Here is a 53,131-nt window from a genome sequence, read left to right on the forward strand (position 1 = left end):
AAAGATGGTTTAAAAATGTAGGAATTATTAGTGGCATTTTAACCCGAAATGTTCTGCGCCACCTTTCGTATATGCCTTTCGAGTATTTCACAGCATACTTACACCCCGGATTTCTTCAATCTGTGAAAAACATAAACGTTTGTTATAATATGTAAAGGATATTTAATGTGGTTTTTTTCTATTTCATGACATACAGGTAGTCTTAACGAGTCTGAAATTTATGTTATAGCAATTGATTAATTGATTAATTTCGATTAGTTATTTCAGTAAACAACAAACCGATATGTTTCAAGATTTTTTTCTAATGAAATTCAAATTTTATTCAGCAAACGTTCAATGGAAACTACTAAGTTGGTTACATGGACATACCTGACGTCGCATCCAACTTAGAGATCCGTCCTCATTGCGGCTGCATTCTATTCTGTTTATGCCTTTACCTGATATTATATCGATGTGTTTCACAGGTGCACCTGTAACACCTTCTTCATCGCACAGCCTGATACGCAATGTCAGATTTTTCCTGACGTTAACATGTTCGTTGTACACTCTTTTTCCAATACGTTCTATGTATTTTCGATAAGCACTTAGAAGATTCCCTAAAGAGGGGTTACTTTTGCTATCATCGTGGTACAAAAATCCGGATTCGTTTAAAATGCGATCGATAATTTCAGAATCGACTACCTGGCAAGAATAAGTCTCCCTCGGAATCCCTCCGTTGTTATTCTGAAATCAGAATGAGGCATTCTTCTTGAAGTCATTTCTCATTTTATACTAGGAAGTTAACATCACAATGGAGACAGACAGCTATGACAAAACGCGGTCTATTTCCAGTCATATAGCCATAATGCTTACAAATTTTCTATTTTGACTTTGTTAGAAGATACGTTGATGATTGTTAGAAGATACGTTGATGATTTTTCTCCTAAAAGGACTAAATGGTTAAATATTTATTTCATAAATGATGAAAATTTTATAGAAGTTGAATATCTGTTGAAAATTGTGCACGTTCTGTTAATTTTGATATCTTAAAGTTTGCATAACCATTTTATTAACAACGTCAAAAAATTAAATAAAATAGGAACGACCCAACACTAATTTTTATCATTTTCCTTCGGAGAGTTTTAGCTAATTACATAATTATACATTGTAAGAAATCATAGAGAAATGGCGGGTTAAAACGATGCTTCAAAAGGTATTTATCCTGATGTATGGGAACATGTTTTGCCTTTATCCAAGACTGGTGTCATTTGGACAGTTTATGTCGAAGAGATAGCACTCTAAAGTAAACAAAGCATGTGAATATTGCATAAGAAAGGATATCCATACTGATATGGTAGCAACACTGGGGAATGTTGTCCCTTCATATGGTTCAGTGAAAAGGAAGGTGGCGGGATTTAAGCGTGGTAGGCATAGCCTTTTGGATAATGCTTGTTATGAAAGGCCTGTCACCCCAGAAATGGCTAGTAACGTTCATGATATTGTTACGGCTAACAGGCGAGTTACAGAGAGATATTTAGTTAGTACGTGGCTTTTAATTGATTGAGCACCCGCCATCAGACTTTCATCTGTTTTCAAACTTTGGACTGATAATGACCCAAAGATGTCTGTGTCGGTCCGTAAAATTTCCCGTCGAACACAATATCAAGATCTTCGTCAATTTCGTCGGCCTTGTATGGATTCAAAAGTCACTATTTTTATCCACAGATTCGAGGTCTCTGAAGTACTTGTTCTATTTCGTGACAGGAAGAGGTAAAAAGTAAAGTATCATCAGCAAAAACATGAGAAATCTCGGCAATATCATTAATATAGATAAGGAATAACAGTGGGCCTAGAATCGAGCCTTGATACACCACTGCTTCAGTAGTACCTAGATCTAAACATGAGCTATTTATGAAAACGATTTGCCTCTACAAATACTTCCCCTGTAAAGCCATACACCTGTAACATAGGAAATCTTTAGAAATGTCACAAAATACGATACAGAAATGTTTCTTTCTACAAAATCTAAAAACAATGTTGTGACACAGTTCGATTTATTGTTAAAGAAGTGTTTGTAACCAAAAAAAATACGCATGTGCTTAAAAATAACCCTTCCAAATAATAAGTTGATAAAAGAGACATGTGTCTTTAATTTGTTGGAAAATATCTATCATTTTTCTTGAATTCCTTTTGTCTGCAACAATCGGAAAAAGATGTAGGGGAAAAATTGTAATCTCCTTTTCTGTTTCTTTATAAAACATCTTTTGGCTTCTGTGTTTATTGATTCAGATTGGGATTACTTCTATTGGAACACAAGGAAAGTATAATAAGTTTCCAGTCAATTGAAAGGCTTACTTATTTAATGAAATATCTATCCCCCATGTACAGAATACAATATCGTATCAGTTTAGTATCGCTGAATAGAACCATATTAGAAAGGGATGCGTAGATACATGCAAAAAGCCATAGTAAAAATCAGCTATGTATACTTTAAAACAAACATTACACTTAATTATTCAAATACGACATAACAAATGCTACTTACAGCCATAATGGGTGCTATCAACTAAGTGTAGAGACTGCCTCATCCAAACTCTTAATCAAATTGTACAACAAACATCCAACAACATTGTAGAAGTGTAAATTAGGACATCAGTCATATGGCTATTAGCTGTATTTATCTGAGTTGGACCTATTTTTTGACAGATAAAAGTCAGATAATGAATGATATAATTGTAAGCATTATGCAAGCTGTTCGAGATTGGACAATATAGCCAGTGGATATCGTGAAACGATATTGACAGCAAGCGAAAATGTATGCTGATCACACAGACTTAAAATAACTTTGATATTACAGTAAAGGATAGTGATCCATATGTAGTTAAGTTCAAAGGATCTCTTTCAGGATTTTTTTTCTTATCTGAGAAATGGAATAAATGTCATTTTTTAAGGTCGAGATTGTTAAATTTTATTAATCAACATTATTCATATTTATTTTTGACATGGAAACTTGCAGCAGAATCTACTTATTCAAAACTGACATCCTAAGACTGTGTACTCATTTCTTAACCCCAGTAAAAATATGACTAAATTGAAATTCTATTCTTTTGGGTTTTAAATGACACTTTTACCTGTTCTCGATTTTCCTGAAATTTTCACCAAATGTTCTTGACATAAAGGGCCAAATAATATATAAAGATTGATAGTGCACTCAAACTGGAAGTACATGCTTCAGTTCTTTGAAAATAGATAATACTTTTTCAATTAATCAAATAGTATATCATTTGGAAATATATGCTGTGGTTTTAATACATTTCAGATGAGAAACTGAACCCTGTCGTACTCCTAGGGTTACTACACTTAATGGGTCGCAGTGCAGGCCCTATGGACCTTTTGATTTTTTTATCCCATTTCATGGGTAGTCACTCAAGGTGCTACAAATACCACCGACTCTTATTTAATTTGGTACTTGGACAAACATAACATTCCTGTGCTTTATCCTTCAATGCACCAACTTCAACGCCCATTAATAGGTCGGTATTCACGTCAATATTACATCTACAGCAGCTCACTTTATACATCATCTTTTTTTCCGACAACCACATTTTCAAATACAACTTGGTATCCACTTTCGTCAGTGTTTACCTTTCAGTAGGTTTGGCACGACAAATCGAGATTTTGCGACAGCTGTCATTATGAAAATGTACAGGAAACTGGTTGTCGGATTCAAGGTTGATAAATCTAGCAAACAAACGTTAATGACTTTTTACGTAAAACAAGTTTATCTTTACAGCTGTTGTATGTTATACTAAACATTGGCTGAATACCAACACATGTTGATAAAATTTGATATCTTTATTTATAGAAATCTGACTATCGACCGCAACCAAGGCAAAAATTAAAATCGCAAATAGATAACTCAGAGCACTTTTTTCTAACTATACACAAAGTCACAGGTTTCTTTTTATCAATTAAAAAATTCATCTCTACCCTGCTGATTGTACTGAACATATGGCAATATTGATAGGTAAGTAATATTTCAATCACTGAAAAACCTTGTACATACTGCTTGAATTTATGTTCGTAATGTAAACGCAACATTATACTTAGTAACGTATATCGATAAGCGTTTATTGATTAGCAGGAAACTTCGTGTACCAGTGAAATATGTTGATTACGTTATAGATAAAATGATTTACTCATTGCTGGTAATAGTTGATAACATTATTATTGGGATGAAACGTAAATAAATTTAATGCTGACGTTTTTATATCAATTGATATCAACAATGAAATATGAATATTGATTGTTAATATTATAAAATTGAGTAACGCCATCTGTACACAATGGTAAATGTTACTAGAATTCAATTTTGTGTGATAAACATAATGATCTCAAATTCACTGTTGTGAATTTTCCATTTCTGGGTAGCAACAATAGTGCATCCACAACATATAAGTGTTTACATGACGCAGCTGATTCTATATCAAAGGAACTGTTCCCATTATTTCCATTTTTGTGCAAGAGTTTCAGATGATGCAGGTTGATAAAATTATTGTGAAGTCATAGTGATCTCATTGAGAATTTTTCTATATTTTTGTGTCATATGAAGCTGGACGCTTTCGATGCTCATTGGTGTGCTCTTGTATTTTTTTCATGAGTCTCAATCTTTCTTTTGTTCATATTTTGCCGTAGTTTTATTGCATTTGAGTCATTTCTTGTTGTTTTTGTTATGTTTGTACGCTCAGTAAATATTTTGTGTAGACAAAATCTCTTTTTACTTAGCTGTATTATGTCAAAATTCATTATTATTGACGATATAATTATAACTATCATTATTATCTATGCTAATTGAATATATATACAACGTATATATGCCAAGAATATATCTTATATATGAAAGCATGGCAACATTTCTGTATACAAAATATCTATGTAACAGAGACAGGTGACACACCTGTCATATATAGGTGTACAAAATATCTCTGTTTGATACCTGTAACAGAGACAGGTGTACAAAATATCTTCCTGTAATAGTGACAGGTGTACAAAATATCTACCTGTAACAGAGACAGGTGTACAAAATATCTACATGTAACAGAGACAGGTGTACAAAATATCTACCTGTAACAGAGACAGGTGTACAAAATATCTACCTGTAACGGAGACAGGTGTACAAAATAATATCTACCTGTAACAGAAACAGGTGTACAAAATATCTACCTGTTACAGAGACATGTATACAAAATATCTACCTGTAACAGAGACAGGTGTACAAAATATCTACCTGTAACAGAGACAGGTGTACAAAATATCTACCTGTAACAGAGACAGGTGTACAAAATATCTACTTGTAACAGAGACAGGTGTACAAAATATCTACCTGTAACAGAAACACGTATACAAAATATCTACCTGTAACAGAGACAGGTGTACAAAATATCTACCTGTAACACAGACAGGTGTACAAAATATCTACCTGTAACAGAGACAGGTGTAAAAAAATATCTACCTGTAACAGAGACAGGTATACAAAATATCTACCTGTAACGGAGACAGGTGTACAAAATATCTACCTGTAACAGAAACAGGTGTACAAAATATCTACCTGTAACAGAGACAGGTGTACAAAATCTACCTGTAACAGAGACAGGTGTACAAAATATCTACCTGTAACAGAGACAGGTGTACAAAATATCTACCTGTAACAGAGACAGGTGTACAAAATATCTACCTGTAACAGAGACAGGTGTACAAAATATCTACCTGTAACAGAGACAGGTGTACAAAACGATGTCTACGTGTATTGGACAGGTGTACAAAATGATATCTACCTGTAACAGAGACAGGTGTACAAAATCTACCTGTAACAGAGACAGGTGTACAAAATATCTACCTGTAACAGAGACAGGTGTACAAAATATCTACTTGTAACAGAGACAGGTGTACAAAATATCTACCTGTAACAGAAACAGGTGTACAAAATATCTACCTGTAACAGAGACAGGTGTACAAAATATCTACCTGTAACAGAGACAGGTGTAACAGAGACAGGTGTACAAAATATCTACCCGTAACAGAGACAGGTGTTCAGAATGGTATCTACCTGGAACAGAGACAGGTGTACAAAATATCTACCTGTAACAGAGACAGGTGTACAAAATATCTACCTGTAACAGAGACAGGTGTACAAAATCTACCTGTAACAGAGACAGGTGTACAAAATATCTACCTGTAACAGAGACAGGTGTACAAAATCTACCTGTAACAGAGACAGGTGTACAAAATATCTACCTGTAACAGAGACAGGTGTACAAAATATCTACCTGTAACAGAGACAGGTGTACAAAATATCTACCTGTAACAGAGACAGGTGTACAAAATATCTACCTGTAACACAGACAGGTGTACAAAATATCTACCTGTAACAGAGACAGGTGTACAAAATATCTACCCGTAACAGAGACAGGTGTTCAGAATGGTATCTACCTGGAACAGAGACAGGTGTACAAAATATCTACCTGTAACAGAGACAGGTATACAAAATATCTACCTGTAACAGAGACAGGTGTACAAAATATCTACCTGTAACAGAGACAGGTGTACAAAATATCTACCTGTAACAGAGACAGGTGTACAAAATGGTAACTACCTGTAACAGAGACAGGTGTACAAAATGATAACTACCTGTAACAGAGACAGGTGTATAAAATGGTAACTACCTGTGACAGACAGGTGTACAAAATGGTAACTACCTGTAACAGAGACAGGTGTACAAAATGGTATCTAATTGTAACAGAGACAGGTGTACAAAAATATCTACCTGTAACAGAGACAACCTGTAACAGAGACAGGTGTACAAAATATCTACCTGTAACAGAGACAGGTGTACAAAATATCTACCTGTAACAGAGACAGGTGTACAAAATATCTACCTGTAACAGAAACAGGTGTACAAAATATCTACCTGTAACAGAGACAGGTGTACAAAATATCTACCTGTAACACAGACAATTGTACAAAATATCTACCTGTAACAGAGACAGGTGTACAAAATATCTACCTGTAACACAGACAATTGTACAAAATATCTACCTGTAACAGAGACAGGTGTACAAAATATCTACCTGTAACAGAGACAGGTGTACAAAATATCTACCTGTAACAGAGACAGGTGTACAAAATATCTACCTGTAACAGAGACAGGTGTACAAAATATCTACCTGTAACAGAGACAGGTGTACAAAATATCTACCTGTAACAGAGACAGGTGTACAAAATATCTACCCGTAACAGAGACAGGTGTACAGAAATATCTACCTGGAACAGAGACAGGTGTACAAAATATCTACCTGTAACAGAGACAGGTGTACAAAATATCTACCTGTAACAGAGACAGGTGTACAAAATATCTACCTGTAACAGAGACAGGTGTACAAAATATCTACCTGTAACAGAGACAGGTGTACAAAATATCTTCCTGTAATAGTGACAGGTGTACAAAATATCTACCTGTAACAGAGACAGGTGTACAAAATATCTTCCTGTAATAGTGACAGGTGTACAAAATATCTACCTGTAACAGAGACAGGTGTAAAAAAATATCTACCTGTAACAGAGACAGGTATACAAAATATCTACCTGTAACGGAGACAGGTGTACAAAATATCTACCTGTAACAGAGACAGGTGTACAAAATATCTACCTGTAACAGAGACAGGTGTACAAAATATCTACCTGTAACAGAGAAAATATCTACCTGTAACAGAGACAGGTATACAAAATATCTACCTGTAACACAGACAGGTGTACAAAATATCTACCTGTAACAGAGACAGGTGTACAAAATATCTACCTGTAACAGAAACAGGTGTACAAAATATCTACCTGTAACAGAGACAGGTGTACAAAATAATATCTACCTGTAACAGAAACAGGTGTACAAAATATCTACCTGTAACAGAGACAGGTGTAAAAAATCTACCTGTAACAGAGACAGGTGTACAAAATATCTACATGTAACAGAGACAGGTGTACAAAATCTACCTGTAACAGAGACAGTTCTACAAAATATCTACCTGTAACAGAGACAGGTGTACAAAACGATGTCTACGTGTATTGGACAGGTGTACAAAATGATATCTACCTGTAACAGAGACAGGTGCACAAAATATCTACCTGTAACAGAGAGAGGTGTACAAAATATCTTCCTTTAATAGTGACAGGTGTACAAAATATCTACCTGTAACAGAGACAGGTGTACAAAATATCTACCTGTAACAGAGACAGGTGTACAAAATATCTACCTGTAACAGAGACAGGTGTACAAAATATCTACCTGTAACAGAGACAGGTGTACAAAATATCTACCTGTAACAGAGACAGGTGTAAAAAAAATATCTACCTGTAACAGAAACAGGTGTACAAAATATCTACCTGTAACAGAAACAGGTGTACAAAATATCTACCTGTAACAGAGACAGGTGTACAAAATATCTACCTGTAACAGAGACAGGTGTACAAAATATCTACCTGTAACAGAGACAGGTGTACAAAATATCTACATGTAACAGAGACAGGTGTACAAAATATCTACCTGTAACAGAGACAGGTGTACAAAATATCTACATGTAACAGAGACAGGTGTAAAAAAAATATCTACCTGTAACAGAGACAGGTGTACAAAATATCTACCTGTAACAGAGAGACAGGTGTACAAAATCTTTCTGTAACAGAGACAGGTGTACAAAATATCTACCTGTAACGGAGACAGGTGTACAAAATAATATCTACCTGTAACAGAAACAGGTGTACAAAATAACAGAGACAGGTGTTCAAAATCTACCTGTAACAGAGACAGGTGTACCAAATATCTACATGTAACAGAGACAGGTGTACAAAATCTACCTGTAACAGAGACAGGTGTACAAAATATCTACCTGTAACAGAGACAGGTGTACAAAATATCTACCTGTAACAGAGACAGGTGTTCAAAACGATGTCTACGTGTATTGGACAGGTGTACAATATCCATAAAGTGACAACAGGTGCCGGCACCTAGCAATATTGAAATATAACATTAAGAAATCACAATATGTCAACATTGTCTGTTTTGTTTTAATCAAATTTTGGAAATCTTCAGGAATTTGAACAATTAGAAATATTGGAATGTAACATTCTGGAATCTGTTATGTCACAACAGTGTCTGGTGTTTTAATTTGATTTTAGAAATCTTCTGGAATTTGAACAATTAGCAATATTAGAATATGATATTCTGGAATTGCATTATGTCAACATTATTTGGTGTTGAGATTTTATGGAGAAAGTGTATGAACCTACAACAAGAAGGAGTATCAGAAAATACATTATCCTGAAATGTGAACAACTAGCATTCAGGAATTATTCAAAGTACATGTAACCTAAGTGAGGTATTCATTGTCTGTTAGACTGGACATTAAAAATCCTGTGGGTGTCTGTCGCATCACACGTTAAGTAGAATAAGGCTAGTTTGTATGTATAGGATACCGTAGTAGTAGGTAAGGAATTTTGAGACATTTCCATGTTGTTTTTTCCGCTATATAGAATGCCAAGAGTTTTTTCCATTCTTCGTTTAGTAAAATTAGCTAGGCTCCAGTTTTTTAAAAACTAAATGTATGGTTATAAATTGTGTCACCCTTCTGAATAAAAGGGAGCCGATTAGTATTTAAAAAGGTACTAATTCTAAATAACTTGCAAATATGTGGTTCACCCCAAATCAAATATCAAGTAAATGCATTCTCTATCAAAATCTTGTTAAATTTGTTTTCAAAACTTGCAGTTTTCACCTTTGTCACACACAGTGGGTCAGAAGTATGTGTTCTGGTCGGCACAATCTGCACCACAATGTCAAAAGTAAAAATATCTTATATCATTTAAAGTCTTTTTTTAATGTCATTTTTTTTCACAAGACGTTCAAAGTGCGCCGTACTAGGGTCACAAGATTGTGACAATTTATCAGGTCAAAGGTCAAAAGACGTCCAAAGTGAACTGTATTTAGGTCACAAGATTGTGACCTTTTATTAGGCCAAATAAATGCAAATTGATAATCACCAGTACATTTATGCATACGAAACTAATTATTAGTACCGTATTCAGCAGTACACTGTAATAAAGGAGCTCCGCAGTCTTCTAAAACTTCTATCACTGTGTATGGTTATAGATGTAGGTTATCACTGTGTATGGTTGTAGATGTAGGTTTTCACTGTGTATGGTTGTTGATGTTGGAGTTGATTGTAATGGCTTTGAAGTTGGGTGTAGATCCTTTGTAATCTTCCAAAGTAGCGTATCAGCATGTTATTTGTCTTTTTTTTTTCTCTTGGATCAAATCAAATTACTTTGCTTATGTCTTTTTGCCAGAGAATGATCCAGGAATGCAGAGAGCGAAAGTGCTCGTAACCCCTGTACATGGAGGACTTGTTTTTGTTGACATAAGCTAATGAAATAGTTATTTTATTCAAGATTCTAATAGAAAGACATGCATACAAAAAGATTACGGTTGAGATGATCAATAAAATACTATCACAGTATATCGTTTGAGACAGTCACAGATGTCTAGTTGTCGGATTTTGACATCATGTTTCTCCAAGAACGAAAATGAGTGTTGAAAAATTGTACTGACAATTGCACTCGATATCTCTAATGGTAACCTGAACAGCCTCGTCAAGGGCATAGTCATCCTTGCTGGACAGAGTGAAAACTAAATTCATTTTTCGATAAAGCTAAATGGAAATATATCTGTGGTCTGTACAAACACAACTATTCGGTTGAATGTTCATGATAGAATAAAGTCTGGATTTAACATATTTAAAGGTCGCTTTCCAATGTCAGCTGCAAATGACGCCATGGTTGCGTATAGAGACGGTGCTATGATAGAATCAGACCGAGTCCGTGGACAGGATATTGAAGTTTTGTTCTGAATAGATACCGCTTTACAAACTTATCTTAATCAAACCATACGCAAAATATTTTATGCACATTTGATATTTTTCTTCGTGTCCAGACTTTGCTTAAAATTGACATAAAAATGTTTTTGAAATAAAAAATTTGATGTTAAGTTTAGTAGGTATTTACATACAAGATATTTAGACAAATTGTATATTACTTATGCAAGATTACTTACCGGTACATACCGGTACATAAAACGTGTTTTATGACTTCTTGTAAATACTTGTTTTATATTGATATTTTGTAATTCAGGTTATCTAGAGTGGCAGGTAGTTTGTCATCTGTATTCATATCAGTCATAATAAGCATACCATTAGCAGGTACCATTTTCATAAAAAATTTGTTTACGAGCCTAAATTTTGAATCCTTTAGGGCGACTGATGAAAATAGAAAAATGATAGAGAGAAATCTCAAAATCCAGACGAGTGGTTTTCTAGCCCTGAAATTCAATTTCATAATTTTCGTATCTGATGAACGTGGTCATAAGTTCATGTGTATATTCTGAACTGTGCAACCATTCAAAGAGTCCTGCTCAGGTCTCACTCTCATGTCTGCTGTTATTATTAGCAATCTCAGTGTCAACGAACAGAACAAAAAATGAGGTTGATTGAATTTGATTTTGTCCTTTATTGAAGCATAATCCAATTTATGGTTATTATTTTTGTCCTGGTTTTAGGTTTAAATATTTTTAGCAAACAATAAAATGTTTAGCAACATCATTATTTTAATAGTATTCTGAATCAACAAAACCAAATGCCCAATGTGGGCAGTATAATGTTCTGAGTCTCCCGAGACCTATAATCCGGATATCAAATCTCTGCTGTAACCGTTTTACGATTCTCGAGATTATTCTTTATGTACAACTTCCGGTTATGCCGTAAACATTGGAATCTGACGTTTCAGATGCTGTATTGAAAATGTTTCCTACGTTCTGAGCTGGCTTGGGTAATATCAACAAGGTAATGGGGTGTAGAAGAAATTTTTGAAGAGCGTAGGTTTTTCTTTCACAAATGGATTTTATTTTAGTGTTAGAATCATCCATTTCTCAGTCCGACTGCATTGAAATATCTAATGTACCGCCCAGCTCGAGTGCTCTTCTTTTTAGCTCAATTAGTTGACTGTAACACTAGTAAGTCAGAGGTCCATCTGTTCTAATATTTGACGGATACTTGATTTTATTTAGAGCAGTCATAATCCAAAGTCAGACGTCCAGTAGAGGCGTTGGAATAAGTAATGTACTACTCAGCTGGAGAGAAATATTTTCTTTAGCTCAATTGGATGAATGTAACACTATAAAGTCAGAGGACCAAGGTTCGAATCATTGCAATGAATCATGGCCTCTTTTACATACTTGAGGTAAAGTAACTTCTTTGTATTCTAATATTTGAAGGATACTTGATTTTATTTGGAGCAGTCATAATCCAAAGTCAGACGTCCAGTAGAGGCGTTGGAATAAGTAATGTACTACTCAGCTGGAGAGAGATATTTTCTTTATTTGAATGTAACACTAGTAAGTCAGAGGACCAAGGTTCGAATCTAGTTGGTGGCAATGAATCATGACCACCTCTTTACATACTTGAGATAAAGTAACTTCCTTATATTCTAATATTTCAAGGATACTTTATTTGAAGCATTCCTAATTTAAATCCTTTAGAACCATGTTTCTGACAACTACTGGGGTCAATAGGGCTCATTTTCTTGGCTGTTTTATTAAAGTTTCTTTTAATAGACATTTGTCACCACATTCTAATAGATTAGATGTCTGAAACTCTGTCCTCTGAAACAAATTATGACAGGATATTGACAATGGTCACATGGCTCTCTTTGGAAGGTAAGGACATGCATGGAACACCTTCTAAATAAATAGTAGCTTCTGTGTGTACCTTTTCCTACATGTTAAGTAAGCAAAAAAAATGAATAGTATAAAAATGTACAGTTTTTGTAATTCAACAGAATTTATTATGCTCCCCAAAGGGAAAGCATATAGTTGACGTCTGTCCATCCTTCATAATTTCGTCCGGAACATTACACAATAACTATAAGTGGTATCAGCATAAAACTTCATAGGTAGATAGATCTCAATGAGTAGGAGGGCAGTGCACAAGAACCATAAATCTCTTGTTAACCTTTGTTGCTTGAGTGAAATGGAAGAAAATCCAAGGAAAAGAAGTGTGACATGTGACAAAAGGGTTCTGTTAATGTGAACAACTTTAATCAATTGAACCACTAATACTTATGGAGATAGGTGTGAAGTGAATATGATATAAAGATTTAGAAATACAGTGATGAAGTGGGATTTGCTTATTTTAGATAGATCAAGGATGGTATGTGAAGTTACATTGTTAGTTACTGTGTTGAGCTTGTGATAAAAATGTATACAGATTCGCAATGCCTTGTTTATTTTGGCATGATTTACTTTAAATTATTTAATAATACCCCAAAAAAATCATTATTTACAGCACAAAAATTTGCCCAAGATGAACACCTAACAACAGCAGCTCTACCTGACTTAAACATGTTCCATGGTGCTCATCTCGGTATGAGGACTAGGGGACCTCATCGTTCTTCCTTTCATTCCTTTTTTGGATCAGTATACACAGGAAACAAGCAACCATTCCGTAGAGGGATAATGTTTGTTTTTATAGCTGGTGTACTGCTACTCACAGGAGGCATTCTGACATGGTTGGGTAAGTTCTTCAAATCACATCAAATGCAGGATATATAACAGTTTTCTGTGTAATTTCATACATGTTACGTAAGTATGAAAGAATATCTATATTTTTAAGAGTGAGAATTACAAGTATTTCATTTTCTTTTTATTAGTTTTTAAAAGAAAAAAAAATACAGTCAAACTTCTATGAATCAAACTTTGATAATTCAAATTTCTTGATTTATGGAAGTTTTTGTCTTGTCCCAAATTTTATTCCTATATATTACTACCAACTTAACACATTATGAATCAAAGTTTTATAAATCAAACTTTTGAATTATCAAAGTTTTTCACGGACTGTAAGCAATGATAACACAGTCATTGATGCCTCCTGATTTGTACAAAATATTTACCTGTACTCTACAGGTCTTGTTTCAAAACAAGGCTGAACCAATGTTTGAATTCAGTTATCATTTCAAACATTCTGATTATCTTACATGCTTCAATGAACCCATCCTAGTAATAAGGCTTCCCATATGAATATATATAATATATATATATCGCTGTTCATTGAAATTACAAACCAATGGTATTTAATCCTTGTAACAAAGTCACCCTCTGACTTTGAGAAGCCAAGCAGTTACATTCATTCAATATCTCATGATTTAAAATTTTGAATAACTATGATATTGATATTGTAAATAGCATAATCATTGATAGTTTATTGGCTGGTTTATGACTCCATGAACAGTCAGGCTCATTTCCTTAGGTAGGATCTACTTATAGTAATTGTTGATACCTCACTGAAAAAAGTGCGAGAGGTCCATTGCAAACCATCCAAAGAGAACAGGATACAGTGTCTTGACCAAGGACACAACCACAGCAGCACAGAATGGTCCTTTTCTCAAGTTACCTGTGAATCATAAACCGCCATGAGAGTAAACATGGAAAAGTTACATTTCTTATTGCTAGTGGTAAAACATGAAAACATTTCAGTTTATTTCCCTTTCTTTTAATGATTTCAGGATACAGCAATGTGTTTGGAAACAGTCAGTTCTCAACTATGGGGCCTTTACTAATTGCTCTGGCCCTGCTGATGTTTCTAATTGCTGTTCGACAGTTCATTCTGGCTAAGAAACAGACCTTGCGTAACAGGCAAAGACTAGAGGTAAAACTGACTAATAGTCATGTGTATTGTGGTTGAATATCCTTATACACTGTATCTAATATTTAAGAACTCTTTCACATACTTTTTCGGAACAAGTTTTTCATGACAACATTCAGTGTACTTCCTTTTTTTGGGGGAGCATTTATGTTGGTAGGTTTACTGGTATTTTATCAGACTGGCACTTTGGTTCTACTCTCATATATACCAGGTATAAGAATAAAAGCAATATAACATTGCCTGCTCATCCAAAGTTTGATAATGTACTTGTGTAAAAATTAATTATCAGATATATTTTAGTATACACTGATTTTGTAAGATTAATAGATAAATTCTTTTAGTAACTTGCTAACTAAGGAGAAGATGAGAGTGAAAAGCAGTTCCTAATAATGAGTGTAAATCTTGAACGATTTTAAAATGTTGGTTCTTAATTTAAAAGCAATTAGCTGGTGGAACTGTAGCAGCAGTGGTAATCAACACTGATGAAACAGAAGATACAGTCACGGTCATAATGGACACCATCGACAACTCCCCAGAGGCCATCAGGTATGTATCCTACATAACTACTCCTTAGATGATGTCAAGTATGTATGTAAAACAGGGGAGATAATCCTACACCAGTCAATCTCTCCTAAAGTTCATCAGAGGCTGTCATTTATGTTTCACATACATAGGAATTGACCATACACAATTCCAAACTTTCCAAAAGTTTGTTAATTACATGTGACAGGTGACTTTAGCTGCATTAGTAAAAGGCACAGGGATTGGAAGTTTTGTACAAAGGAATCTGCTAATAAAAAAAGCCTGATGGTAAGAGACATAATTCATCACTTCTTCAATTCTGCTGCCACTGAATAGAATTTGAAAAAAAAAGCAGATGTTGTTTAACTGTTAGAATATTCTTCCTTATCTTCCTTAGCCCCAAAATTCATTCAAGTTCAATTCTTGGCAAGCATGATGAAATTCCCTTTTATAGGTCACCTGAGCCGAAGGCTCATGCTGACCTATTGCCCTCATGATTTGCCTGTCGTCGTGCGTCGTTAACTTTTCACATATTCGACTTCTTCTCAAGAAGCACTGAATGGATTTTGACCAAACTTGGCACAAAGCATCCCCATGGGAAGCCACTTCAAGTTTGCAAAGAAAAAGGGCGTGGCTCCAATAGGGGCCCCAGGAGAGGGAAAAAAGGGGTAAAATTAGGTAAATCTTTAAAAATCTTCTTCTCATGAACCAATAGTCAGATTAAGTTCATATTTGATATTTAGGGTCCTTATGGCAAGGTCTGCAAAGTTTGCGAATAACAAAAAAAATTGGGTCAAAAACGGTCCCACTAGGGGGCGCTCAAAAGGGTCAAAAATTCAACTTTGACGGATTTCAACCAAATTTAGTAGTAAGCATCCCTTAGTGAAGGACATATGAAATTAAGTTGAAAAAAGTGATTATATCCCCTTTGGGGCCCATAAGGGGTGTAAAAGGGGCCATATGTAAAAACCTTCTTTAAATGACTTCCTCTGAAGAAGCACTAAATGGATTTTGACCAAACTTGACACAAAGCATCCCCATGGGAAGCCACTTCAAGTTTGCAAAGAAAAAGGGCGTGGCCCCAATAGGGGCCCCAGGAGGGGGAAAAAAGGGGTAAAATTAGGTAAATCTTTAAAAATCTTCTTCTCATGAACCAACAGTCAGATTAACCACTGGGTTGATCATGTCTAAACTTGAAACAAAAGTTCTTCACAAGGTCCTGGCAAGTGTTTTAACTTTTTTGGGCAATTCAAAATTCAAGATGGCCACCCTGGCCTCTGTTTGGCTAAGACCTTTTGGACTTCCTCTCAAGAACCACTGGGTGGATCATGTTCAAACTTGGTACAGATGTTTTACATACGGTCCTGCACAAGTGTTGTTACATTTTTGCAACATTTTAAAATCCCCAGATTATTGACATATATTCCTCAGGTGACCGTTAAGGCCCCTTGGGCCTCTTGTTTTTTATGCTAAGTTTATTTGAAAAATAATCCACTTATCATGCAGGCCCCCCGGAGAGAGTCAGCCCCCGTCCTACCTGGAGGCCACAGATACACCTGTGATTCCTATGGCCATCACTGCACCTGATTATCATTCAGATCCACCTCCAACATATGAAGAGGCCATAACAGACAGAGAGCATGAAATTAGAGACTCTGTTCCAGATATTAAATGATGCATTTTAAGTCAGTATCTGTCATCTTATGGGTAAATACTGAAATGATAATAATTTAGTATATATCTATTTTATAAGATTGCAAGTGATTAAAATAGGACCTGACTCTCTTTTGATGAAAGCCAAACATGAAAATATTGATATTTTTGAAATTCAATTTTCAAAGATTTCTTTTTCAAAAATTATTGATTTGTTATTCAAAGTATCTATAATGTATAGACCAAAAAGGAACCATATCTAATTGTACATATCTGTAATTCGATGTTTTGCCATCTTTTTTCTTCCAACATGTGATATATAACATTGAGATTCCTAGTTCCAAGTTTTAAATTAAGTTTAAAATTTCATTAACTTGAGTGAAATACTTGATGAAATGATGTACTTGCATTTGATAAGATAAGATTTTCTGCTTTGATAATAATGTTAATTGATTAACATCAGCAAGATTTAAGAAAAAAAACATAATATTTATTTTCACTGAAGTGTATTATATTTGCTGAACATGCTTTTATAAACATTCCTTGACTTGAGGAAATTCCATTACAATTTTCTGTCAACTTCGATGAAGATTTTTGGTTATAGAAATAAACAGAATTGTGGGAACATGTATGAAACTAGGGACTTATAAGGATATTGGGTAAATGATCTAATTATGTTAATTTCTGTTTAGATTGAAATTTTTTTTTTTTTTTTTTTTTTGACTATAAACATATCAATTTTCCTAGTATTGACCAATTAGGTATAATTACTTGTATAAGTGTATTTGACCTTAGGAAAAAGAAAAATTCAAGGATCATTATGTTAAGATGGTTATCGGTCAAAGTTAAAGGTCATTAGTCACATTCAATAACTTCATTTAGCAAACAATGATATTTATATATCTGGGAGAGGGAACAAAATGTCTTTATAACACTTCCTGGTTTTCTCAGTTTTCATTTGAGACTGTTTATTTTTGGAACTGATTGGAAGAACAAATAAGCTTAACAAGCAGTCATGTTAGATTTTTTTTTTTACATTTATAGAGGTTTCTTAAACAGTGCACCGTCCATCCCAATTTTTCTTTTTTTTTTCTGTTTTAATCAAATTTCACTTACATATACAAAATTGACACTTTTTCTCATTAATTTTACAACTGCATACATGCATACAATATGTTCAGGGATGTGCAATGATGAAAAGGAGTTGTGAAGTTTTGTTGGATACGGCTTGCATGACTTTGTATGATTGGTGGTTTGTAGAAACCTAGTTAGTTATAACTAGTTGAAGCTTAACCAGGTTAGTTGTAACTAGTTATAACTAGCTATACCGACTGGATAGTTATAATTGGGTATAGAGTACCAGTTGTACAGCTGTCAGACTAGCCTCAGTCTAGTTGTAGCAAACTAAAAAGACATAACCAGACAAGTCCCAGTCAAGTTGTAGCAAACTAAAAACACATGGCCAGACTAACCCCTGTCTAGTTGTAGCAAGTTAAAAACACATGACCAGACTAACCCCTGTCTAGTTGTAGCAAGATAAAAACACATGGCCAGGCGAACCCCTGTCTAGTTGTAGCAAGATAAAAACACATGGCCAGGCTAACCCCTGTCTAGTTGTAGCAAGATAAAAACACATGGCCAGGCTAACCCCTGTCTAGTTGTAGCAAGTTAAAAACACATGGCCAGGCTAACCCCTGTCTAGTTGTAGCAAGTTAAAAACACATGGCCGGACTAACCCCTGTCTAGTTGTAGCAAGATAAAAACACATGGCCAGGCTAACCCCTGTCTAGTTGTAGCAAGATAAAAACACATGGCCAGGCTAACCCCTGTCTAGTTGTAGCAAGATAAAAACACATGGCCAGGCTAACCCCTGTCTAGTTGTAGCAAGTTAAAAACACATGGCCAGGCTAACCCCTGTCTAGTTGTAGCAAGTTAAAACCACATGGCCGGACTAACCCCTGTCTAGTTGTAGCAAATTAAAAAAACATGACCAGACTAACCCCTGTCTAGTTGTAGCAAGTTAAAAAAACATGACCAGACTAACCCCTGTCTAGTTGTAGCAAGTTAAAAACACATGGCCAGACTAACCCCTGTCTAGTTGTAGCAAGTTAAAAACACATGGCCAGGCTAACCCCTGTCTAGTTGTAGCAAGTTAAAAACACATGACAAGGAAAAAGTAAAATATGTTGTAGTTTTTTCTAATTGTGCTGGTTATAGAATTTATAGTAATGATGGGAGAAGTGCTATAGCTAGTGATGCTCTGATCTAATGTATCATTATAAATGATCTGCCTGAAACTCATGTACTGTAATGTTTTCTGGTTTACATGACTTTGACTGTGAGAATCATGCATGCAAGAATGTTTAGAAATCCAACTCTTACCTCATCTTGTCCCTTTCTATGTTACAGACAGCATTATCACTGTTCACTTTTAACTTTTACAATGTCTGATGATATGTGTGGGTAGTATTTGTTTTAGAATTGTCTGTCTTTGTACATAAGCCGACACTTTCTTGGTACATTGTGCTCTCCGTTGCTACTTGTCAGCTATTTTGTACACGCCCAATTTCGATTTTTTTCCACCCCGAAATTACGCTTTGTGTATATCATTATATAAATTAAAGTAAATGAAATATTAGCATATCAGTGAAGGTGTTTAGTTTGTATTTTCAATGTTGATTATACAATTAAGTAGCATAATTATATTTTCTTAAATTCTAAAATCCACTTTAGAGTGGGAAGAAAGCAAGCAATAAACCTATTTGAATAAAGTATATTCTTTTACATATATTGAATATTTTCATACAAATATTAGTGATTTCTGATGAGTCAAATCAGATGACATTTACAAAAGAATTCTGTCGATGAAGTAATTAATTATTCACAAAGTTTTAACTGTTTGAAATAACCAATAATTATAAGAATATTTCGCGTCAGAAAAGACAGGTTTGTAAACAGTTTTTTACCTCCTCTGGTCTGAAGGGAAAAAAGAGCAAATTATTAAAATTGTTCTTCTTCTGAGGAAAGCCAGGTTTTTTCCTAATTTAGTCTTAAGCATCATTTGGTGAAGTGAAATCAATTTTTCATAAACAAGAGATTTCAGCAGCCTGTGATAGGAAGAGCAGAGCCCAATTGTTATTTAAAATCCTTCTTATTTTTCTGTAGGAAACTCAAAATTTTGTGATTTTGAGAATGAGATTTGTTTGGCCGTCCCAATATGAGAATTACAGCAATTCATTGAAATCTTCTACAGGAATGTCTGGGTTTTGTCTCAATTTGATCTTAGGCATCAATGATTGAAGGAGAATTCATTTTGTATAAAAAGTGAATCGTGGCCCCTTGGATGGAAAAGATGGGGTCACAATGGGGAATGGAGGAAAGAATTAAAAATTCTTTTGAAGAGATGAAGATATTTTATCCAAATTTGGTCTGAAGCATTCTAGAGTTTTATAGAAATGAGAAACAGGCCTAAATGCAGTTAGCAAATTCTTTAAATCCTTCTTTATGAATGATTTAATTTTGTCTAAATTTGGTTTAAAGCATCTCTGGGTGAAGGAAACACAGTTTTGTCTAAAGAGTGCATCTGGCCTGGCTTTGAGATAGAGGGGGAGAGGCAATAAGGGAATATTGCAATTGTTGGTAAAGGTCCAGTATTATAACTTTTTATTTATTTATTTTCCTACAAATTAGTTTTTCCCAGTCTTCATTTCCTAATACTAGTATGTGTTCAACCTTTTAGTTTTGTCTGTGATATATTTATACCCAGTATAATGCAATATAAAACCATGGATTCAGGAGATGAAACAGTGTAAACAATCTCCTTGTTTTCCTATCCTATTTGTGGCATTGAGTGTTGTTGATTAATGTATTATTAGTGAAACATGAACAGTGTAATATATTAATGAGATATTTAAGCATTTGTTGTGTATGTTTTTTGTTTGTATGTATGTATACTTTTTTGGAGTTGTAAGTACATATGTACCTGGTAGAGATCAAGACAAAGTGTTGATGAATTTTAGCATATAAAACATGCATTTATCTATTGACATACATATATTTATACCATAATAATTGGGTGAGAAGGGTGTTATTTTTGGTTTGTAGACTGTAAGTGTGTTTGAAGTGAGAAAAAAAGGGTGATACATCCACACAATAAAAATGTACATAAACTTATTCACATTTTGATTAAATTTTGATTTCATAATGACTGAATAAGTAACTCTCTGTAGGCATAATAAGTATTTTTATCTACTTAACATATTGTGCCAGTTTTAGGATTTTAAGATTGTTCAGAAAAGGAGTATTTGATTGTTTTTTTTTTATATACTTAGTCTATCCACTTGTACTAAATAATAATCGTATTGATGTGATTTTTTCCCTTTTTATGATACAATGAGAATTTTCTAAGGAAGTCAGAGTGGAAAAACGATGTATGATCCCACTGATGATTACAGTATCCTGTCTAATCCAGTAAAATGGTGAAACAAGACATGTAATGTAAACATACTTAATTTGGCTCATCAACTTCTAGTGCATAATCCCTTTGATAGATTAGCACAATGATGAATTAGCACACTGATGAATTAGCACAGTGATGAATTAGCACAGTGATGAATTAGCACATTGATGAATAAGCACATTGATGAATTAGCACATCTACTATGATATTTATAAAAACCAAGAGTCAGAAAACTGCAATTAGCACAATCATATTTCAGGGTAATATTTTCAGCATAAAAAGATTTGGAATAAGATTATCTGTGAAAATATATATTTACAGTATTTTTGATGTCCTTCCTGATCTGATCATTATGATGTATCCTACAGGTTTTCAGAATAAACCGGTCTTTCACAACAACTGAAATCCCAAAGGGTGTCAAATTGGAAAAGTTTATTCGAACGTCATGATTTGTCTTATCTGAACATTATGGTCTGTTCCATCCCACAGGGTGGTGTCGGATTAGACAAGTATGTCCGTATTCTTATTTATTGATTCCAATCATAATGATTATGATCGAAATTGTTTGTAATGTATGCATAATAGATATACATGTGTTATAAAATTTGCACCTTTTACAGTCATATGGTAAGATGTTTAAAGTTCTGACAAGATGATAAAGATTGACTGCATAGTCTTCATTAAGAAATGTACTGTAAAGATTAAATTTTACATGTATGTGTGGTGGTGGTGTATGTTCTAGTGTTTTTACACACTTTCTGACCATGTGTCTCAAACATTTCATATTGAAATCGGTACATTGTGATTAAAAAGTAAAATGACTGGCCCACTTGTTCACAGCTTGTTCAAATGTGTTTTTTTTTAAACAAAAGATTTTTTTTCCTTTTTTTTTTCTTTTTCTTTTTTTTTTTTTTTGTGTTCAGTTTATTAATTAGGTTAATTGATTTACAACATCTTTTAAATTTTAGATTTTTTTTTATCTCTGCTTGATTCAATAAGTCAGCAAATCTGTCAGTTTCCATTTTTATTAGGGTTTTTACTAGGTAAATAATTAAGCATTCATATACAAATAGAGTATATTTCTGTTTGAGTTATTTCGCTTAAATAATCTACATGATCAAATACTGTCTTGCGTCATTATTAATTGAATATCATCAGTGTATGTTGTTCTGTGTATATTTATTATTCAAATGTGCCATCTTTGTTGATATTAAATACTACTTTTCCAACATTATTGATAAGTTATGGTTTCAGGATGTGAATTTTGATAACAGTGAGGTAGTTAACCTCTTTAATTGTAAATTTTAGTGTAAGGTAACATACTTCCTTAAGTCTCCATGTAACAGTGAGAAAACATACCTCCTAACTGTTATGAGATACAGGTTTATGATATATCTGTTGTCAAGATTTTCTTATCCAGTAAGTTCTAACATTGTGTATGCATGCACTGTCATTCTTCAAATATACATGTTTGTGTACAGTATACCAAAATGTTTACAGGGTGAATGTTAAATCAATGAAATCTTATTGATACATTTATACTAGTCATTGTATTATACAAATTTTTTCTTTCCTTTTTAAAGAAATGTTTACATTTGTTTTGTTAATATTAATGATATTTGTTGATAATTATAATGGTTGTTGTTGGCAAAATTTCTTTGATAGGTTCAGTTATCTTGGCAGATTTACTGAAAATTGTGTTAATGGTTTGAAAATTAGGTACAGGTGACCTTTACACTGTAACCATGGAAATCAAGATTGAGAGTGTAACCATGGCAACCAAGGATTAAAGAGTAAGCAGATATTGCTAGTTTACAAAGTTACCATGGTAGTCAAGATTTGAAGAGTTACGAAGATAATTACTTTTACAGTATCAATGATTGTTTATCTATCAAGTTAGACCTAATGGTTATTGAGAGGGGAGATAACTATTGACAAGAAGGCGAAGCAACTAGTGAATATTATGGCATTGATTGGTTAAATCTAAGCACAGCAATTTGTGAACTGTATATCTAGCAGCATTTTATTAAAACTACTTTTCTATGTATTATACATTGTAAATATTTTTGTTTCCATTTGTAGCTATATTCTGAAAAATTGACATGTCTTTGTAACTTCATTTTTGTGTCCTGTTTTGTACATGATCATCATGTGTGATAAGCTATATAAATATATTGTAATTCATTGGGCACATTTCAGGCAATATGGTATAGCAACTTAGATACAATTCTAAAATTGGAAACTCAGATTTCGAATTTTTTGTTTTGATATGACTTTACAAACTGTTACTACTCTTAGGACAATGTCTTTCACTTGCCCTCCTTCCCATAGCTTTATAGTATTTTTTCCCAATGGAAATTTTAATTCATAAATTGATTTTTTTACTTTTTTTTTTTTTACCTTTACAGTTTGTAAACCATATGGTCAATTAATCAGTATTTTTGCAAAAAACAGAATGTACTGAATATTATATACAGCAAAATATTATATATTTTCATGGGGCTCAAATTTGATATTTGTCATAAAAAAATGCACTTTCATTGGCATTTGTTTTTGTGAATTTTAATCAAGAAAATCCAATGTTACTGAAATTCATGACAATTTGTATCTGTTTATCAGTTTTGTTAACAGATGAATTCATGGTTTAAGATATACCACAGTTTTCATGAAAATAAAATCCCCTCAAAAAATAAATGCTTTTGCAGTAACAACTTATATAAGACTACAATATTTACATTTAGTTGTTCAGTATTGTCGATACAATTGTACATTGTGTAATACTTACCACAATATGACACTTGAGATCGTCTTTTTTTTTTTTTTTTATTTATTTATTTATTTATTTATTCATTTATTTATTCATTTTAGTGTATATGACAGAAGCAATTTTTCATTCTGTTGAGGAAATTATATAGTATTATGTAATCAGGATGAAAGTGCCTTCAACCTAACATGATTGTTCTACAACACTGTGGGATCACAATTCCTTTTAAAAGTAGCAATCCCAGAATACATTGCAGTACTGTACATAACACTACAGTGCATTTTACAAATTATCAAGATCCAAAACAATTCAATCTTCAGAATTCCAAAGACAGAATATATTGAAATGCATTTGATTAATATTGTCCTTTTTTTGTCTATTTATCTGTTTGTTTTTTATATGGTCCTGTCAGTTTTTTTGAAATATTGGATTTGAAAGATTGATGTACATTTACTTGAAAGTTTTCATGAAACAATATGTAACTTTCTGTTGTACAGTGTTTTTCACAAGTGTCAAAAGCTTTAAAATTTTTGCTCTTGTTCACTCTTGAAGTGTAAACAGGAATGTATACCATAACCTTCTTGAATGTATACCATAACCTTCTTGGACACAATTTTTATGGATAACATGGGATCATGTGTGTTTTTCGTAGACACAAATTAAGCATGTGTGATATGTCTTTCTTTTTAAACACAAATTCCACATTTGTGATCTAGATGGAATCAAATTCCACATGGATGAGCTTTGTGGACACAAAGTCAGCATGTGTGATTTTTGTTGGCACAAAATTAGCATTTGCATTGATGAAAAAAAAAAAAATTATCTGAAAAAAATTTAATGGTTATTTCTGAATTTTAAAATATATGTGATTGTAATCTGACACAAACACAATTAATTGTGATCATTACCCACAAATCATTTGACAATTGTTTTCACTCAATATGGTCTGGAATGGTACAATTATGTGGACACAACCCCAGTATACATGATTTTGTCAACGTTTTTGAGCATACCTCTTAGTGTGTATGTTTGTGAATGTATTGCTGTTGTAACCTATGCACACTCAGTGTACCTCTGGTGATCAGTCACTGAATGTGTGCTATCTTTATAGCAAATCTACTGTAAAATCTTTTGATACCAGCAAAATTAATTAAAAAAAAATTAAGAAAAAAAGTAGTTTCTCTCTTTTTTATTTAAATTAGCTGGCTGAAAGAGCCAAGTTAGCTGACAACATCCATCTGTCCATCCCTCTGTTCACTCACATATTAATAGATATTGAGCATGAGCTACAGAGTTGATTTGGACCTAAATGGGTCAGAGGCATCTCCAGGGAAAGTTTGAACTGCTTTAGTATAACCGATTGGTCTTGGATCTCAGAGACTCAGAGGTGGGGCTCAATGCAGGAAATGTAACAAATTGTTTAAAAACCCTCTTCATTCATTTGTATAGATGAAAGAATGTTGTCCAAATCTTGTGTAATGCATTCTTGAGTGAAGGGAACTCAATTTTGGATATTGCATAAAGGTGTTGGAGGATGTTGGGGAGAGGAGGTGTGGGTCGCTGACCTCCCAAGGAGCAAAGAGGGGAAAAAGATGTACCTGGCAAAGCTTTAAAAATCTTTTAAAATAGATGAAGGTATTTTGACCAATCTGAAGCTTCTTAAGGGTAAGGTGAACCAGATTTGTATAAACAGTGGGTCTTGGCCCTGAGAGCCTTAGGGGTAGGACCAAATACTGGAAAGGAAAGGTAGCAAATTTTTTTTCTAGAAAGGAAAGGATTTTGTCAAAATTTGGTTTAAAGCATTATTGAGTGAAGGTGTCTGGGTCTGGGTGGTGTCCAATAGTGGAAATTTAGTGAACAGCATAAATTTCTTTTGTAGAAACGATAGGATTCTTGGATGGTGGACTTGACTGCCTCATGGGAGCAAAGGGGCAGGCAGGACCCAGTAGGGTAAACAAAGGTACAGCTTTGAGATGTTTCTTCTCCATTCAGAATGTAGGTAATTTGACCAAATTTGGTCAGAAGTAACCTTTTCGGAAGGGGAAAAAACTGTGTGCAAATGGTGGATATGGGCCTCCAAGGGCACATTAGGGGAATATAGCACAAGTTGTCAAAATCCTTTTTCAGATGTAGTATGGCAGGATTTTGTCTAAATTTGGTCTGTGAAAGACCTCCTTCCAGAAAGAAGACCATATTTTGTCAAAAATATCCTTGGGAGAAGGGAATTAAATGCCAACAGTTTGAGTACACATTTCTGAAGAGCTGATTTTGATCAAGACATGATTTTAGACATAAGTTAGTTACAACATGAGGGATGAAAGGTTAAAAGTGAAACATTTTTGGTTCTGAAAAAGAAAAGAAATATAAAATTGATTTCACTTATAAATATTTGTGTGCAAAATTTTGTCACCATAGTAACAGAACATTAAGATTTTAATAGTCATAATCAATGTCAAAACATCAAAGGTCAAATAAAGTTTTCAACAAGTGATATACATGTATATATAATTTCCTGACAGTTGGAGGTGACAAGGTAATATCTACATGATATGCTGTCCATTCTGTTATCCTCAAATGGCACAATGTCCCATTGTACTTGTAGGTGATGGATCTGTTGTCCATTGCTTATCCATCAGTCTGTCAATTTTTAACTTCTTCGAGAAAACCTACAGCAACTTGGTACTGATATTTGGCCAGGAGATATTTGTGTGACCTGGGTTGGATAACAAATAATGTTCCTCATAAGAATGAAGACCTTTATTTTATTTTCTAGGTAAGTGGAGTCAAACAAAACTTGCGAGATATTTCTTTTCAAAGTTCCTGAAAACTCAGGATCCTAATAAGTTGGCCAGTAGGTATACAGGATAGAGTGCTACCAAATTTCCAGTTCTGAATGACAAATATGTAAAAGGTATTTTGAGAATGTTCTTAAATACCAGAAGACACAGAATACAGATATTTGGACTGTATTTGCTTGGAATGGGATGCTGCAATGTTTCCCTATATAAATGACCTTCTCCTGTTTTTAAGATTACAGATATAAAATATGATTAAACCATATCAGAAACTTCTTTACAGGTTTAAGAGTCCTGATTGTCTGCTAGCAGGTACGTACAATGCAATACTATGAATTATTTTTATACAAATTACCCTGAATTATTTCTGAGGTCACAGAAGTCAAATACGTTAAACCTTTTTTAGAACCTGTGTTCTTCTCATTTGATCAGTAGGTACTTGTGATGAGGTACTACAATCCTTTTTCATTTAAATGACCTTGACTGATTTTCAAGGTCATATGGATCAAAGTGTTAGGCTTTTTTAGAATAATCTTAAGTTTTAGAAGAATCTGAGCCTGGATAATTAGCAATCACTGGTATCTCGCATGGAGTGCTACATGTTTCTCACAAATAAATTCAAAGTCACAGGGGTAAGATTTGTGAAAAATCTTTTCTGGAAAACTAGGTTATCCATTTTCAATGGGGTATCTCTGGGAAATTAAAAAAAAAATGAAAAAAGAAATCAGGACTGAAGCCCCATTGTAGTACATATGATATGTCTTCAGTCCTCCATTCCTGTAAATACCAACTGCAATGACTAAATATGACTATAAAAACCAAATAATGAAAATTTAAAATCATTCAATGAGTAGGAATTGAAGAACTACATGAGGAAAACCTGTCAGATTCTGAATGGTGTCAATAAAATGACAGTTTGTTCCGGTTTAGATTAGACTTAATGTGATCACATCATGTACATTGAAGACCTTGTGATTTTCAATCCATATGGATCATCAGGGATGGTGTCGAAATAATTTTAGTGAAAATAAAACAACTATAAGAGTTGTGGATATTGATCAGAGCCCAACATATCATACATGCGTACCGTAGTATTTTATTTTGGCAAATGTTTTTTTTTCATATTTCATAAACCATGTTTCAGAAAAATGATAGATAAATTTCACCCAGATCATTGAATCTTTTCGTTGAATCTAATATCTAATTGGTACAATTAAAATACCACAAAAACAACAAAAGAATAGCTCTGCAGTCAATTATATTATGTTTTATTACTGAAATGAGAAAGATTTAATTTTTTTCCTTATTGTACGAGGCCTACATGACTATTTCCGGTCCGGACGCTTACATCTAAATTTATACACAAAGAAGATGGCAGCCTACATGTGTTCTGGCATGCGTTCTATTTCGAAATCAAAGTTTGTTGTTAGAAAGCTGATACGTGAATACGTCACAGTGTCGAAATTAGAACCATGTACAGGACTATCATTCTTCAATTCAACTGTTAAGCAATCTACTCCGTTATGCAAATACATGTCAACCGGCGTTGGATCGAGACACGTTAGTTATGTGACAGAAAAACACATTGCATCAGATATGAACTATAAGTCGGTGCGACACAAAACTGACTCTGTATTACACGAAATGTCTACTGGACAGGAAAGTTCAGATAAGAAAGAAGAGAAAACAGGGGAAAAGGAATGGTATCAGTCCTCAACATTCAAAGGAGTAGCTGCCGTTACAATGACCTCTCTGACAGTGGGCAGTTTAGCATATCTAATGCATGTGCAGGGTAAGGTCATGTTTTTCAAACACAACTAGGGTTTGCACAGAGACGTTTGTATCATAACTAATTAGAAATAATGTTTAATAAATGGAATCATGAGATTACTCTCTGTTGTATATATGCAAGTCACTGCGGTAAGCGTGTCCCAACTTCTGTACCTGTGATGACCCTATAATAATATCGCAAAGTGAGATAACTATATCATACAACAACCCGAAAATAAGGAAACCTGAAAAGTGTAATAATGGGGAAAATGTGATAATGCAGAATGAATCCTAAAATCACACATATAAAAAGCACATCAGAACTGAAACTTGTAAGCATGTGAAAAACACAATAACACAAAGTGAAACTATTGATTATGTATAAAAACTTACTGTATTTAAATTCAGCCTTTTTGTCAAGGATATCTTTTTCCTGCTCTGAATTAATGAAACAGATGGCTATAATCTTTGAATCATAGGTATCAAGATTGATTGTAATATACAACAGATATATGACAAAGATCTACATATATATGTTGGTAGGTATGGAAACTTTAGAAGAATATAGAAATCCAACTAGCTGTAATTTCATATCAAGATCGGTAACTTGTTATTGATATGACACAACCTCGTAACAATGATGACAAACGCTGTAGGCAGACTGGAAGAAGTTGTAATGTGACACATAATTTCTTTTTCAACATAACAATATTTTCAATAATAAAATTTCAGTATGTTATTTAAACAACTGATTTAAACAGCTATCAGAGCGCTAATCCATAGTTGAGATGATGGAAGGATGACAACAACAACATTTAAACAACTAAACTATTGCATTTTCACAATTTAACAATCATAAGTTAATTTAGTTTACACCTCCAAAAGTTTTTTTTTTTTACATCAAAAAGATTGTCATGGAATGTCAACATTTAGAAAAGTCCATCTGTCAAGTACAATGTTGTGGAATCACCATACCTTAGATATATATCGTAAAATGACACTTATACCAACAAGTAGAGGCCACATACCATTCTGTATGGATGCTTATGGTACAGACTGATCCATTACAGAGTGTGAAGAAAACCTTTTACATGCTTGTGTTAAAGGATTATGCAATGACAAGTATTTTCACATTTTTACAAAATTAATTATATGTTACTACATTTGTTTTTCTTGTGATTTTTTTTGTACTGAACACATTTATTTCAGATAATTACAAAATTTAGTTTGTCGTATTACATGTTTTTCTGCTTCATTATGACTTAAGTTTGTGTTAAAACATATTTTTTTTTCACTTTGCATACTTGAGTGGTTTTTATCATGACAAATTTTGTCATGTTATTTTATGTAAATATGTGTTTTTCTATGTAGCAACACCAATCTGCAATATTGTGTGGTTATTAATGAAATAGTATCTGTTATAGTGTAACCATTACTTTCCCAGCTGCCAAACATATTAAAAACCTTAAGTTCAAGTAAACTTTAGTTGTAAATGATACTTATAAAGATGAATGTTAAAAATTACATATTTTAATTTTTTAGACACACAGTAATAGTTCATGTGAAATCCATTAGGGATGTGATTTTAATGAACTGCTGGCAAGTTAAGACTTGTCTGCGCTGATAAGATATATAGCAAGCCTTTTACTGTGTAATTCATATTTTCATATTGAAGTTCAAAAAGGTACGATGAAAATATTAGTTTGGAGTTTTTGAAAAAAAATTAATTCCATTTACAAACAAACATGATTTTTCATCTTGAATGCAAGTTTTCATTTGTTTTAAAATATGTATAAGTTCAAAACAATTAATTTCAATTTAAACAGTTGCATATTGATAGAAAAGGATATTTGAATTTCAAAAGTAGCATTCAAATTCCATTTTGTTTATTTGGATTCAGTTTTATTATTTTGACTCAAAGCTCAGTTGAAATGGCATTATGTATATTTTGCAAATGTACCCAAACTGCAGGTTATACTTACTATTAACAGTAGATTACTAAGAGGAGGTGTGACAGTGGTAGATGTAAATTGATTGTTAAAGTTATGTACAGAATGATATTTGGCCTGTAATTACTTCTTGCTGACAATGAAAAGCAATTAAAGTTTGTAATTTTATTTACAGGTGAACCTGCTAGAACTGAAACAGGTGATATAGTAAGTATTGTTATGATTACTGTATAAGAAATGATGATATATATATATTGATATATGTACAATGTACCACCTGTTGCTCGGCAATATGGAATGTCTCTTTGTTGAATACTCTGTATTTCTTGGTTTTCAAAATTAGCCTGTTATATGGTATTGTATTTTACTTTTTGGAAAAAAAATGAAAGATATCGAAAGGTTGATCCAATATTAAAGAAATCTGTGTCCAATAAAGCACATGAAAAACATTAGTATTTTCTTTGACCACTGATAGAAATGATTTTATTGTTGAATTGAAATATGAATTTAAGTAGAATGCATTAAAAGACATATTAAGTACACAGTGATGTTTTGTGAAACCAGTGTAACTAACTTTCACCCAAACAGAAAAAAATTAACAAAAGCACTGTGAAGAAATCATTGATCTAACTGGCCAAAACTAAAAACATACTGACATTATCATTGAATGAAAATTGATGATATCAGATTTTCGTGTATTTCACTAGTACAAAAAGTAATGAAAGGCACAACTATAGAAACCTGTGTATTTGAAATTAGACTTCTGTAAATCTTTCTATTGCTTGATAAGTGATTTGCGTTCCACTTCACAGAAAGGAAATTTTAGTGAATATCAATGGAGAGAAATATTTATTTAGAAGATATGAATGGGAAATACATGTGGTGTGGAATGATTAAATTCATATAGGTATGCAGGGTTTTCCATAAGAGCCGGACGCCGGCCAACTTGACTGGCTACCTTGATCATTTGGCTGCCTACACCAATCCAGTTCCGTAATAATGTTCCGTAAACAACTACACTTACATGGCAGGCCAGCCTCCTACTTTCACTACACAGCCTACTGCTAACAAAATTATGGAAAACCCTGGGTATGCATAAATTCAACTATTTGATTGGTAAATCACAAAAAAAATGTGAGAAATTGTAAGTTCCAGATGCCTACGTCCAAACTCTAATGCATAAATTTACAATTAAGATTAATATGTCGTTTCTGTTGTAGGTTAATGATGAATTTACTGACAGTAAGTATTGCATTCTTTTTCAGTTAAATTAGGACAAGATATATTCCTTTGAAACATTTAAGTTTGAAGTGTATTTAAAGATATTGTGACAAAGTCATATATCTGATGATCCATGTGATAATCATGATCTATGTGATAATCATGATCCATGTGATAATCATGATCTATGTGATAATCCATGTGATAATCCTCATCCATGTGATAATCCTGATCTATGTGATAATTATGATCAAAGATAATCAAGATCCATGTGATAATCATAATCATAGATAATCATTATCATAATCACAGATAATCATGATCTTTGTGATAATCATGATCTATGTGATAATCATGATCCATGTGACAATCATGATCTTTGTGATAATCATGATCCATGTGATAATCATGATCCATCTGATAATCATGATCTTTGTGATAATCATGATCATAGTTAATCATGATCCATGTGACAATCATGATCTTTGTGATAATCATGATCATAGATAATCATGATCCATGTGATAATCCTTATCCATGTGATAATCATGATCTATGTGATAATCATGATCTATGTGATAATCATGATCCATGTGATAATCATGATCTTTGTGATAATCATGATCATAGATAATCATGATCCATGTGGTAATCATGATCCATGTGACAATCATGATCTTTGTGATAATCATGATCATAGTTAATCATGATCCATGTGACAATCATGATCTTTGTGATAATCATGATCATAGATAATCATGATCCATGTGATAATCCTTATCCATGTGATAATTCTTATCCATGTGATAATCATGATCCATGTGATAATCATGATCCATGTGTTAATCATGATCTATGTGATAATCATGATCCATGTGATAATCATGATCTATGTGATAATCATGTGTGATTGAAAATCTAGTCAACAATTTTTTTATATTTTCCATTATTGTACTAGTTTTAGAAGCTCTGTTTCAGATAAAAACGAAATTTGTTATAATACATTTCATGCCTTAGTTGAGGCTGTTCCGATGTACAAATCTTGTAATTTGGCTTTGTTGACCAAGTGGATATTGTGAAGTTAAGATATTTTAAGGGAGATAACTCTGAAAATGATTTGAATACCATTTATTCCTTGAAATTCACAACAAACAAATGTTTGGATTTATTTTCTGTGATAGACAAGTTTAGAAAGAAATAAAGCAGATAATTATTACATTATACTAACTACCAGGTACTTCTCTGTGCCTTGTGTGGATGTAAATCAAATTTGTTTTTGATAAACCCTTTTTTATCATGTCCTTTTTTAATCACTTTTTATCTTATACAAAGTACCAATTGCTTGTATTTTATTTCAGTATTACACCAATTATCTCATTTTCTTCCAATATGATGAAAAAAAAGTTACAAAAATTTGTTTCGGTTTCAGGGTGGAATGGAAACTTTTTAAGAGCTGTACAGGTGAGATATGCTTTTTTATACCTAGGTAGCTGTATGGAAAACTATTTTGGGCTCTCACACACATGAACATTATGATTATGAACTTCATCAACTTTGACTTTGAAAAAGTTTCTTTTAGAATTATCATTGAAATAATGTACAGCAGTATGTTGAAAGACTATAATTATGACTGATGTTGAAGTTTTCTTCACAAACTAATCCTCCTGGATTGCAACAAATTATAAAACTAAACAAAAGCTACAAATGTCAAATAGCAATTCCTACATTTTACCAGTGTTGAGGTAAACAAGATGTATTGTACTGCATCGAAATGATGGATGGATTCCTTAATAAGGGAAAAAGTCTGAAGCCAGGAAGATCCCATTTTTTTCTTCATGTATTATACACAAGGGAAAATACTTTGGGTCAAAAGAAGAAACCATTCTAAAGTAAATCTGCATAAATGAAGTAAACTGCAAGTCATGCTTGATTTTGTTTTTTTTGGGTCAACAATGTGGTTTTCATTTATTTATCTCTGATGAGATTAATAGGATCTTTCCCTAGCTAGAGGGTAGGACAGAGAAATCTTTACCCATGGAGGAGATTCTTGATCATCTAACCCGAGGCTTTGCCGAGAGTTAGACTGTCTGGAATCTCCTGCAGACTTTAATCATTTTGACATTTTATTATCTTTTGCTCATCATAGATAAGTTTACACCCCTCAACCATTAAATTTTGTTATGCTATCTGTGCACCACATGAAGGGGTGAAGCAATGCATTAGGTGTGACCATCATTTTGATAATAAGATTGTTTCATTGTACCAGTACTACAAAAATCCAAAGAAAAGTCATTGTCAATACTCCTTTATCTGTACACTAGTTATGAAATAATATTTTTTCCAGCGCTATATAAATCCATCGAGAGAACAACTTTTACCAGAACCACTGCAGCCGCCATATTATCAGCCCCCATACACACTCGTAATGGAAATCACAGGTGTGCTTATCCATCCAGAATGGACAGTAAGTAATTGTCTTCTAATGTAAGTATTTTATTTGTGATGTAAGTATATGTATGTCGTAGCATAACTCCACAGCAAGGAATCACAATTACAACTTCTCCCCATTACCAGCTTGATTTTTATGTTCCCCTCATTGTATGATGGGACATAGTGTTATCCATGTTCATCCCTCGCATCACATCCTGTCATTTGTGTCTCGTAATGTCATGTAATGTCAAGTTGTGTCCCATTCCGAGTAAAGATCACCTCAACAGATTTGGTTCATATTTACCCCATAGTATCATAGCATCATGTTCTGAACTTTTATCATAACTAGGTCATCAGTGATCAAAGTTCAAGGGTCAAAGGTCACACACAACAATTTCTACAAATTCAGGAAACAATTGTTCTTATATGCACGATAAGCAGGATAGGGGAAACCTCATATCTTACTGTATCTAGTTTATTTTAGATGTATCTGTCACATTCTTTGTACATTTTTCTAAATATTATATAATACTGATTAATATTGTCTCCTATAAAAGACACATTCTGATATGGACAACACTGCTTTAATAACACTTGAGAGCCAGCAGGAAAGTATTGTACATATCAAAAGCTTTACAAATACAAAAATTAAGAAAAATGAAACTCAAATTTTATACATGCCAATGATACTCCGTCTAGTATGTCTAAAGCATTGCAATGTCTTTAGAATACTAGAATTGTGTGTATAATTGTTACAGGCAAAATGTCATGTTTATCAGAAAAGGCTGTTGTTAAACATTTCATCTTCATCAAAATATGAAATTGATTAATTACATTTAGCATTTGCAAACATGCAAATGTACATCAAAGTTCAAATTTCTGAAGTATTAATGTTACACCCATACATCAAATCCTGAAATTAGAAACAAGTTTCCACCTTAAAGTTTCTACACTAGAATTATTTGAATAATGATATCTTGCTAGTTCATTTGATGTTACAGACAGAAACATATTAATATGTTTAATATATTTCAGTATGAGACTGGTTGGCGCTTTAAAAAGAGACCAGGTGTCGATTACTTTTTCTCCAAAGTTTGTCCACCCCTGTTTGAGGTTGTGATATTTACATCAGAAGGTGGAATGGTAAGGACTTCATTACTAATTATCTAATTATATTTTTTAAGCCTGATTGTCTGACCTTCTCTATTACTGGCGTATTTTCCTTACAAATAGCCCAGAGAGTCCACACATTTCTGCCTACTGGAATCAGGGGTTAGGACATTAGTATAAGGTAGTAATCTAGCACTTCTCTACATTTCTACTTAAATTGCAATAGATGCTTGTGAGCTTATTAACTGGCATGGGCTTATTGTTAGATAAATCCAATGTTTCGTTTGACATTGCCTAGGAGTAAGATTAGTTTCAAATTCTAAATCATACATAGAGCAGTTCAATACTAAGTGTGGCAGGATATATTAGATATAGAAATCAAGATGTCTGTCTCTCTATCATGAGGGTAAGAATTTAAAATGTCTGCCTCTGTATCATGAAGGTTAGAGATCAAGATGTCTGTCTCTCTATCATGAGGGTAAGAATTCAAAATGTCTGTCTCTCTTTCATGAGGGTTAGAAATGAAGATGTCTGTCTCTTTCATGAGGATTAGAAATCAAGATGTCTGTCTCTCTATCATGAGGGTAAGAATTCAAAATGTCTGTCTCTCTTTCATGATAATTAGAAATGAAGATGTCTGTCTCTCTATCATGAGGATTAGAAATTAAGATGTCTGTCTCTCTATCATGAGGGTAAGAAATTAAGATGTCTGTCTTTCTATCATGAGGATTAGAAATGAAGTTATCTGTCTCTCTTTCATGAGGATTAGAAATTAAGATGTCTGTCTCTCTATCATGAGGGTAAGAAATGAAGTTATCTGTCTCTCTTTCATGAGGATTAGAAATTAAGATGTCTGTCTCTCTATCATGAGGGTAAGAATTCAAAATGCCTGTCTCTCTTTCATGAGGGTAAGTAATTAAGATGTCTGTCTCTCTATCGTGAGGGTGACAGTAGCTCAGTTGTTAAAGCAGGCCTCTGTTACCTCAGGTGAAGATCCCACATGTGTGGGGCATTGCTCCCTATCCATGGATGTTTGTTTTTCTTGAGAAACAGTTATGTCTGTGCCATAATTTGGATGTCCTTTGATGAGGCACTCTATCCTAATCGCTCTGGATGGCATATAATGGGCCTCTCGAAGGTTGTTCAGTGAGGTAGCCACTAGCTACCTCAAAATGACCATGGCTGTTTTTGGGGCAATAAACTGAGCAAGCAAACAAAATTCATCATGAATGACTCTCTTTTTGCTTTCCTTTTGCTTTTGGTTGATAGATGAAATGGATAAAAAATTGCTGGAATTTGTTTTTTGAGAAGTGTTTCAGTATATGAAGGGAGGTAATTCTCTGATTATTCTAATGGCTCATGCGATGACAGGGAGCGTGGGATATTTAAATCTATTGTTTTATGGGCTACAAAGATGGGTGCAGGTTCTGTCTTTACCTACTTAAGTTATGGTAACAATTGGAATCTATCTATATATTTTACCCTGTTATTTACAATTAAGGTTTTGTTAAGATTCTACATCAGGCATATATTCTTGACATTGTAGAATGCTGATCCGCTCGTGAACAACTTAGATCCCCAAGGAGCAGTCATGTATCGTCTTTACAGAGACTCCACCAAATATGTTAATGGTCATCATGTCAAGGTGAGTTAAAGTGTCATTGTGCAGTGTTGACTTAAATGTAACTTCTGTAATTCACTATGGCTAAACAGTGAGGAACATTATGTCATGTTAATAAAGTATGAAGCAACCTTTTCATGTTTTGTTTATGTCAATGTTTCAAGAACACCACATTAGTTTTAAGTTGTTAAATAACTTACCTGTGATACAGTTCGCAAAATGATGCAACTTTAGACTAACGTGGATATTTCTAAACATATAGTAAAAACTAGGGTATTGATAAAATTAGCTTCATTTAACTACAGAGTAATAGAATCAGCTGTTAACAGATATGGCAAGACTGCATAACAAGGAGGGGGTGGGGGGGAAGAGTGGGGGGGACATATCACAGTACCATGGCAAACGCAAACTGAAATTGTTGCAGGAAGACTGGAGATTTAAGAGTTGTTTCCCCTGGATCATTGTTTACATGTACATGTGACAAGAAAATGATTAGTTAGGATATATATATATATATATATATGCATGGCATTTTTTTTCATCTATTGAATCTATTAAAAAAAATAAAAAAAACAATGAATTAAGCACATTTTATAATACTGTAAAATTATAGGTATTTGTGAGGCTGAAATTTTGTGGTTTTACAAAATCATGCATTTTCGTTTGCGCGTTACTTCATGGATGTGTCTTACTCACTAAGTCCACTTGTACTTAAGTTGATGTCAGTTTTGATCTGGTTATTCTTTCAGCGACATGAATTTGTTGATTGGAAGTTACCACAAAATTTTATGATTTTAGAGCACCAAGACATTTTACAATATGAAATTAACAAGATGATTAAGTAAAAATTTTATCTGTTGATAAGCTGTCAATTAATTATTTATATTGAAACCACCTGCTACCTATATGTTCTAACTGTGCTTACATACAGGATACGGAAAATACTTAAAGGCAAAAGAAAAATGGTGAGAGACTTCTTTCTAGTCAATAACCATGGAAACGCTGATAGCTATGCAATATCATGTGATAAATAAAACATTTTGAAAATAATTTGTAAACAAAAAAAAATGTATAATGAAATGACTGATTGAAATTGATTTTGGAGTAATCTAGTCATTCTCTCTTCTTTAGGACCTGTCCTACCTGAACCGTGACCTTTCCAAAGTCATCATAGTTGACTGCAATGAGAAGTCATTCCAATTTCATTTGAGGAACGGTCTCAAGCTGAAGAAGTGGACGGGTGATAACGATGATAAAACACTTATAGACCTTGCTAACTTTTTACAAGGTAAGACATCTTTTTCGCAAATCTAACTTAGATATCTATTTTACGGAGGAATGGAATTCCATGACAAATGACATCCATGATATCCAATAATATTCAAACATGATGTTCTAAAAGACAGGTTTTTCTGTTTTATATCTCCAATTTGGCAATTACACTGTTTGTTGTACACCGTTTGTCAACTATTTCTACAAAAGACTACTAGTCAGTACACGTTTGTCAATTATTTCTACAAAAGACTACTAGTCATGAACAACCAAGGGGATTTTGAACAAATTTAGTCAGAAGCATCCTTAGAGGGATGGGAACACATTTTGTATAAATGGTGTGTCCCTGCTGTACAGGGCCTGATGCGGAACCCAAAAGGAGAAATTTTGCACTTTCTTTAAAATCCTGCTCCTCCTGTAGGAATGATTGGATTTTGTCCAAACTGGTCTGAAGCATCTTTGGGTGATGAGAAATCAATTTTTTTTATAAATAGTGGATCTCAGCCAACTAGGGCAGGAAAGGAGGGGCTCAATAGGAGAAATGTGTTTGAAAACAGTTTAGATTCCCATCTCATAATCATGTATAGGGTTACAGGGCGTTAAAAGATAAACACAATCATGATAGATGTACATGAATTGGCTTTGGGGTCTGACCCTACTCCCAGGGACGTAGTTTCTTTGTTATATCTTTAGAACAGTTGAAATCCCCACCCCATAACCATATATATATATATTTGGCATCAAGAAATAAACACATTTGTCATGTAAGAATTGACCCTTGGGTGTGGCACACCTCTAGGGACATTACTGCTGTGACATATATTTTTTATATAGTTGAGATACCAGCCTGATAACCTTATCATAAACTCATACTAGGAATCAAAAGAAGAAGACAGTCATGATATAAGAATTTATAGGTTGGTCTTACCCCAGAGAGGTTTATTGACTGAACTTTAATTTTGAAATAGATTGTGTATTTGAAATATCCAACCTATAGGCATATATATCATTGCTGGGCTTTAAGTAAGCAATACAGGCCATACGGACCTCTTGTATTTCCAGATTCCAGACTGGTAATAATATCAGATTTTTAGGAATGAATTGATGATTGTCATTTTGAAAACTGTTTATTGACATGAGCTGTTCTATCAATGTGACTTTTTTTTCAGTTTAATAAAAAAAAAAAAAAATTAAAATCAATATTCATGAAATGGAAATAAATTAAATGAATGTTATTTGTACTTTTAGCATGACAAGATAATTGATTCATTTTTTCAAACATTTCATTTCCCATTAATTTGAATCTCTTGCAAGTTTCTTTTTCATTTTTTCAACAAAGAGAATAAAATTATTGATCTTAAGCCAGTTTTGCATATTCTGTAAGTGTTCATGTCCCTATACAAGAACTCCTTAGGCCCTGTTAGTGGAGAGTGATATGTGGAGACCCTGCTAGTGGAGAGTTATATGTGTAGGTCCTGTTAGTGGAGAGTTATATGTGTAGGTCCTGTTAGTGACTGGTGATATATGTAGGCCCTGTTAGTGACTGGTGATGTGTGTAGGTCCTGTTAATGACTGGTGATATATGTAGGCCCTGTTAGTGACTGGTGATATGTGTAGGTCCTGTTAGTGACTGGTGATATGTGTTGGTCCTGTTAGTGACTGGTCATATGTGTAGGCCCTGTTAGTGACTGGTGATATGTGTTGGTCCTGTTAGTGACTGGTGATATGTGTAGGTCCTGTTAGTGACTAGTGATATGTGTTGGTCCTGTTAGTGACTGGTGATATGTGTAGGTCCTGTTAGTGACTGGTGATATGTGTAGGTCCTGTTAGTGACTGGTGATATGTGTTGGTCCTGTTAGTGGCTGGTGATATGTGTAGGTCCTGTTAGTGACTGGTGATATGTATTGGTCCTGTTAGTGACTGGTGATATGTGTAGGTCCTGTTAGTGACTGGTGATATGTGTAGGTCCTGTTAGTGGCTGGTGATATGTGGAGGTCCTGTTAGTGACTGGTGATATGTGTAGGTCCTGATGGTGACTGGTGATATGTGTATCCTGTTAGTGATTGGTGATATGTGTAGGTCCTGTTAGTGACTGGTGATATGTGTAGGACCTGTTAGTGACTGGTGATATGTGTAGGTCCTGTTGGTGACTGATGATATGTGTAGGTCCTGTTAGTTGTTAGTGATGTGTGTAGGTCCTGTTAGTGACTGGTGATATGTGTAGGACCTGTTAGTGACTGGTAATATGTGTAGTTCCTGTTAGTGACTGGTGATATGTGTAGGTCCTGTTAGTGACTGGTGACATGTGTAGGACCTGTTAGTGACTGGTGATATGTGTAGGTCCTGTTAGTGACTGGTGATATGTGTAGGTCCTGTTAGTGACTGGTGATATGTGTAGGTCCTGTTAGTGACTGGTGATATGTGTTGGTCCTGTGACTGGTGATATGTGTAGGTCTTGTTAGTGACTGGTGATATGTGTAGGTCCTGTTAGTGACTGGTGATATGTGTAGGTCCTGTTAGTGACTGGTGATATGTGTAGGTCCTGTTAGTGACTGGTGATATGTGTAGGTCCTGTTAGTGACTGGTGATATGTGTAGTTCCTTAAAGTAGGATGGAAATCTGTTTAGTTCCTCTTGAGGATTGTGATCTGTGTAGATCCTAGTCATAGGCTGAACATCTGGGCTTGTTAGTAGGATTGAGATCTGTAGAGATTGCTTCTTGACCAAAGGGGCTTGTTTGAGATTGTTTTTAGGTGGGTTGTCGATAAGTCCCTCCTGAGTGTTACTTGTTGGTCTCTAGGTCAGACCTGAATGTTTACCTGTTCATCTCATGTCACACCTGAATGTTAACCTGTTCATCCCCAGGTCACACATTGGACATAATCCTTTATATCATGTAAAAAGTGTGTTCAGAAGACATGCTGACATGTTTACACTGACTGTAGTGTGTTTTAAAGACAGCTGACAGGTTTACACTGACTGTAGTGTGTTTTAAAGACAGCTGACATGTTTACACTGACTGTAGTGTGTTTTAAAGACAGCTGACATGTTTACACTGACTGTAGTGTGTTTAAAAGACAGCTGGCATGTTTACACTGACTGTAGTGTGTTTTAAAGACAGCTGACAGGTTTACACTGACTGTAGTGTGTTTTAAAGACAGCTGACATGTTTACACTGACTGTAGTGTGTTTTAAAGACAGCTGACATGTTTACACTGACTGTAGTGTGTTTTAAAGACAGCTGACATGTTTACACTGACTGTAGTGTGTTTAAAAGACAGCTGGCATGTTTACACTGATTGTAGTGTGTTTTAAAGATAGCTGACAGGTTTACACTGACTGTAGTGTGTTTTAAAGACAGCTGACATGTTTACACTGACTGTAGTGTGTTCAGAAGACATGCTGACATGTTTACACTGACTGTAGTGTGTTTTAAAGACAGCTGACATGTTTACACTGACTGTAGTGTGTTTTAAAGACAGCTGACATGTTTACACTGACTAGGTGTATTATAAGACATTCTGGTGTGTTTACACAGACTCTAGGTGTGTTGGGAGGTATTGGGTATATATAGAGGACACACACCTCCGTGTATTCATTGAGAGTGATGATGTTACCCTGATGACAATTAGCTATATAGCTTGGAGTAAGTTGTTACAGTATGTTATGATACTGTACTCTGTATTATTGTGGGACTCTGAATTGATAGCTGACATTAACACAATTAGTACCTATCTAGGATCATCAAATAATAACCGTCTACTTTTCTACAACATTAGTCTTAGGGAAAAACACTGATGTAGTTAGAACCTGTGACATGAACCAATCAGAGGTACTCATTAGGTTTTCACTATAAACCTACCGACACACAGATAATGCATTCACTTTAGTAAAAGCATATTCAAGGTTTGCTTGACAAAGGCTGAAAATGTATCAATGTAGCCACAAAGATTGTGTTTGTAGGGGGGGGGAGGTGTTCTGGTCTTTCAGTTTTGACAATGAAAGTTAATTATTGCTATTTTTTGAGAAGTTCACGATGGATCTTTAAAGATATTATCTGTAGATTCCCCTTCATCTTTTTCAATTTTTGGAATGATCAGAAAATGCAACATCTCAGTACAGTCTGTTATCTTGAATTGGATAAAGGAAAGTTTGTCACCACAATTTCTTTAGAAGAACTTTCTCAACTTTCATATATGGAGTCTCCATGGTCTCCTGTTGAACAATATCTTGTGTTAAGGATGCATGACCTGCTATAATGATATTCTATTTATAACTTACTGTAATGGGGAAGGACTACATAGATATTTCTTCAAGTTCAATAACTGTGACTCAAAAGTATTGAAAACTTCTGACAACCTTTAATGTGTTTGGGCACTCAGCTGCACTCATTGTATGTAATTTTCCTTGGATTTGGTTTTATGGATGGGGGTTGGGGGATATACTGGAATCAGGTTGCTGTCTGCTCATCCAGACATCCGGACGTAGATGCAATGATGTACTGGCTTCTCCTCCTAAACTACTGAATTGATTTCAATGGTGCTTGCTGGCTGTAATCCTTATACATTGTAGATGTGTTATATCAGGATGAGTTATGGCTGCTTTTCGGAAAGTTATACCCTTTTTTTGGCGATGGATGGGTATGAGTTGGCCCCGCGATGACAGTTCTAGTTCAGAAAATTTACTCCCAATTTATAACATACAATGTATATATTGTTGTTTTAAGTATCTTTTGTATTCATATTAGCAGATACAGTATATACCTGTCAGTTATCACCTCTCTAATTCAAGGATATTTATAAATCCTGGTTATTTGTGTTTTGTTTAGTAGTAGTTACAATTCAGTTGTAAGGTGAAGGTTGCTCCGGAATTTGTCTAGCTAGTCAGAGTCTAGTAAATGTAATTGTCTACATAGTCAGAGTCTAGTAAATGTAAGTGTCTAGCTAGTCAGAGTCTAGTAAATGTAAGTGTCTAGCTAGTCAGAGTCTAGTAAATGTAAGTGTCTAGCTAGTAAGAGTCTAGTGAATGTAATTGTCTAGCTAGTCAGAGTCTAGTAAATGAAAGTGTCTAGCTAGTAAGAGTCTAGTGAATGTAAGTGTCTATCTTATCAGTGTTTTTTTGTAAATGAAGGTGTCTTGCTAGTCAGAGTCTAGTAAATGTAATTGTCTAGCTAGTCAGAGTCTAGTAAATGTAATTGTCTAGCTAGTCAGAGTCTAGTAAATGTAAGTGTCTAGCTAGTCATAGTCTAGTAAATGTAATTGTCTAGCTAGTCATAGTCTTGTCATAGTCTTGTAAATGTATGTGTCTAGCTAGTCAGAGTCTAGTAAATGTAAGTGTCTAGCTAGTCAGAGTCTAGTAAATGTAATTGTCTAGCTAGTCATAGTCTTGTAAATGTATGTGTCTAGTTAGTCAGAGTCTAGTAAATGTAATTGTCTAGCTAGTCAGAGTCTAGTAATTGTAAGTGTCTACCTAGTCAGAGTCTAGGGAATGTAAGTGTCTATCTTATCAGTGTTTTTTTGTAAATGAAGGTGTCTTGCTAGTCATAGTCTTGTAAATGAAAGTGTCTAGCTAGTAAGAGACTAGTAAATATAATTGTCTAGCTAGTCAGAGTCTAGTAAATGTATGTGTCTAGTTAGTAAGAGACTAGTAATTGTAAGTGTCTAGCTAGTCAGAGTCTAGTGAATGTAAGTGTCTAGCTAGTCAGAGTCTAGTAAATGTAATTGTCTAGCTAGTCAGAGTCTAGTAAATGTAAGTGTCTAGCTAGTCAGAGTCTAGTAAATGTAAGTGTCTAGCTAGTCATAGTCTTGTAAATGTATGTGTCTAGTTAGTCAGAGTCTAGTAAATGTATGTGTCTAGTTAGTAAGAGACTAGTAATTGTAAGTGTCTAGCTAGTCAGAGTCTAGTGAATGTAATTTTCTAGCTAGTCAGAGTCTAGTGAATGTAATTGTCCAGCTAGTCAGAGTCTAGTAAATGTAAGTGTCTACCTATTCAGAGTCTAGGGAATGTAAGTGTCTATCTTATCAGTGTTTTTTTGTAAATGAAGGTGTCTTGCTAGTCAGAGTCTGGTAATTGTAAGTGTCAAGCTAGTCAGAGTCTAGTGAATGTAAGTGTCTAGCTAGTCAGACTCTTGGGAATGTAAGTGTCTAGCTAGTCAGAGTCTATTAAATGTAAGTGTCTACCTAGTCAGAGTCTAGGGAATATAAGTGTCTATCTTGTCAGAGCCTTGTAAATGTAAGTGTCTAGCTAGTCAGAGTCTAGTAAATATAGGTGTCTATCTTGTCAGAGTCTAGTAAATATAGGTGTCTATTTTGTCAGAGTCTTATAAATGTAAGTGCCTGCTTTGGGTTGTCTGGGAAATTACATTTTCAAGATACCTACTCAACAGCTTGAGATTGCTCAATTTTCATGGGTAACCCCCAATCTCTTGACCAAGCCACCCACTTAGGATTGCCCAACCCTTGTCTTTAGTGATTGAGTTTGAGATAGCTCAAGGTTGGGGAGTGCCCCATGCATGAGTATCGACTTCGATGAGAAGATAATTATGTTTGTTTTCTATTTCCTTTATCATTAATAAGCATGTGTGTAAATACATTAATTTTATATTGTTGTTGCGATGTATGATAGTAGTAACATAGCTGCCCCTAAGAATGCCAAAAATTGATTAGTTATCAAAGCCTCAACGAGCTACCTGGTTTGAAATGATTAATGCTTAGCACACCTGGTTGGAAGAGATAAACACATTTATGATGTGAGAATTGGCAAGGGGGTGTGGCCCCACACCTCAGCGTATTTCTTTGAAATGGTTGAGATTCCCACCCCATTACCATATATAGCGAGGTTAGGGATCAAGAGATAAACACATTTATGATGTAAGAACTGGCCTTTGCATGTAACTCCACCTCTCTGGACTTGATTTCTGGGTTATATCTCTGAAACAGTTGAGATCCCAATCCCATAACCATATATAGATTTGCTTGGCATCAAAAGATGAACAATTTGACCGGCTACTTTGATCATTTGGCCACCTACACCTATCCAGTTCCGTAATAATGTTCCGTACACGACTACACGTACATGGCAGGCCACCCCAACCTTGGAGCGTTGCAGCTCGGGTTGGCTGGCTTTGCCAGCCTCCTACATTCACTACACAGCCTACTACTAACAAAATTATGGAAAACCCTGCTTTATACAAAAATAACAATATTTTAGATAAGTTGTTATTTTAGGGTACCGAGGTCAAGGTAAGTTAATATCTTAATGTACCAAGGTCAAGGTCACCATTACTTGTGACGAAAAATCATCAACTGATGCATTGACATCACACCTGTATTTCATTTCTGTAGGAAATTTGAGCAAAGGCCATGAGAATGTCATCCAGTGGGGATGCAATAGTTCAGTCGTAGAGTGTTGGCCTTCACAGATGAAGGTCAAAATTGTGTGGTTTGATGTTTAGTACCTGTGGTGACATGTTTCTCAGAAAGTTGAGAAATGGACTGGTGTGTACTGTTATAGCTGTGTCCTTAGGGAAGACATTTTATAATAATTGCACTTGATGACACATGATGGGCATGCCTTATGTTTACTGCAAAGATTCCCTCCGAATGACCCTGACTCTCGATAAGGCAAAATGTACACCACGCAAACAAACAAATCAAGGTCACAGACATCAAATGTGTTGAAATCCTCTAAGGTGGTATTTTGCTTTTGCGGAAATTGTTGTTTACAAAAATTACATCCTCTTTCAAGGTTGCAAGTCAAATGCACGAACGGTTCTAAAGGTGTTTTGGAAAAGCACTAGGTCTAGAGTCATGTTTTTAGAGTGATGAGTGTGTTAGTGTTTTGAGTGTCCAAGTCCTGGTTGTTGAGCTCACTGTGGGTTCAGCCTCCAGATCCTCGTTGTTAGGCAGGTGTGAACACAACAAATAAAATCTCAATGGCCAACAATAAACACAGCCTCGCTTTGGTCGCCAGGGACCAGATTAATCACCTCGAGTGCATGCATTATGCAGGTGATAGATGCGCAGCGGTGCACAATACAATTAATTGCAACCTGATGCACTGTTACATAATGTTCTAGCAGATATGCAATCAACTGATTGCTGGTTGAAAAGAGGCCACCGGGTGAAGATAAAAGCAAATTACACTATGGGCCGGAAGATAGGGGTGTGTCCAGGTATCCAAGGCAACAAGGCAAGGTTCTGTGATGTTTGTATCATATCTTGGGGTGATTTACGCAATATCCCTCGCCCTATAGGAAATGTTGGAATCAATATTGGTTATCACTGTCGGCTACCAAAGGTGTTAGGATGAGGTAGATAATGTTAATAATTCAAATATGACCAATCATATGTGGTGTGATGTCAACGTTGTGGGGGATGCTGGGAGTTGTCAACTCATCAATTTTACATACGGAAAAAGTAATGCATACAGTGACCTCCCTGTTAGCTATCGTAATCACTTACTGACATACCAGTGATAGCTGTACAGAAGATAGGCTCTTACAACAATTAGTGGGTAGATATGGGACAAGCGATTTTCTTGTCACCATGGTTACAATTTAACGAACACTATTAAACATAATCACAATCTGTCCAGTTTTCTACTTAAAACCGAACACAAGGTGCAGAAGAAACAAAACTGGTATCCAAGAAAGGTGTTACAGTTTCATATATTACCGCATTAATCAATTTGTCCTTTATTTCATCTTCCATCCAGTCACTTTCTATATATCTCCAAAACTGCTTCACCTTGAATCACCAATTTTAGTTTTAGGAAATTCTCTTTGACTTGTATTTTTAACATGAACTCCAAATGAATGAGTTCTTGGATCATCAATCAGGTGACGTGTAATATTTGTTAACAGAGTAGACAATGAGAAATTAGGTCACAGTGACATTTCTTCTCCTTCAACACTTAGAATGATTTTAAGTTGTCATAGATTAAGATCTGTTTAGATACATATACAAAACCCTATGTAGGTACATCTCCGGGTAACAGCATCTTCAGCAAACAAAATTGTAGTTTACATCCAACTTTCACCAATGATTTCCAAAAAATTGTGTCACAAGAATTTGATAGCAGCACAACTAGAAACACAACTAGGGTAAACAAGTCTCTCAGAAAGTTGTTGTCATTGTTGTTGTGGTTTCCATTACGGACAATGGTTTGATAACTTGTCTGTTGTTTACAGTGGATGGCTGGATAATTGATGTTGTCTGTTGTTTACAATGTATGGCTGGATAATTGATGTTGTCTGTTGTTTACAGTGTATGGCTGGATAATTGATGTTGTCTGTTGTTTACAGTGGATGGCTGGATAATTGATGTTGTCTGTTGTTTACAGTGTATGGCTGGATAATTGATGTTGTTTGTTGTTTACAGTGGATGGCTGGATAATTGATGTTGTTTACAGTGTATGGCTGGAGTATTGATGTTGTCTGTTGTTTACAGTGTATGGCTGGAGTATTGATGTTGTCTGTTGTTTACAGTGTATGGCTGGAGTATTGATGTTGTCTGTTGTTTACAATGGATGGCTGGATAATTGATGTTGTCTGTTGTTTACAATGGATGGCTGGATAATTGATGTTGTCTGTTGTTTACAATGGATGGCTGGATAATTGATGTCTGTTGTTTACAATGGATGGCTGGATAATTGATGTTGTCTGTTGTTTACAATGGATGGCTGGATAATTGATGTTGTCTGTTGTTTACAATGGATGGCTGGATAATTGATGTTGTCTGTTGTTTACAGTGGATGGCTGGATAATTGATGTTGTCTGTTGTTTACAGTTGTTGGATCCAGTGGTGTGGAGGATGTAAGGACTGTGATGGAGTACTATGCCAAGTTTGATGATCCTATGGAAGCTTTCAAGGAGAACCAAAGAAAACTAGAGGTAGGTACATTTCTACTTTCTGACAACTGACGACATACACATCATTATACAAAACTTACACCTGTTATTTATTAGAAGACAATTTTATATACCAATGCACTTTTAAGAACTGTAGTGATAAGTTTCACGTGTTTTTAATGACCTTAATACTACATGTGTATGTAGATTTTTGAAGGGGAGATCCCCTTGCTGTCAAAATATCAATAGAATTCTTTTAGGGTTTTTATCACCAACAGGAAAGATTTCTCTTTTTTTTTTGGTCTTTCTGTGATTTGGGGCTGATTAACTGCTCACTATTTGAAAACAAATAAAATCAATAGAAACATTTCAGGATACCTAGAACACACTTGCTCCGCAGCGATTTCTTCTGTACAGGAAACAATATGATTTCAACAGAAAAAGGTTTTGTTTGCTCACTTGATTTCAAAATTAACTGTAGAGGACTTTTTATGTGGCTGATGACGGACCAAAATCCAATTGTAAATTGTCATTTTACATGTATTTGCACACAATTTTCAAAATTCTCAACTTACTTTTAAACTCAAAAAAAGAGATAAAGGCCCCATCCTAGGAGGACAAATGAACTCAACCACAGTTCTCTAAACCAGAATCCCGTCCCTAAGAATGTGACACAAGATTTGTAGTGTGAAAATAAGACATTTGTGACACTGTCTCTGCTTTACAAAACAGTTGAATTGTTATGAAGAGGTTTGGCAATGTATTGGTGGAGACATAGACAGAGCATAAGAGGCTAAACAAGACATTTGTTGTGAAATGTTTGTAGTTGAATTATGTTCTGAAAAAGAAATAAATTGGCACAGCCTACAGTGGAAGGACACAGTGTGTCATATTAACTTAATGAAGAAACTTTAAACTGCATCACCAGCAGAAGGGAAATCTCAATATTGTCATCACTTGTACCATGACAGAGGTGGTTGTTGTGAGAAGTGGTAAACATTATTTAGCTATATACCCTTATATGATGATATCATAGGTGGTGCTTTTGTTATGATGGCAAGTTTATTTGCAGATAAACAACAACAACAACAAAAACAGTCCTGTCAGAAATGTGCCAAAAACATGTCATGGTGTCTTTTGTTATATCACTTCTTGAAAGAAAAAGATAAGAATTGATAATTCCTATTATCCAGAAATATTTAATGTGAAGAAATGATACTTCAGAGAAACAGACTAAAAGTAGCTATTTAACAACATTGCTAGGCTTGTGTTTACTAGTAGTTTGTTATTGATCTGGTGTAATATTTGTCTAACCTTGACGTGCAACAATATTCTATTTCATGACCTTGGAGGTTTTTATCTGCAGAAGAGTGTTAGTTGGGGAAAAAAACTTACATGAAATGGTTGGTAATTATAAGAGTTATCCCCCTTGCTATAGTAGAAAAAATGTGGATGAATCATTACCGTACGAAATTATGATTTTGAAAATTTTTTTTTTTTATTTTTTTTTAATTGATTTTGATATTAAATAACCTTATGATTCATTAACTTAGTATCAACATGGTTAACTTGAACCATTAAAATATTTTGAAAGTGATTCTCACAAAGTGCACTACACCCAATTTTAATTGATCGTTATATTGTTGATCCATCAAGATTACATCCTATTCAATATTCATTGGTTAAAGAGTGAAGCTCACTGACGGTTAGATAAACAAACTTGTTGTTTCCATTAATGATAAATGATGTGTTTTAATCAGCATACTTCCTTGACTACGGTTTGTGATGTCATCTCCCAGTTGGCAAAATAAACAGATACATTTACAACTCGAGTTCTGTTGACTTGTCATTTACAGATATAATGAGGATAAACTGACCCCTGGTCACCCTAGGTGACCGTCAATGTTATCTCCGACCTTACACGATAGAATGCTGGAACTATTAACAATGCAAAAATCTAGGCTTTCAGGTTGTAAATCTAGACAAAAAATTAACAGAAAAAAATGTATAACAATCTGCAAATATTTTAAAATCTGAACTATATATTTTATACTGTTGTCTTAAACAAGAATGGTTATGCATGAAAATTAAAAAGGCAATGTAAGATTATGATGCTGTTTTTTTTCTTATAAACCTTTGTAATATAAGCATACTTTGTTTTCGTGAAATAGAATTTAAGCACATTTTAAATGTATCACCTTTTGCTAAATTAGCACTTCCATAGCATTATAAATATTGTAGCACTTCCATAACATTATAAATATTGTAGCAGTAATCTTATGTTAGCACTTTTTTCACTGAAATTGTTGCACTAAAAATTGATTGCACTAATAAAGCTTCTGCTACTGCATTAGTGCAGTCATAGTTTACTGCAGTATTTTCAGATTGAAAAGCACTGGAATAAACTTATTACTGTCATATATGTATTTACAGTATTATAATTGCCATCATTAACTGGTAATCCTCCATTTTACAATAAGGTCATGGTGTCACACGGTGTGATTGGAGTGTTAGATCATGTCATTATCTAAAGTTTTGTTGCATCATTCAGAATTCCTTATCGGAACATGAAAAAAAAAAAAAATAATGATAAAACATTTTTCATGTTGATGACAACAAGTTGAGTGCTATAGTCTAAGGTGATCAGTGCAACATGATATTGGCTATAAATATTCATTATGCATTTTTGAAAAATCTCATAAATGCTTTGGTTTAGTCATAAATGAAAACATAATCTGTCTATTTCAGGAAGAAAAACAGCGAAGGTTAGCTGTTGCTACGAGTCAGGACTCGAAAAAAAACTGGTTTTGGCGGAAGTGATGACAACCATCATCAATGCCGAGAAAAGCTACCAATGGACAAATCTGTTACAAGCTCAATTGGTGCAAAGTGCCTATGAGCTGATGCAATAGTCTTGCATCTCTTCTGCATGTTAACAAACATCTTCTACTACAAAACCATAACACCTAGTGTCATGACATGGTTTACTCTGGAGGTGTTGGATGTATTTTTAGTAATACTTGATAATGTTTCAAGTTCACAGGGGTCAGATGTAAGAAACTTGATACGGGAGTCATTTATTTTAAGTGGTCCCTGTTATAGAAGGATAACAGATTTGTGTAGTCTATATTTACCTTGACCTATGTTCAAGGTCACATTATATGTAGCTATGACCTGTGATAATTAGGTCTGGGATCATGATACAAAAGATACTTTAGTAAATTACATTTTTTTAATTTGAGAATCTTGAGGTGGGAGGGGGCGAGCAGGTCCAGTTATTGTTTTTGTCCAGTTGAATTTTCAAAGTCACAAGTGCCCCACGCTACAAAAACAGTTTATGAAGGAAAAAGGAAAATATGATAACTGTTCTGCTTTCAGAATGACAATTTTATATATTCCATCTTGATCTCATTCCTTGGGAATCTTAAGCGTCAATCAAGATGCCGATATCCAACATCCAAGGTTTGACAGATTCAACAAACAATGGTCTGAGTTTTTTTACCAGCTCTGCTTGTAGTTGTCAAAGTTATATTTGTTGCTAGATGACAATAATATTTTTTTCTTTCATTTTATTGTATTCTGAAAGAAATAATGTTTTTTTTTACTGAAAATGACCTTGGCCTGTCTGTGGTTGTTGACGTCTGTTAGGTGGCCCTTGTGAAGTAATATTGCTTTTCTTTGGTGTAAACACCATGGACTTTGTAGCATTCTGTCCGAGTCTGTGGAACTCTGTGGACTGTTTAAGTCATTGTTATTCTAACTATGACTGGCACGAGGAAAACATTAAAGTGCATCCATTCAAATGTTTTCTTTTGGTTGTAAAAAAAAAAAATGAGTGCTTTATCGATTGTGATGTCATTCTTAGGCAGAGGTATGTAAAGTCAAACATCTGAAGACAGATCTAGCATGTAATATCAAACAGTGATAAATGTTCTTGTTGCTGTTTAGAAATAATTCAACATTCATACATGATACTGCAGGTTATGTAAATTTTGCAATGTTTATTTACATTAATGTACTTATTTTGGAAAGATGATTGTCTAGATTAGGGGAAGGGGATGGGGGAGGGGGTTGTAAGTGCAAAGTTAAAAGGAAAAAATATTGTAAATCCAATTAAAATCTTCGTTAGTCCTTGTTAGATTAAATATTGTGAAGCAAGTTATCGTAAAAATGAAATGATTCACTATATAATATAGTATACTTGTTGAAATATTTTGATCCAAATTAAAAAAAAAAAATCAATCAATTTTGTCACAGATTGATATGAGATGTGGCTGTCACATAGTCGATATACATACATATTGCTGAAGAAATGAGTTTGGAAGTTTTCTCCTAGAGAGAAATGGTCATTATCCCTAATTAAGACTATATGATGTTGAAAACACTGTCAGGGGTGTTTCCTTGTCATTATAGCCAGTGGAAAATTACAAACACTAATACTGAATCTGGTATGGTGAAATCTGTAAATAAAAATGTCTTGCTATTTGATATAACGTTTGTTTATATGTATATGTGATGTGATATAGAATACAAGTTGTGTAAATGTTTACGTGGTTGGCTCATTTCTCATCATCAGGAAGCTTTCTTGACACTCGAGTGTTAGAATACAGCCATGAAGCCGTGATTATATCGGGACGTGTTATTTCATCTAAACCTTTTATTTGGGATAAGGGTTTACACGATACTGACAAACATTGTATGCACAGCTTTTGATGTAACATTTTTATGCCTGTTTAAACAGCACGATTAAACATTTGAAAATTGCAGTATTTCACTGATATTGTGAACATTTGTCACATTTCAAACTAAATGTTGCACATACCTCATTTTTAATTGCAGGGCAATCATACTTTGCTGTCAGTTCAAAAATTATGAAAATATTCACACTTGAAACTTTTACTTAAACACCTCATACAGCAAGACTAAAAATTATGCAGGA

At 34.2% G+C, this 53,131-nt stretch overlaps 2 protein-coding genes across 2 annotated transcripts; both read left to right on the forward strand.

Annotated features, from left to right (window-relative positions):
• Positions 1 to 13,477: 13,477 nt before the first annotated feature.
• Positions 13,478 to 16,983, forward strand: LOC132561230 (uncharacterized). The gene is made up of 4 exons (XM_060225959.1): positions 13,478 to 13,649; positions 14,638 to 14,780; positions 15,217 to 15,323; positions 16,806 to 16,983. Exons 1-4 carry the CDS (start codon positions 13,478 to 13,480, stop codon positions 16,972 to 16,974), a joined length of 591 nt encoding a protein of 196 aa, XP_060081942.1. The 3' UTR covers positions 16,975 to 16,983.
• Positions 16,984 to 28,353: 11,370 nt separating this feature from the next.
• On the forward strand, positions 28,354 to 52,237 carry LOC132561232 (mitochondrial import inner membrane translocase subunit TIM50-like). The gene is made up of 10 exons (XM_060225961.1): positions 28,354 to 28,762; positions 30,865 to 30,896; positions 31,910 to 31,931; positions 33,340 to 33,371; positions 34,255 to 34,374; positions 35,376 to 35,483; positions 36,997 to 37,095; positions 38,203 to 38,359; positions 48,131 to 48,234; positions 50,941 to 52,237. Exons 1-10 carry the CDS (start codon positions 28,354 to 28,356, stop codon positions 51,010 to 51,012), a joined length of 1,155 nt encoding a protein of 384 aa, XP_060081944.1. The 3' UTR covers positions 51,013 to 52,237.
• The last annotated feature ends 894 nt before the right edge of the window (positions 52,238 to 53,131 follow it).

The sequence above is a fragment of the Ylistrum balloti genome, unplaced genomic scaffold (genome assembly GCF_031769215.1).
Source record: "Ylistrum balloti isolate Yb309-2 unplaced genomic scaffold, AGI_CSIRO_Ybal_v1 Utg371182, whole genome shotgun sequence".
NCBI lineage: Eukaryota > Metazoa > Mollusca > Bivalvia > Pectinida > Pectinidae > Ylistrum > Ylistrum balloti.

Bases quoted from the DNA above. Each gene is read 5' to 3' on its own strand.
- LOC132561230 (XM_060225959.1), top strand. From the start codon at position 13,478: ATGTTCCATGGTGCTCATCTCGGTATGAGGACTAGGGGACCTCATCGT. The intron at 14,781-15,216 runs GTAAAACTGACT...TTAATTTAAAAG, and splicing joins GTAACAGGCAAAGACTAGAG to CAATTAGCTGGTGGAACTGT. The intron at 15,324-16,805 runs GTATGTATCCTA...CTTATCATGCAG, and splicing joins AACTCCCCAGAGGCCATCAG to GCCCCCCGGAGAGAGTCAGC.
- LOC132561232 (XM_060225961.1), top strand. From the start codon at position 28,354: ATGTGTTCTGGCATGCGTTCTATTTCGAAATCAAAGTTTGTTGTTAGA. The intron at 28,763-30,864 runs GTAAGGTCATGT...TTTTATTTACAG, and splicing joins ATATCTAATGCATGTGCAGG to GTGAACCTGCTAGAACTGAA. The intron at 48,235-50,940 runs GTAGGTACATTT...TGTCTATTTCAG, and splicing joins AGAACCAAAGAAAACTAGAG to GAAGAAAAACAGCGAAGGTT.